The sequence below is a fragment of the Strongylocentrotus purpuratus genome, unplaced genomic scaffold (genome assembly GCF_000002235.5).
Source record: "Strongylocentrotus purpuratus isolate Spur 01 unplaced genomic scaffold, Spur_5.0 spur5_scaffold_11, whole genome shotgun sequence".
Taxonomy (NCBI): Eukaryota; Metazoa; Echinodermata; class Echinoidea; order Camarodonta; family Strongylocentrotidae; genus Strongylocentrotus; species Strongylocentrotus purpuratus.
The window spans coordinates 25197077-25269165 of record NW_022145596.1 but is presented as its reverse complement, the minus strand read 5'-3'; the positions used below and the strand labels follow the sequence as shown (position 1 = coordinate 25269165).

The following is a 72089-nucleotide window of genomic DNA, read 5'->3' as shown; positions in this document are numbered from 1 at the left end:
CAACCTCTGATTTGACATTTCCTGGTTAAATAAACTTAATCTAACAAAGATATGGAAAGAGTAATACGAATCACTGTTAATAACACCGACATACAGTACCGCAAACCTGATAGATAGGAGAACGTGTGTATTATACCATCATATATATATATTCAGTCTTGCTGAAAAGTACAATGACTCCGATTTTCAAATTTGTTTTCACATATGCCATTTAAACTTCTGACGATTACAGAGCATCTCAAGGTAACAACACTATGTTAATGGTAAGAATATTAGATGGTCATTTTCGATTATAATGTGTTGTGTAGAAAGTTAGATGCCCTCGATTTTACTTTTGACACATCATATGTCATTGGAATGAAAGATATCCAACAAAGATATTGACCTGACAGAGAATCGCATTATTTACACAATCCTCCTTCTTACTTTCAAGACTTATCATGGTTTCGCTCCTTCATATCTTTCTGAACTCCTTCCTCGATACACTCCTGTCCGGACTTTGCGATCTGCTTCTCATTCTCTCCTCTCTCGGTCTCAGTCACACTATTTCTTACAAACAATTCGGTCAACGTTCTTTCGTTTATGCAGCTGCATTTCTTTGGAAAAATCTCCCCTTCAAATTCGCAATGCTGGTTCTGTAAATACTTTTAAAACAATGCTAAAACAAATGTCTTTAAGTCTTGTTCCTGAATAGCCCTTTTGACCTTTTTCCCTTTACATTTTTTTTGTAGATTAACGTAGGATACTATTAATTTGTGAACTATTTGTATTTTGGTTGTGAGTGATTTGTAATTATGTAGCCTATATCTATTATTTTCATTTGCGAAGTGTTAATGTGTAATTGAATTGATGTTATTTGTAATGCAATTTCTGTTTTCCTATACTTATCAACTATTTTTCTTCTAAACCGCTCAGAGGCAGTTTGCAATTTGCGGTATACAAATATCTTATTATTATTATTATTATTAATATTATTATAAACACTGTACAGGGAAGCCAATAAAAGAGAATTCGTTTATACTTTAAACGTCATTCCAAATTATGTAAATAGAAACTATCCTCCTCATTAAACCTATTGACATTATGCCTGTTGGAAGAGAGAATTCTAACGAAGATATGGACATAATGACGTTGCTAGAGAATAGCAAAGAACTCATTCAAAATGACATAAAATATATTAAGATCCTTTGAAATTCTTGTTGACCGTCGTATTAATTATGTTTGTATTTATTTATTCACGTTTTCTTTCAAAACGAAGTGTAGTCCCATTCACGGGAGCCTGCTTTACAAGAAGCATTGCTGTAAGCAAATGTAAAATTAGATGATTGTTCCATGATGTACACGATATAGATATTTAATTGTTTGAAAATGGAAGGAGGTTTACGTGACCATTACCCTATCATCTCACCTTATACTTTCGCCTACAAAGTTTTGTTCTTTTAACTTTACCCTACGATCGTACTTCAAAGCCCTCGAGGTCTAACTGAAACCTCGAGTAGTCTGAACGTCTTCCTCCTGAGGCCCACTGTGACCCGTCATTATGAAGCACATGGCACGAACTCCAGCACAAGTTGGACTTCGATTTCAGACCATTCTGATTTTATGCTTATCCCGTCGAGATGCGAAAAACTTTTGATTTTGATTTGATTTGATTTGATTTATTTACCAACAGTAATACATTTTATACATTTCATACAGTAATTACAGGAAGAGAAACTATTGGTTGGTAAAAGGGGCCAGATAATAGCACATGTGCTAGACGAGCCTAACCCCTTAAACAGCTAAAGAACGTAACAAAACAAAAAATAATGAATTTACTTTTACAACCGATACTCTAAAAAAATACAAGAATCAGTACTCAACAATGTCTTACAATATACAAACTAATAATGTAAAATATGAATTATGAATTGTGTACACTTGATATTTCAAGGTTATACGTTTAGTTCCAACACATTCACAATTATATCACTTACAAATTTAAAATCAGAGATTCTAATTTTATTCGGATTTGAATTTACAAAAGAATATATATTTCTTTCAGATTGAAATACACAAGTTTTTTCTATTACTTTTATCGTAATTGTATACGTTTTAAAAAATATCTACGATTCAAATTAATTTCAAAAATTTTGCCTTTTTTTGTCGACCACTGTCTAATGAAGCAGAGTGAAATTTGACGCCAACGTACATCGATAATCGTTCTATAGAGAATTTTTTTTCTCCCGAACAATTTCAGATATTTGGCCGCGTATATGATAAAATCGAGATATATCATATTTTTGGAAATACATGTTTCTTACTTCGTTGAGATGTGTCACATCGTATGGACAATTAAATCATAATTCCGATCATCTCTGTTAGTATCGTGGGATTATCTGTGTCTGGAAGCTGTTTTACCCCCCCCCCCCCCCCCCCCCATTGTCTCTTTTTACGAGCGGGATTTTGTATGTCTAGGAGGTAGAATTCACACAGTAGGTTTTTCAAAATGTCAATGTTAGATCTAGGGATGCTCCTGAAAGAATAAACATTTTGTATGTTACACATCTCCTAAGAAGAGTGCCCCTCCCCCTGTATTTGCCCCTATCTTAAAGTATACATTACAGGTGCTGCATGGAGCCATAGCGGACACTCCGTCATGCCCTGTCACTGTAAATGGGTTTCCTTAGGTGTCACGGTAAACAGTTCGGGTTACGAGCATATAACAAGGCCATATTAAACTGTCCGCCGTATCCGTTTTGCTCATGTTAGTAAAATGACGTATCCAGACCTACATGTACCGGCCAGGCTGTAGGGAGGGGAAGCATTCATTTGAATAAAAGTATGATCTAACGGTGTTAAAGTTTTTGTTTATATTGTCGCTATCAAAAACGAAAATACTTTTGAAAATCAACTTCAGGTATTTTTTCCCTCCAAAAGCCTTGTTCGTCATTTTTTAATCATGTGAGCTGTGCGAGAATGTAGACGTATTACGTAATGCTAACCGATTAGGATTTCTATGAGATATACGATAGGGGTATCGAATTCGATCTTGATATTATTTCTCTAAAGTCTGTATGGAAATATTACAACTAAAGTGTCTTTAAATGTTGAACAGACTGGTGGCCTTTCTTCATATTTGTAATTTCCTGACAATACACAAGTCTTGCAATGATGATAAGTATTATCAACACCTGTATTCACGAAGCAAGTAATGTCTATAACAAATATATGTTGAATCGTTATACAGGCATAACTCATTTGAATGTAACTGGCTGATACAATTTAAATTACTTCCCACTTTTACGTGACCCTCATGGAATACTCAAAATAATCGTATCTGATCTTTAGGATTAGAACTATAATGCATCATATTTTCGTCTTATTGTATTAGATGAATGATTCCTTCTCCATTTTCAGAAATGAATGCCATCCCCAAGGTCTAATTTCGATCAATATTTTATCCATTTAAAAATACCTCTCAATGAAGACACCTGTATGGTAAGCAATACACTTGCAGCTGCATTATCCAATTGTCCTTCTTATCTTCATATTAAGACTTTTGAAGAAAAAAACAATGAGCAATATCAAATTTTAAATTATTAATGAGTTTAAATGCCCATTACCAATAATCGTCTTTCGTCAAGTCTTGGTTCGTCAATATTGAGAGTCTGATGTTTGTGCAAAGTACAAGTCACATTACATTCATAAATTTATCAATGTTGGCACGTTTGTAGTATATCACGATTTGTTTTCTTTGTTATTTTCCCTCTCATTTATTTTGGCACTCAATGCAGGAAACAGCGAGTTAATTTTGATACCTCATCTTTTTCATAGGCTTTTGATCGATGCTAGAGTTGTTTGGAACATTACTACTATGTCATAAAATAATGTCACACTGAAAGTAGTATTTGACACAATCAATGTAACACATGCCAGTGGAACTAAATTCATTTTCGTCGCCCCTCCCCCCCCCCGTCCATCACCCCCTCCCCCCCCCCCCACCCATCCACCTCTGCCGAAACATGGACATGATGAAATGACTTCTTCTCTAGAAATCGGAAGCTTCCCTGCACGCATGTACGAACATGATCGTGTTCCAATATCATCATTCATGTTTGACAGACACATGGTATTTTGCTTATTTAAGGTCATGTTGAATCATGCATTCGTGGGGAGTTATGGGAGCCTGATAAATAATATTTACAGGTTCTCTTTACGTTCTGTTTAATCAAATTGCAACCGTGATCAAAAGGCACCCGTGTCTCAAAAATTCTCAGAATTTCATACATCAATATTACTCTAATACTTTTAGAGCATAAAGTAGTGCGTTGGCGGTTCTACGTGACATTGAGAAATTGAATGTAGTATTAACCCGCTAGCAAATAAAGCTTGCCTTGTATGCCTGGTATCCGTCAAAGACGCCGATAAAGTATTGAGATGAGCCAGGGGAAAGCATTTATCGTGCGTGCCTGCTATCCCTCTTAAGAAACCGCCCCGAATCTGGTGCAGGTGCGCAAATATACTTCTCAAATATACAACTCAAATCACACCAGGTGACACAATATCAGGGATGCAGTCCATGCCGACACCCTGAATGCATGAATTTCTCCCCGCCCCACACTTTAAGAGAATGTACGATGAATATTTTCTGGCATGTAGAATTCCCCTTAAGATATTTAGGCCAACCATGTTGATTTTATATTCTTGAATGAAGGCGGATTATAAATAAGCTCCATGTATCATATCTAATTCCGTTTTTTCAGTTACAGTTTTATCTAATAATCTTAGAATAACCATCTAACTATCTTCGAGCAAGAAATGTTTCAATCTAAGTCAGAGACAATTCGATATAACATTTGAATTGACACCATTCAGGCACTACTTTAAACACAGTACCCGTCACCAGCAAAACAAAATTATCGTGCAACACTTGCTATGGCATTGTTTTAAGATAATAGTCTCGCCTATGTCTGTACGGATTAACTGGGGCTAGGTATAAATTCAATAAAATTCCTCACATAATGAGAAACTCAACAGAAATAGCAAACATTTCATCGAATGTCGGCAAGAAGGCCCTAACAGCTATTTAATGTAATGGTAGCGGCGGCCTTTGTTGGTTTAAGGGTGTTTATTTGACTGAAAGGCGCGCCTAAAGCCGGGAAATCCGTTGCACATGATGATAATTAATAATTACTGGAATCGATTTAAATGAATTCATGATAAGTAGGACAGTATGTGTTTTATACGCACCATATGTTGTTTGGTTACTATTTCGCACGCAAGTATTCAATTAAGGGTATGACGATATTGCATTTATGACGTAGGTCCACACGCCAACATATTTTCATTCATGTTGAGGCGTTAAGAGATTGTGAGATTTAGACCAACGGCGTAGCAAAGGTGAAGCAAGCGAGGAGAGAAGGTGTGAGTGAGATAAACATGATGAAGGAGGGAGAGGAGGGAGGCAACGAAAGTAAATATCGTAAGACCCCTTCACATATTACCTGATGGTCTTTTCTCTCACTTTTCATAAACGTGGAGCGGTGCTCTTACACGCGAGTGCCCCCCCCCCTCCCGCCCCCGCCGCCCCAGTCCCTAAAACCTTTATACACCACTGGTTCAGACAACATATGGATAATATTAAAACAGTCTAGATAGAGGATTGGTCGCATAAGAAGTAAACTCTTCCAACATGATTGCAAAGACAAATATCATCCTAGGACAATGCCAATAGCTTTGTCCATCCCGTTTTCATGTGCTAACATATCAACGATGCATTACGTATTCATATGATCGTAATTTTATCAGGGATATACGATGGGTTATTGAAATCGCCCTTCAGCAATGGTGTCTATCCTTCATGACATATCAGCAGATCAGGAATATTTTCAATCATAAAGTTAACGAAAATAAAATAATGCAAGTAACCTCTGCATCATGTAATCCGGAAGCTGTTACACTTTCTCCCGATTTACACTTTTTGTGAATTAATGTTTTATTAGTAGATTTTAACTAATTTCTATGTTTCATATACGTGTCGGAGTTGTGTTTTTTTTAATACGATTTTTAATTTCAGGTTGGGATATTATTCTGAGCCTCTACTTTGCCTCACCACAACGTGGGTAACCTAAGCAACTGTTTCCCCCTGGTAATGAATATGTAGAAACTGAGAACCTTCTTCCCTTTTTCTATCTTTAAAATGTTCTTGCAACGCACCTGAATGACATTGAGGAAGGCAACACATTTGTGTTATTTATATGACATTCACATCAGTCATGTGTTCCCCTGTGTTCTGGTTTAATGTCATCCGTCACTTTGCTTTCCTTGAAATGGTAATTGCTATTGATTTCTAATGACATTTCCTTTGGGGAGTTGAATCGCCTATTTTGAAATGGTGTTATCAAACGTTCAAACTTGTGCATGCTTATCACGTGCTTCTGTTAAACGAAGAAACCTTTTCCGACCCTTCAACCTGCTGGAAAGAACACACTCATTCACACTCATTCACATTGTAAATCACACTGTGAATCACAGTGTGCTCCACAATGGTAAATTGGGCGCGTTTTCACATTGTGGTTCACAGTGTGGATAACCGGAAAAGGAAAGAACACACTCATTCACACTCATTCACAGTGTGAATCACACTGTGTTTCACACTGTGTTCACAATGTGAACTGTGATTTCACACTGTGATTCACACTGTGATTCACACTGTGAATGAGTGTAAATGAGTGTTCTTTCCAGCAGGGAAAAGGGATCTTCTCAGTTAGTTCCATACCACAGTTTCCGGTGTATGTGCGAATAATTCATTAATTTTGGATATAACAAACAAAATCACCTCACCATGTTGACGAATAATGATAAAGCATAGATAGATTCCTATCATAGGACGACAAAAACAACGGAGTATTGCCATATCAAAGATGATGGTGACGAAGGTAATGATGAAAATTATGCAGGTGAACGTGATGATGATGGTTATGATGACGATGAGGTGAGATGAGAGTCCATGGCCCTGTTTCATAAAACTTGTTATCAATAACCAGTTACGATAAATGTTTTAAGCTACTAAAATCGTGGCTCTTGATTGGCTTGGATCAGATGTATCCGTCTCGTGAACTGTATGTCTCTTGTTACGAATCTTAATTACTGTTATCCATATAAAACTTCGATTTTTTTTTTTAATGGGTTTTTTCTAGTAGAAAAAATGGTAATCTCTAAAAATCGACGATTTTTCCCCCCCTTCAAAATGGTGTTCCCTGTCTAAATGGGCCTCTTGTAATTAGTTTTTCCTTTCAACCAAATACTAATAAAAGTTCGCTGTTTGAGACACCAGCATTTATTTATTTAAAAAAAATCAAGATCTTCGTTATACAGTAAATTTGCGGGTGCACCATGTGAGAGAGAGAGAGGGTTGAGGAGTCCTGAAAAGGACTCTGACTCAGTAATCTTTCTTGGGGGTGTGGTAGTTCTGAAAAGGACTGTTTTTTTAAATATCTTTCTTAGCATATAGTTCTAAGGAGAACTATAGCGCTTGGAGAGGATGAATGGCTCGACGTTTCGAACAGGTTGATATCCGTCGTCAGGAGTGGAGAATGGCTGGCGTGCGTGAGATCTTCGTTGTTTTCCTCTTTCTGGAAAACGCCTACGACCTCCATTTCACACTTCTCACGTCATTTCAACAACAAAAAACCCACCATTAATAATATAAGAAGAGTGAAGGTTTAATACCCACCTGATAGTGACAAGCTAACTATTTTGGGTAAATAAAATGGACACCTAATAATTCAGCCTGTGATGAAAAACAAATTCGAGAACTTCTTCGCTCTTAGACCCAGAATGTAGTCCTGAAATCGCATCATAGCCTCTACATTTTCTCGAAAGCTATCAATGAAACCGATAAACGATGGGATGATACTTCTTAAACGCCGCGACTGCTCCTATCCGATCAACGAATTAAAGATTTAGATATCAACTAGTCATGGCCATCTGTCCCCATCTACCCGTTCCTAATTCTTTTCTTCTGTATGTCTCTAGTGAGGTTAAATGACATTTCCATTCATTTTAAGTTGAAAGTCGTGATTTTAAACTTCGATATTATCTTGTAGTTAGTGACCACGTAGACGCACTCGTGGTTACAAAATGTTAGAAACCATGACGAATCAGCTCGGGGTAGGAGGGATTAAGGAGGAGGGGGAGAGGGAGGGGAAGGGGGGAAGGTCCTCTCTAGAAACTGTTAGCCGTGCGTGTCAAAGTTAACACTTTTTCCTGTTTTACATTTCTGTTTCAGCAATTTCGTTTAAATATTTTGTTAATACCAAAAATCGTTTTTAAGGTCTACCTTAATTTAAAGCTTCGTGAACCTAAAAGTAACTAGGTCCCCTCGACAACACTTTACTCTAGGCAATTTTGCTTGTCAACTATCAATATTCATCATTGTATTGAGTTGCAATATGGTGCTAAAGCAAGCGTAATCAGATCTCGTATCCCTTAAAAGTATTGACAACACCTTCGAAAATCCGTTGGCAATTTGACAGTCATAATGCAATAATGGAATGGATTATTACAATGTTTGTTAAAGAATTTCGAAGGAGAAAATCATTCCTTGAAAGAAATTGTTCTGCTGTCACTTTCGACCAGTGATTTGTTTTCCCTGTGAAATAATAACTGAATATTAATATGTGTATAAAAATATATTGATAATAACGTGGATTCCAAGTTTACTAAACATTATTCGTTTCTCCGAGCAGTTACAATTCCTGTGACCATATTGATGTACACCATACTGATGTTCACTATTACATGATTTATAAGGCAAAGTCAACCACGGTGGATTTGAAGAATCCTACCACATTTTTATTCTATTGCAAGTTATGGAGAGACAACATTTCTGTATATTAATGCCTTTACAAGGATATTAAAGCCCCCATCACACCAAACTAGTTCTCACTACGTTTTGGAACCGTCCCAGAAAATCGTAAAACGGGTTGTGGTCGGAGTAGAATTCTGAGTAAATAATGTCTATAACACGACCCTAGTTCGTCCATAAACAGTCCCCAATACGTTCATCTCATCCACAGTCAGTTCATATCAAGTTCTGATTGGGTAAATTTGCCATTTCCAGGCAGTTCAAGTCATTCCGTAGTCAGTTGATACCCGTTATTAACTAGTTCTTCCTCGTTCCCAATACGACCAAACCCATTCTAACAAGTTCAGAGACAGTTCAGCTCGTCCTTAACGCACTAAAGGCCCGGTCACACAGCCTTTCGCGTCTGTATCGCGGGTAAAATTTCGCGATTTTTTTTTTGCCCGCGGTTGCCCGTGGTGGAAAATGTGCAAAATTGGCTTAACCGCGGTTTACCCGTGGTATGCCCGCGGAACAGACGCCGGCGACTGTTCCGCGTCCTTATCGCGGGTGAAGCGCGGCGGTACCGCGGCCTACCACGGGTATAATAAAGCAGCCGAACCGGGCTGTAGAAATCATAACCGCTCCGTGCTTACACGCGGTACACACGCTAATGCATATTAGCGGTACAGACGCGGTACAGACGCGGAACAAACGTGCTATGACCGTGCTCCACCCGCGATTACCCGCTAAAATTTCGCGTCCTACCGCGTGTAACCACGTCTTAACCGCGGCCGTAGCACGTCCTAGCACGTTCGTTCCGCGTCTGTACCGCGTCTTTACCGCGTGTGTACCACGTGTACCGCCCGCGATTACCCGCGGTCTAAATTTTTGGGCAGCCCAAAACTTTTTCGCGCGGCCAACCGCGTGTGAATTTCTTACCGCGTGTAACGACGGGTAAAGTACGGCTGTATCGCGTCTGTATCGCGACCTCAAAGCGTCCAACAGCGTCTGCTTCACGGGCAGAAATTTTTGGCCGTGATTCGGCCGCGATACGCCCGTAAAGGGCTGTGTGACCGGGCCTTATTGAGGCCCGGTCACACAGCCCTCCACGGGCGTATCGCGGCCGAATCACGGCCAAAAATTTCTGCCCGTGAAGCAGACGCTGTTGGACGCTTTGAGGTCGCGATAAAGACGCGATACAGCCGTACTTTACCCGTCGTTACACGCGGTAAGAAATTCACACGCGGTTGGCCGCGCGAAAAAGTTTTGGGCTGCCCAAAAATTTAGACCGCGGGTAATCGCGGGCGGTACACGTGGTACACACGCGGTAAAGACGCGGTACAGACGCGGAACGAACGTGCTAGGACGTGCTACGGCCGCGGTTAAGACGTGGTTACACGCGGAATTGGACGCAAAATTTTAGCGGGTAATCGCGGGTGGAGCACGGTCATAGCACGTTTGTTCCGCGTCTGTACCGCGTTGTTATCACGTGCATTAGCGTGTGTACCGCGTGTAAGCGTGGTAGGCCGCGGTACCGCCGCGCTTCACCCGCGATAAGGACGCGGAACAGTCGCCGGCGTCTGTTCCGCGGGCATACCACGGGTAAACCGCGGGTAAGCCAATTTTGCACATTTTCCACCACGGGCAACCGCGGGCAAAAAAAAATCGCGAAATTTTACCCGCGATACAGACGCGAAAGGCTGTGTGACCGGGCCTCAAGGGTTATAAAACCCAAGCGCGTCCTTGCCATTTCTTATTCCCGTTCAACTTCAACGATTCAAGCTGTGCAAATCAAGACATACAAGTGAAGCCCCCATCACACCAGACTAGTTCTCACTACGTTCTGTAAAATGTTGCCAAACGTGCTCACACTGTGTGCGATCGGAGTGAAGGTAGAAGCAACTGTTTACGATCTGTTAAAGATTTATATGGACGGGCTCGGACTGGCTTGGGTGGGAAGGGTACTCTAAAACTTTGAGCCTGTTCATTATTGTCCCCGTCTTGCAATTAGACGGACTGACAACGTACTTAAACGAGATGGACGAACTACGAACGGAAATGCCGTACTAGTTAAAGTGGTTTGGACGTATTGGGAACGAGGTAAAACTAGTTAAGAACTGGTTTAAATTGATTACGGACGGGCTTGGACTGCTTGGAAATGGCATATTTACCCGATTTGAACTTGATATAAATTGACTGTGGACGTATTGAGGATTGTTAATGAACGATATAAAATCGTAAAATAGATATTATTTACACATTCTACTCCGACCATTACCCGTTTATTAACGATTTTCTAGGACGGTTCCGGGATGTAGCGAGAACTAGTTTGGTGTGATGGGGGCTTAGCTGCTGCTAATTGATTCTCGACCACAGCACGTTGTAACACGTTCCTAGTAGGATCGAAGTACGACAATTCCGTTCATAGAACGGCAATCAGTCCGTTTGTATTACGTCCTCCTCGTTTTAAGTACGTTGTCACTCCGTCCAAATTCAGGACGGGGAAAATTTTGAACAGGCTCAAAGTTCTAGAGACTCTCCCGCACTAGCCAGTCCGAGCCCGTCTGTGAAGTTCTTTAACAGATCGTAAATAGTCGATACTACGCCCAACTCCGTTCACAAACAGCCCTCTCTCTGTTGATAGTTTAGGTATTTAGTTAAATAGAAAGAAATGTGTGTTGAAAAAGTAGCGCAATCTTTGTTATTTACAACAGAATTTTCCTTCTTCCACCTTGTCTTTTTCAACTTTCTAAAGATAATTTTGGGATTTAGTATTATACCAAATTATCGGAGCTTCAGGCGAAGTCGATACTACGTCAATATTTTTTTTTAAAACTTCAAACCGTCGAAAAAGAAATTTCAGACGACGGCTGTTGTTGTTTTGCATTTCCTGTCACCAAATAGGCTTCCTATTAAACCTCTCATTATCTCTTCCTCTTTTAGGAATGTCTAAAGCTGTCTTCTTGTTGCCTAATTTTAGCCCGAGGGGCTTTATAATGTAGTTCTAAAATGTATTGAAATAACAATGTAACAATATAGCTTTACGAAATCTTTAAAAAAAAACGTAGGAAACTAAAAGGAAATATATCCAGTGTCCTGTGACCATTGTAACGGTTACGCAACTATTTTATACAATGAAGAAAAGGCACAAGAATAGATTGTTTGTGCGTCTCTTTCCCAGTCCTAAAGCAAAAATAGATGTTATCAGGCTTATCACGACTCGTGTTGGTATCCCCTCTTGGTTTTAATTTGTCTAGGGCTGTATATGTCAGACATTGCTTGCATTTAATTGGTAATTTAACTCTTCAAGTGGGCCGCTGGAAACAAACGAGAGGCCTATCAAAAGTCACTTGGAAATCACCCGAGGAGCATTCGGTGACGTTCGAGGTAGTGGTGAGAATCTTTGGAGGACATTAACGCATTGTCAATGGAGCAGCTAACAAATATCGAGGGAAAGAGAAAGGGAGAGATGTAGATAGAGGGTTGGAAGGGAGAGAGGGGAAAGAAGAAGTAAGGGAGGGGAGAGGTGGAAAGAGACATAGAAGAGAAAGAGAGAGAGAGAGAGAGAGAGAGAGGGGGGACGAATGGAAAGAAAGGGAAAGGGACAGAACAATAGGATGTACATGACTTGTTTAGGAAATAATGGGGGCATGGGAGAGTGTGTGTGAAAGAGGAAGGAAAAGAGGGGAGGAAAGACGGAAATTCATCATGCAAGAGAGGTTGCTGCCGTTCAAGGTCTAGATGACCATCTAGTGCGGCAGGTCAACAGACCATGGGATAGAGATGGGAAACGAAAGGCGAGGACAGAGAGAGAGAGAGGGAGAAAGTGGGGAAGAAAAGGAGAGAGGGGGAGGGGAGGGAGAGACAAATACAGCCGCAGGAAGGGAGGGAGACGGCGGAAAGAGAAAGGGGTGATAGAAAGAAAATGAAAAGGCAGGGGAGGAAGAGAAGGAGAATGAGGGGAAAGGAGAGAGCACGAGGGGTAATTGAGACAGACGGAAGGGAGAGAAATAGGGTAATGTGGGGGAGGGGTGGGGAGAATTTTACCCAATAAACATGCAGATGAGAGAGAGAGAGAGAGTGGGAGAGAGAGGGGGAGGGGGAGGGAACAGGGTGGGAGGGAGGAAGCAGGGTGAGAGGAAGAGAGAAAGAAAGAGAGAGCTCATTCAAGTAAGTGTTCATGGTGATAAGCCTTGCGTAGGTTTATACACATCGTCAATAACGCAGGTCAACAAATAACAAATAGGCAGGGGAGGTAGAGACAAAGAGATAAAAAGGAGATTAGATAGAAGGGAGAGAGAGAGAGAGAGAGAGAGAGAGGGGTGGAGAATGGATGAAGTTCACCCGTGGCAATTGGTGATATTCAGGGTCATGATAAGAATCTTTGGTAGATGTGAACGCATCGTCAATCAACCAAGGTAACAAACTGAAGGAGAGAGAGGGTGACCGATAAATGGGGGAGGGAAAAAGGAGAGAAAGAGCATGATAAAGAGGAGAGAAAGCTCATGTAAAATCCTGTAGATTTGAACGCAATTTTAATGACATAGATCAACTAATCAAGGGAGAGAGAGAGAGAGAGAGAGAGAGAGAAAAGACAGATACACAGAGGGCGCGATAGCTCAGTTAGAGCAGTGGTCTTGTAATCCGGTGACCCGGGTTCGAAACCAAGTCGATGCGCTAGTCAATCCTCACTACCAGGTCCCTCGGAGAGGACCTAAAGCCGTCGACCATCTTGTTGCTTACTTACAAGCATGTATGCTTCCTTAGCAGTCAGGTAAAATAACCACCACCACCACCACAGTAGAGTTTGAGAGGGAAAAAAGGGAGTGGAACGTGACAGAAAGTCACCCGGGATGATTAACGCTGTTCAAGGCCGTTGGTAGATGTGAACACACCGTCACTGAAACAGGTCAACAAACCAAGAGAGAATTGGGGAGAGCGGGGATAGTGAAGGGATAAAGAGAGGAAGGGGGAGGATAGACAAGTGATGAGAGAGAAAGATGGAGAGGGAGGGGAAATGGAAAGGGATTAAAGAGGGAAAAAATACATTTTGTTACTATTCCAAGCCTTAAAAAGGGCGCCTCAACCATAGAATTGACGATGAAGAAAAATATCTCGGGTAATTTGATTCTGGATTCGCTGCTGGGCAAGATTAAGAATAATCCCTCACCAAGCCTCCTGTAAAGAGATGAACCAGCTCTTATTGATATTTCAAATCCAAATAGATAGAACTGAAATCCGAGTAAAATTGATCATGAATATAAATAGAATACAAATAAAAGTTAGTCTTTTTATAATAGAGTGAATTAAAGTTTCTTTGAGATCTTCAAAGATCTAACAGATATTCTCCACCTGCCTGCATTAGCATGCTAAGATTTATAAGTTCTCCAGTCGAACGTTAATTTAACAAGCGATACGAAGAGCTACTTAGATTATTCATAAGGTGTTGTTCATCATTCGATATGTTAGTTTATTTTATTAGTAAACTGATGATGGGTTTAGTATTGACATAATGAATCGTCAGATTTTTTTTTCTTTCTTCATTCAAATGTCCTGATGAAATCAACGTTACTAGAAATTTTTGATTGAAGTTAATACAAAATGTTTGGTCAGTTTCCTAAATGAGTTGAAAATATGGTATGTTGGAGAAAAAAAATATTCGAAAGCCAAATACATATTTGATATTCGTCAGATATAATTGACTTTTTCTCTCAGGGGCAAGTGGGTCAATAATGTTCTACTCTGATATTCTTGATTCATTTTGTGATTTTTCCATAATGCATATCAGTGAAATTTCACCTAAAATATAAACGATGGTTTTCCGTTATCAAACTTATTCTCTGGAACATTGATTTAAGAGGGACCACCTAACAAATCGCAAAGGCAGGTATTCAAGAGTGTGAGTTGGGACTTAATGTTAGACCTTGATCATTATTGTAAGTCCCTAAATAGAAAGTTAGTAAATCCTTTATCTTTGTGTGTAATCATTATATCATAGAAATATGGTTCAACGTTCAACCCTAAAGATGGCCTGAAAAATCCTGCTTCTGTTATGGCTTACTTGTCTGTGGTGTCTATAAACCAAACACTCACTGGTTTGGAGGGGAAAAAGGTCCACGCGCTTTTGCCTTTTTTTAGGTAAAAAAGTTCAAAACAAAAAATGAAAACATGTCTAGGTAAACTGGTTTATCACCAAACATTTTTGTAATTTCTTGACAGTCCGGTTGAATAAATTGCATTGGGACATTAACGTGACGATAAGATTTGTGATATGACGCTGTTTTTTTTTGTTTTTTTTTGTTTTTGTTTTTTTCCAAATTTTTTATTGATTTTCGAAATTTTTTGTAACATTACAAAAACAACAATCATACAAGAATTAAATAATTGTGTAACATTAAAAGAACAATAATCAAATACGAATCACTGTAACAATTACCCCCAAAAACAACATCAATCAAACAAACAAACAAACAGACCTGATGTAAAAACTAACAAATCAGTCTCGGGTGGTTTGAACTGTATCATTATCAAAATATAATTATGGATAATTAAAATAGATTCTCAATTGGGGACCATTTTCTATAGTGCATGTGCATGTTTTCTTTGTGCTTTTGTTTAGCAATTACCAATTCTATATGTCTGATTTTGCAAATGAACGTTTCAAAACCAATGAAACTTACTACTAAATTCCTGCATTTCTGAATATAAATGTATCTCTTCAATAAGATAATTAAGTGATTTAATAATATTTTATGTGGTCCCTTCCAATCCTTTATGAATCCAAACATCATTCTTTTCCTAGATAGATCCTCATATCTGACAGATAGCTTTAGATCAATTTTATCAACAAAAGCTCGTCTTAAATCTTCAACAACCTTACACTCATAAAAAAGGTGTAAAGGAGTTTCAACAGAGGTCTCGCACAATGTGCAAAGTTCTGTCTGAACTTGCTTCATTTTTAAATAGTCTCTCATTGGTGTATAGAATATTATGCAAAATTTTAAACTGGAAGACTCTCATCTTTGTGCCATTCCTCCTCTTCTATCCCATATTTAGTGGAAAATAGGGGTTCACAGACAGGTCTACATGTCAATTTACTAACTAAATCAACATAAATATTTCTAGTTTTTAGTTTTTGAATTTCTACTGTCAAAAGGTCAGAATGATCATGTTCATAATCTATTTTCTCCAAGAACATTTGTATCAATAATTGATTAAATGAACTTCCCCATTTCTTCCTGACTAGCGATACTATTGCCAAATATATCATGTAGTATTTACCTGGTACTCCTCTTGCTTTCCAAAGATTAAATTGCACAATGTTTCCATGTAGATCAAAAAGTTGATATACACTGTAAAAAAATAATAGTCGAAATAACTCAATAAAATTGAGGAAAAGAATTGCCTTATTTTTATTAAGTAATCATTACCTACGGCATCTTAAGTAGAATTTACTTATTTTGCTGAATAAATTTTTACTCAGTTAAATCGAGTTACATTAACGTAAATAATTTAAGTATTGTAATCATTTTAGATAATTAAAAAAAAGCTATGATAGGATTACATATTGCACGATTTGGTACCCATCTAATCTAACAAGTAACATCCACTAATCATTCACTACTTCTATTTAAGATTTAACCGTATATATATATCTACCACCATCACAAACTATTACATACGCTTCAATTCGACACATATTGAAAGGCTCCAAATTTTATATATACTTGATCGTAGCATCTTAAAAGGAAAATTGGTTGACAATTTCCTGAAATATCAAGTTTTTATTTGTTTTTAACTGGGTAACAATTAAAAATTGTCTTGTCTTTGCTTATGCTATGGTCACATTAACCAAAAGTAGCCTGCTCGGCGGCCGAGCGTCGAGTTTTTAACCAATTCTGCCCGGCGGCTGCCCGGCCACCGAGCGGGGACCGGCCAGTCACCGCTCGTTGTTAGGGCATCGCTCGGTCGCCGCTGAAGTTTTAGCGCGGAGTTAAAATTTGGGCGGCGCCTGCCCACTTTTCACCCGCCGCCCAAAATACGCTCGGTGCCTGGGCGGTCGCCGCCCGGGCACCGAACTAATCGCTGGGCGATGCCTAATTCCAGCAGCGACCGAGCAGGCTACTGATCGGTCGGTCGCTGCTCTAATTTGTGACCATAGCTTTAGCCATGTTAAATGAATTAATAATAATAATAATACATAACATTTATTAGGCGCTTAATACTGATGTTTCTAAGCGCACAGTGTTCTGATTAAGAGAAGACTATAACCCGTAGAATTAAATTAGAAGAAAAAGCAAAAATACAAAAGTAACATAGATAAGGTAAGAAAAACAGTGGCAATCAACTAAATAAAGACAAATATGGTGCGCACCTCCATTGACCGACGCACAACTGCAATTTACAATTTGAAAAGATAGGTTTTGAGTAGAGATTTGAATTGAGATACAGAGGGGGCGCAGTGAATAAAGGCGGGCAGTTTGTTCCAGAGAGCGGGGGCAATAACTGAAAAGGCGCGGTCACCATACCGGGTGTTAGTGCGGGGTCCAGGTGTTAACAGTAATGTGGAAGATGAACGAAGTGTTCGTGACGACGTACGGGAACGTAAGGATATGAGATCGGAAAGGTAAGAGGGGGCTAAGCCATTGATAGCTTTGTAGCACAGGAGAAGAATTTTGAAGGATATGCGGTGGTGAATTTTAAGCCAATGTAGTGAGTTCAATATTGGAGTTATGTGCTCTGATTTACGCGAGAGAGTCACAAGCCGAGCAGCGCTATTCTGTACCCTTTGAAGTGGGACTAGATGTGACTGAGGGAGGCCAGAAAGAGAAGAATTACAGTAATCGATATGGGTCGAGACAAAAGCATGGACTAATTTTGAAGTTGTGGGTCGGTCAAGTAGCCTCCTGATTCTACTGATCTTATATATACCAAAGGAAGCAGACTTACAAATATTACTAATGTGTTGTTTGAAAGTAAGATTGCTGTCAATATTTAAACCAAGGTCACGCACAGAAGCACAACAACTGAGAGAGCCATCACTCATAACAAGATCAGGAAAGGGGTCTGAGTTCCGAAATTTAGAAGTAATATGAATCATTTCAGATTTTAATTAGTAAATGTAATTAGTAAATGTTTTAAAGTCCTTAAATTTTCATTCAACCACAAAAAAGAATTGTTTTATTTAAAAAAGAGTTTAATTTGGTCTTCATGAATATTTATAAATTATGTAAATATTTCTATTACGCACTGCATCGGTCCTTAATTTAAAAAGATAAGAATAATCAACATAAATTGTTTGAGTAATACGTATAATTTCTGATTTTGAGTTAAAATTACTAAATTAATACAAGCTGAAATTACTTAAAGTTCTTATGTATTTGATTTTACTTAAATATTCCACGTATGTTCTACTAAATTGAAAGTCTGAGTTAGCAAGACTTAAATTTAGTGCGTAAGTGGCAAAACTAATGTTTTCAAGTAAATTCTACATGGAAAAAATACGTAAAAATTACCAATGAACAAATTCTTTTTTACAGTGTACATAACATAGACCTGCCTCATGAAAGGCCTTACAGTAAACTGATTTATTATCAATAAGAATATATTGATTGTTCCAAACAATTTGACTAAATACACTTGCTTGGGCTCCTTGATCATCAACAAATTGATTATACTCCTTTGTCTTGGACCATGCTAAAAACAAGTTATGATAAAATATGGGAATTCCAAGAGAATTCAACTGGCTCATAGAATAATTACTCATAAAAATCAATTTTCCACCGAATCGTTTACTATAGTGGTCAAAGAACAACTTCCAATGATGATCTGATTCTGTATAATATCTCTGAATCCACTTAACCAGCTGTGTCTCTATCATGCATTTTAGTTTCGGGAATTTAAGACCACCTTCAGTATAATCTGCAATCATTGTTGCCCGTGATATCTTATCTGGACCTTTCCATATAAACTGAAACATCAACTTTTCAACCTCCTTAACAAAATCATCGGGTATTTCAATATTGGAAACTATTTACATAATCTTAGACATAACAAATGTTTTCAACAGTTGAATTTTTCCTAGTAAAGTTATCCCCGATTCTTCCATTTTAAGAAAGTACATTTTATTTCATTCAGTCTCTTATCAAAGTTCAGTTTCCTGACTACTTCCTGATCATATGAGAAATGAATGCCTAAAATTCTTATGCTTTTGTCTGCCCAATGTATATCATTTGTTTTTTCTCCATTGTGCCTATCTTTCCCAACCCATATACCTTCCGTTTTTGTTTTATTCAAATAAAGACCTGATATGATTGAGAATTCTTCAAAAACTTTGAAAACCATCTTCATTGATTGTATATTCCTACAAAAGCAAGTTATGTCATCAGCATATGCTGTATACTTTATTTGTTTTCCACTAAATTCAAAAGCCTGAATATTATCATTATCATTAAGTCTTGTAAGAACAACTTCCAAGCTCAGTATAAACAGTAAAGGAGCCAGAGGATCACCTTGTCTGACTCCTCTAGACACTGGAAAATATCCAGTGGTAAATCCATTCACCAATACACAACTACTTATATTAGTGTGCAATGTTCTAACCCATTGTATGAAAGATGGTCCAAAATTGAACGCTTCTAAACAATTTAGCATGTACCTGTGGCTTATTGAATCAAATAGTTTTGTTAGATCAAGGGCTAGCATAATACCTCTCGAATTCTCCTCCTTAGTATATTGTAAGAGGTCTGATATTAATCTTATTCCTTCCCCTATGTATCTGCCTTTAATAAAGGCAGTTTGTTGACTATCTACTAACTTTCCTATCACCTTAGCAACTCTTTTCCCCTTTCTCATACCATGTACACCTTGACCTCAAGATTGCCCCATCTGCAAAATAGTCATATATTTTAAACAACTCCTGTTCTATTTCCCTTTTCTTTTTCATTAATTCTTCATCTATATCTTCTGCTGCCATCCTGTCATCTAATTTTTTCAATTCTTTTTCAAGAGCCTTTCTTTTCTCTTCCCTTTCACATTTCTTCTTCTTAGAAAATGATATGACGCTGTTAACCGCCACAAAAACCAAAGAATTTTCCGCTATCTTAACGAAATTGTATCATCACTATTTTTCAAACACTACTAATAAGGGAGTAAGCAGCGCATATGCACCGCGGTACTATTACCTGTGACGGAAAGAAAAGGAAGAATACAAAAACACTTTTTTTTTCTCGGAGTGGATGTTATCGCAAGTTCATCTCAATATCTTGCAGATTGGAAGATGAATATATAAACTATGAGTTTGTAAATTATTTATTAAATTAACTCGCCAAGACATATTATGTGAAATGGACTATCTAAACAGGTCGATGCTAACTACATCTGCAGCATGAAAACCTGAAGTAGAACTGGAAACCTCAGTGTAAAGAACCTTTTTTCCAGCTTGGATCTGGTGTGAAGGTCAAGTCGATCATTAAGAGGGACTTTCCCTTGGCTGAATTACGTGGTGCGACTTTGTGAGTATGCCGTCGGCAGCACTCCAACAAAAAGCAATACAAAGCTATTTTCGACAATCATATTAGAAATTCGATATTTGAGCCTCACTGATATCGAGCGAAATTATTGTAAAGACTTTGCAGATGATGTGACGATGATAAAGGTTTTTGTTCGCCAAAGTCAGATGAGCTTGTTTGTTCGTTTATTTGTTTAACTTAACCGCGTATAAAGCGTGTGTATGATTGCAAGTAAGCAGCCAGGGGACCGACGGGTCTAAGTCCTCTCCGAAGGATTTGGTAATGAGGATTAATGACATTGCAAAGGGCGAGAACGCATCGACTTGGTTTCGAACCCGGGACCTCCTGGTTCCGAGACCACTGCTTTATCACTGAGCCATTGCGCCTTCCCTCACCCGTCCTCAAAGGATGATTGAGTTCACATGGCCCCCAACTTCCGAGCTTAAAGTTTCTCCAAATTTCATGTGCACCTGTTCCACGTGTCGTTTATTTTATGATCCTTTTCAGAAGCAGATATCCTGTATAATCCGCAGGGTTTTGAAGTATACGTGTTTCATTATGATTGATACTCTATTTCCTGTTTCGTTAAATGTCAGCTGTAATGATTGTAACTTGAACATTGTCAGTAGTACGAAGAGAATACATTTACTCGCTCAGAGCTAGCACTAGTGCCAAGCCGGCAAATCATGTCAAGTTTGTATTCAAGCAATCGTAAGCGACGGCATCTCAGCACTGATCTAAATAGAGCATTCAGTTCTTGAGGCTACCATTACCAACCCTTCAAAAGATAACTATGACGATACCTAGAATTAAAGGTAATATAGCATATTAAGCCTTTCAAGAAATAGATAGACGAGGATGTATATAACTATATATGTGAAACAACTTTGCTTTTATCATCGTATCTTCTTTCTGTTCGTTTACCTCTTTAAATGTTGTTTTACCAATTCCTTGACCTGTTTCTGTATTTTCGTAGCTCTGAATATTATGTTCTTCTTTGAAAAACACAATCCATAAAATCGAAAGTTGAATTGGGTGTCGTGTCAGAGACGACGCAGCTAAAGTGCAGTGAAAGGCAACACTGACAACGTTTCTCGTTTTCTGAGACCCTGTCAGTGCAGATCTATACAGCTCTATACCCTTCTTTTTTCCATCTCTGTCTCTTGCATAAGTGTTTTCTTTATCTCAAAGAAACTCTTTCCAATTCTCCTTGATGCCCCTGTTTTCCTAACAACTAGCTCTTTCTCTACTATATGCATTTGAGTGTTTAGAAAGACAAGGATTTACTGTATTCACGGTGTACTCTGATTTACTTGATTTTGAAAAACGAAATGTTTTGTATAGGCACACGCTTGAGAAGTGCTGTAAAAGCGACCATGGAATAACTGCTTTGGATAACACTTAGACCTTTATTTACACTCACTAAAAGAAAAAATCTGTCTGATAAATAATAATAATAATAATAATAATGATAATAGTGGGTTCTTCTACAGCGTTCATGTCTGTCAGACTTGACACTCCCGGTGCTCCCGGTTCTTTAGCACGGCTGCCAATGCGGCGCTCTATAGCATTTCAAGGAGTTAATTCCTTCCAGGTACCCATTTAAATCACTTGCACTTGACATGTTTAAGTATAATTTTATCTCTATCCTTTTAGTGCATTTTATTGTTATTCGTAGGCTCTAGTCATAATTGCCACATAAAGTTTCCTGGCCTGTTGATCAGACTAGCGTCATTTAAACCTAGGAGCCGTCTTTCAAAGACGAATTCCTCGGTGACAGTGTTTCGGTGACGGTCGGTGATAACTAAATCGATACCTCTCAAGCCAATTTAGCAGGCTTCCTACTGTCCCCTTACTGATGCCTTTTATAAACCCTCTTTTTTCACAAACTCAGGAATAGGGTGGATCCAGGGAAGAGTAGGGGGTCATGTACCTACCCCACTTTGCACGGCCGTAAAAAAGAGAGGAGGGGGGGGGGGGGGCAGAAAGGGGGAAAAGGGCATGTGGCATGAAAAGAAGACAATAAGAACCCTTCCCATCCGTCCAACCTTCGATAGCATTCTGAATTTGCATTCTATATGCATCTATTAAGAATGGCGCGTCCGAGAGAGGCCATCCCGGAAACACAAAACATTCCCGGGACATTAAAAGACGTTCTCCTGATGGCTTAAACGCTCTGAGGGACGCTTTGCGAACGTCATAAAAGGATAAGTATGCTGGGATGCGCCCTCGGCACGCACAGTACCTGGGCCGACAGTACTTCATTGAACTCAGGAAAAGATGTCGGTATTGAATGAAAAGGTTGAGATATGGGGACGGCATAATCACACAAGCCCATGAACACAGAATAAAATTCAAACAACCAATTGTACTTTTCGTGAAATAATGGTGAAACACATCGTCTGCGTTACTTTGAACCGATAATTCCGTACAGTAATATGACGGATTCTCCGGTTCATAATAAGGCGACGCCATGTAATCTAATACTCTGGACTTCTGGAGGTATTGTGCAATAAATGCATTTTACGTTCACAAATTTTTACATAACAATATTCTGCCAAAGATGAGGAAGTGTATTAACAAAAATACTTTTATCTAGATGTTATATGCCTTTAAAATTGTGACATTGTGACATTGTGAAATAAATAACCCTGGATATGCTAAATCTAGTTTATTAGGATAAACTTCTTATTGCATGTGCAGAGAGCACTTTTATTCTCGGAAAGTAACCAAATTTAACTTTATCTTGAAATTCTTACAAATCAAGTTAATTTGTAGGCCTACGTAGAAAAAATGTTGTCTGTGTAATCCTTTTCTGAAAGCTTAGAGTTTGTCTGGAGTAAAGGGTATGACAGTTTAATAAATAATGTTTAAATTGCTCCCGTAACCGGTGTAACATGAGGTCTAGCAAATCATTAGAAGATCACATGTGTTTATAGTAAACCGCGCATAGAGTAGATCTTCCACAGCATTGTACATTATTTATAACTGCACGGCTTTTGATCTGCGAAGATACATTGACCACGAGGTGGCATGTACTTAATCTCAAAAGAGGTGGAATGATTTATAATGATATTAACATTTATCTTTCGAATACATTCATTTTATAGGGTGCTCGAGGAGCCTTTAAAGTACTAAGTTTGCTGACACATATTGCCCTAAGACGCTCGCTGAAAGCATTCAACACGTTCAAGGAATATAGTAGGGACTTTTAGATTTGCACAACGACAACATGGATTGCTACGATCGACATCCTTCTAATGCACTGCCTTGAATGGACGTCACACGTATCAGTCCAAGCAAATCTAAAAGTCCCTATTGACGTATAATTACTTCCTACTAGGAATCCGTTTACTACACCTGGGTTGAGAGTGGCAGGTATAGATTAGTGCCTTTCCAAAGGACATTGGTGATGTAGCTGTGACTCGAACATCAGACACCCAGTCCAGAGGCGGGTTCACTCGATCATGCCTGCTCTGTTTTACTATTCTTCACGAGTGATTCGGAAAGAGAGAGCAAAAAGAGAGAAAAATAAACAAATTTGCTCAATAGTCATCATAATGATCGGCCAATGTTCGTTAAAGGTAGTCTCTGCTTTATGTACTTTGTCAGCATTGCCTGACATTTGGGATTCTGATCTTGACTGAATGTTTATTTGAATGAATTTGATTGCTGTCCCAAATACTTAATTTGACGAAGGGTAGGAGCAGAAAGAAAGAAACACTTTTCATAATTGACATGACTCGATGACAAAAGGACTGTCAGCCTATTAAGTCGCGTATATTTGTGTATGTGTCGTAAATAATCATCATGACTTTTTCATAATAAGATTCCGATTTCATTTCAATCATTTTTGATAATCAATACATTCACGATGTTTATGTTTAAAAGTAAATAGTTACAAAGGCATGGAAAAAACAAAATGAACATCGCAAAAGTTTGTACACATTATCAGAAAATAATGCACAGAAGAATTGTTGGCATCAGAGTTATATCATAGTCTATAGAGTTATGTTTTATCACGCGAGATCCTCATGATCTACAATGATAAAAGAATCGCATTTGAATAACGCTCCTACATCTCTAACTCCCTTTTTAATTTCTCCATCTCCCTTTCTCTCGCTTCCAATTCCTCCCTCTTCCTTACTCCCTGTCTCCTCTTGCATTACTGTCCATCTTTATCTCTCTCATTTCTCTTTCTCTCTTTCTCTCTCTCTTTCTCTCTCTCTTCCTTTCTACCACTCTTTCTTCCTCCCTCCATCCATCAATTTCACCCTTTACCCTCTCCAAATGCATGCCGCACCTGAAATGAAACAAAGAAATACCCCGGGATTCTATAAGTGAAGATGAATATTTCACATCCCATTGTCAAATCTTACCTTTTCTATACTTTTAGCCGATAGCTCCTGCCAGAAAGAGTGACACAAACCCATGTTTTTAACTCGCGTTCATTTATCTCTGCCACAGAGTTGAGCCGTTTGGAATCCCGAATGACCTCATCCAAACCATTTCAAGAATATTTTCGGTGGTGCGTGCCGAAGATATGTCATTTTCCCTCCAATCAGGTGAATATTTTGTGTTTCATGGTGGCATCGCTTAAAACTTCTGAGATATTATGAGATTAGCTGATGTAATGAATTTTGAAAATATTACGATTAAGGTACCATTTATCATCATATTATTTATTTATACGGTGGGGGGGGGGGGGGTTGGCTGAAATGGACATAATGAAAAAATCGGAACTGATCTATGATAATTCATGCCTATTATCATGCGTGTGCTTGACTTATAACCTTACAATCGAGTGGTAAATTGCTTCCTAAGTTCGACTTGTTCCACATGTGTTATATAAGCAATGGCGAGCTGGCGACCTATTTAGACCAAATTACGGTGGGTAAACTTTCAAAAGTCAATGGGACATGAGGGTTCCAATGAAAGAGCTCGTGATAACGTACGTCGGGGCAGATGTGCTTTTCGTTTAAACAAACAAAAAATGAATTTTTAACGATTGGGTAAAAGTCCACAGGCTAACATGTTAATAGGCTGTTGGACTCTGACGATAGGGGGCGTTGTTAAATGAGACTAAACGGAGCTATATGCAAATCTGATGATAAGTTTGAAAAAAATTCGGCAGTAAATTCCTGCAGCTCTAGATATGGTCCACATTCTTTTATTTTTTATTTTTTTTAAAAGATTTAATTTTGGAACATTTTTCATCTTTTAATGTCTTTTTTAGGGGGCGTCAACCGGGAGGGGAGGAGGTGGGCTTCCCTTCACCGTATGCTGGATACACTACCGGATAAACGCTCTCGCTTTGACAACTTCAAGAGATTTCTCGTTCTTTACTTTCTGCGGGGGCGTAGTGTGAGCAGGGACTTTCAAATATTAGGTCTCCTCCCTTGAAGAAATAGGAAGGAAGGCTGTGTTGGAGAATTCGGGCGTTCACTTAACAGCCGCCAAGATGCTTGTGTATATTTGCGCGCCATTTGCCGAAACATTCCATCATTCCCTTTCGAATGTCCATGACATTTCTTGTTCGTTTTCCTTTTCGTCCGTTACACTGTCTTATTTGTCTTCATTTTGGGTCTTGTCCTCTTCATTTTAGCTATCTCATGTCAGCGTTGTTATTGCTATTTTAATTTTTGTTTTGTTTTCCTCTAACTGAACCCTTCGAACTTTAATGTTGGACCTTACTAACCTTTCTGTCCGTCTTTAGACTCACAATAAGTAATGTCTCCATTAGGATCTGCATTTCTTAATTTGTAGCTCCCTATTTCCCCCACCCCTCTTTTTCTATTTATCTGCTAATTTCTACTTCAATGTAATTTTTTGGATGTTGTCTGTTTTAATCACCAAGCGTTCGAGAAAGGAGCAGTAACCTTTTGTAACCAAGTACATAAAACATACTTTGGCAATCATGCAGGTTTTCGTCTATACCAATTACTAATAGTATTCCTATGGTAATGGAAAGCAGATTTTGTATTGCCTTTTCCAATAATACACGTTCATAATAAATAAATATTCATGATGGTAACATCCAATTTAATGAGCCGACACTGGAGGCGGTATCGTTAAAGGAAATAAATATTGAATTAGTTCTTAAACCCAACTAATGAGATAGCTATGCATGACGTCAACTCATGTAGATTTAATAATAACGTGGATTGGTAACTAAACAGGCTTAATATTAGTTCTATTGAAAAAGAAGACGTGCTATGTTCATAAAACTTTCCTTTCTGTGCAATCGAACATTCGAATCCCATAAATACTTACTTATTAGATTATTGACCAGACTATATGCGATATTTTTTCTGTTAGTTTTCATATTTGTTCATGCTTTCTCACTATTCTCTTTTACAACCAAATTTAAAATAGTGAGATTTTATTTTCCATAATCTTTGTTGATGTCCATGTTATTTTTTACTGCCGGCAACAGAACAGACAAATCATAGCAATTTATAAGTCTCATTGTAAGTTCAAATTGTTACCTTTTCTGCTCTTTCATTGCCAGATATAACTTGGATTTGGTGTAATTTCAATCCTTCTTTTGATGTCTGCCTCCATCTAATACCATCAATCCTCCGATATCATATTCAATATTGTTGTTATGACTCCAAAGAGTTCCTGTACTAATGTCTCTCAGCGCTCCCATTTATTTTTTAAATGGTAATTGATACAATAAAAAAGAATACTAGTGATTGATTCCATATTGTGACAGTTTCTTGTACGTGCATATATATTACTAGACTCTAATTGATTCTATCAATCAACGCTTTTGATACAATATCTAATTTGATCATTTCAATTATCCTGTATTCCATTTAATTTCATAGTTACACTTATTTTCTATTATTCATGTCTATGATCCAATTCCCGATACTGATTGATGCTTTATTCTGATACCCTTTATCAATTTGCACATTTCTAAATGAAATAATCTTCGGTTCTTTGATACAATTCTTACTATGATGACTTTTAATATTCGATTCTCTGTATTATGTTTGCATTAATTACATTTATTTTGCTTGCTTACTATTAAGCATTGGGCTCACAAATATGTTGATACAACTGTTTTTAGTTTGATATGGGCATTATAATATGAATTGAATTAATTGGGTGTTGTATAGGAGGGAGTGTGTATTCGTGTTTGCAAGTGGGAGGGTGTATATATGTGTGTACTCAATGTGGGCATAAAATTGTGTGGGTGTGTTTTGATGTAGTGTATCTTTTTTGTGAGCATTGGTCTGTGTCTTGTGTATAATGTGCATGCACACGTTTCCACCTTCTTTATTTTCTTCTTCTGTTTATTTCTATGATTTATTTTACTTTTCTCTTCACCTTTTTCTGTTATGTTGCTCTGCCTTTCTTTCCTTTTCCTTCTGTTGTGGTAAATTTTATTCCTTTTCTCGCTTTGCCCCGGCCTGTACATGTATCTTTGCTTCCATTTTCACTTTTATTTAATCTTCTACTCTATTCCTCTTTCTGAACAGTATTATTATTATTTAAAGAAAGTAAGGATAATACTTTAGATTGTTAGTTCTTATTATTTGTTTATTTATTTTCTTGATGTAATATTGGTCCCAATTATGTGTAGCGCATTTTATGTGTTTTATAACTGCAACGAATTATTTAGTACAAATTTATATTATAAAATAAATGCATCTGTCTTTCTCTCTCTCTCTCTTTCATTATCTTATTATCCACCTATTCTTCTATTCCAATCTCTCTCTCTCTCTCTCTCTCTCTTTCTCCCCCCTCTCTCTCTCTCTCTCTCTCTCTTATTCATCTGGTTTGATGTCCTCATCAATTCATCTCCTTGAACATGAAACGCGACTGTATCTATTTCCCCTCAACTTCAATTCGTTCAGTATCCATCATCATTTCAGTATTGATCGCATTGTGTCCTTCTCCCTTTTCTCCTAATACCCTCCCGTTCGCTATCTTTCATAATCCTCCTTCTATCTCTTCGTTGATTCTCAATTTGCCCATAATCTTTCATGATCTCCTTCCCTTAATGTTTGTTTGTATATCGTAACAGCCTTCCCGATGTCGAAATATCTCTTTAATTCCATATTAAAGACGCTATTGATTGTTCTTGAGCTGATACTATATTTGCGCAAAAGTAAGAATGCTCCTACATACATACCCAACATGAAAATAAATTGCAATTTGAAACATTATTCATGCAAAGATCGTTGCGTAGTAACGCACACTAAGATTATCGATCTAGAATATTTTCTGATAATTGGGGATAAACAGTAATGCTAGCTCAAAATAATATCGAAAATGGCAAAGAGTGCAAATTAAAGCATGAAAATATTTTATACGTTTTAACCGCATTAACGCAAAAGAATGTGACTAGGGATGATGGTTGCAGCTAAGTGTGTTGAATATTTCATAATTTTTGAATTTTCTCTGCTTCACAAGAATTTCGGGAGCTAATGCTTGCAGCAGAGAATAAGAATGGTTCGACCATTATGTATCGCCGTCTCACATTGAACGGAAAGCATTCAAGCTTTTCTGCCTTCGCATATCTGAAAATAGCATTTCTATTTCTAAAGGATTCCTTTTTGTGCTCGTTCCGATAAAAGATAGATTTCGATACGTACGATAAGTACTTAGCGCTTACTGAATTCGTTCTTCTTTTTCTCTTTTCCAGGAGCGAAGCTAGAAAGCGAATATGGCATATATATCCCCGGCAATTCTATCATCATTTTCATAGCCTTGTAGGTAAAGTTTAAGGCACACATCATTTTTATTGTCTCAAAAGGAACCAGTTCTGAAAAAGACTGATGAGCACCCTAACTAATACCAAAAAAAGTAGTATATAAGCCGGGAAAAATGACAACAATTTACCTAATCGTTTTTATTTTTCATTCGCTTTGCTGTTTGTATGTCCTGCAAGCTATAACAATAGCCTCAAATTCTCCATTGTCAGATTAAAGTTTAAATTTCTGTTGACAATATAAATATGCATACCTTGTAAATTATATTCATTTAGCTATTTAATTTAATATTGTGTTTACCTTCCTAGAAGCCTCATGTACAAACACAAGCTGCTTCTTAGGAGTCCTTGCATATTATAGGTACCTGGCAGGAATTAATTCCTTGAAATGCTAGATCGCTGTTATGGCAGCTAGGCTAAAGCCGGGGAAATAAGTAACTTGTGCGCCTCGAATAATAATTTCTAGATAGACGGCGCTTCATAAATGTATATTATTATTATTATCATTTATGTATTCTGTATACTAGAAAGTGGATATTAATATTTATATTTAAATTTTAATTCCAAAATTGTTTTTATTTGTAAGCAATATTTTCATAATGTTATCATTATACATGATAGTTCCTTTCATTCGCATTTAATATTTATTTTTAGAATATTGTGTATGATTCCTTTCAATTTGTATGATGTTTTTAATGTTTTGAATTTTGTAAATTCATTTGTAATTTAGCCTTTGGCTACAATGAGTGAATAAAATACCTTGAATTGAATTGAAAAAAAAATGAATACTTAATTTGTCATTTTGCTATAATGCAAAATAAATTGAAATTGAAAAATTGAAATTGATAATAAGATTAACAGATTTGATATCCTTTTCCTTTCATAATAATCTAGCAAATTCGCCTTATTATCCCAATATCTGTAAAAGTGACTACATGAATATTCGCTGTGGCTCAATCACGAGGCCTTACAATGCCCAAATCAAAATTTAATTTAAAATGGAACGAAAACATAAAACTGACAAAATAAAAACAAATACATTCATATATTACTTAAAATGAATAAATGGAAAAAAAGACATCTCAATAGGGCAGGTTTCCTACTTTTCCTAGATTTTCTTCATTGCCTTTAATTATTCACCACGTTCAACTAAAACTAAATCAGGAGCCTTTATTCCGCCTCTCCGCCCACATAGAAGGGGAAAAAACGGTTCCTCGTAAAAGTCAAAGCAGTATGGCGTGATTATCGTTCTGCGTCTGTAGCACACTTTACTGATAATTTTGTTTACACTGCACGTAGCTCAAATTCTACCCCTGCCCCTTTTCCCCCTAGTTTTTTTTTACTTAAGTGGGTCCGCATTTGAATGAAAGTGCTTAAAAACTTATGATCAAACAATATAATATCAATTTTCTCGGAGTGGGCGGTTAAAAAAACCAAATATATCGGAATTTTGTAGAAACGTGATTTTATGTTCTATCCTGATGTTTTGTTTGAAAAGAGAATGTCGCTTTCAGCACTTGCCTCTCAGTCAATGTTTATCTAAATGAAATTAAGATTTTCCTACGGTTTCCGATCTTGCAATGTGATTTCATCCTGATAGTCTAACAGATAGACGTGTTTTCATTCTGACTCCGGGTTCATTCTGAGACCATGCAATTGTAGTCACAAATTACCTGAAGGCATAGTGTTTGTGCTTGATAAGCTCGCGGGTTTTTCACTGAATCTTTTTTAATTCTTTATTTCCTTGCTTTCTTTTCCAAGCTGACACGAACCAGGGTAGTCGAGGAACCATGCATGACATGATTTCCACAAAATTGTTGTTTTTATTAAAGCAATGCGCCCGTGGCTGAAGAGACTGATACACTATCTCCATATGCTGAATCTGACCTTCCGTCGCCATCGGGTGTTTATGTTAGAAAGCAAGCTCATACTTCAAGAGGTTGTACGTCAACTCGTGAGACACTATTAAAGGCAGTCTTGCATTTGATGTTGACGAGACATTCAATCTCACTTTAGAATCTATTATATAGTCGATACATTTGGAAAGTATTAATTACGCTAATGACACTAATGTTATCTTCCAAAGCAGACATTTCTGTCGGCATTCGGCCCATCAACAAAACATGTAGTCCCAGATGTGCTTATCCGAAGGTAATGAGGGTGGGTGGAGGGGCTTTCTATTAGTATGAAGCTTTCTGCAAGTGTTCGTATTGTATACATTATCATGGTCCAAATAAATAATTTTCCGCATGCTCGTAATGATGAATCTTGTAAAATTACTTTAAGTTCATCTTATTTCCTTCACCAAAGCTCCGGTACACCTTTAAGTTGGCTTTGCGGGGGCTGAATTTCAACCGCCTTTGTTTTTAACTGCCGTTCTTTTCTTCATCACGTAGACAGCTGCCCATTTCAGGTGAATTCCTGTTGCATTTTCAGGCGTGAATAAATGATTCATAATCTGATGCAAAGTAATCGGCCTAATGTATACTGTAATCGCGGTGATTACCTGCCTAATATAATGGAACCTGCAGGCTACGTGTATGAATAATGATTTGATAATTAATAAAAGATAATGATAAAGACATATTTGTCACCAAACCTTGGAAGTACCACGATGTGTGCCTATATTGCTCAATCGGTGATGGATTTACGTAAGGTGCTTCTGAAAGAGATAGGTACCCTGCCATATAGACAAAGATGAATTCTTAAATGTTGCCTTTTCGATACACATTTTACATTGGCGTCGCTCATAAGAAAATTGATAACTGAACCCTTCTCCCATTCCCTCCCTCCCCACACACACACATACGGAAGGTTTCTCTAATTAAGATCTTCAATTGCTGTTAGAATATCTTGACAAATATTACAGCTTTAGTATTATCTCCTTTGTTTCCCTATATTTTTTCTGTTTTGATTTTCTGTTTCATTTTTAAAGTACTTTTGGAAGACATACATTTTACAATTGAATAATTCATACCCCTTGTAAACATTTTTGTTGTGTTTTTTCGTAACTCAGGAATGAAAGGTATGCTGGTTGAATTAAGACCTTTGGTGAAAATTACTTTAGGTGTAAGCTTTAATATGTAACATTTTCAAGAAAACACAAATTGGGACAGTTACATTTTCCATATCCTTATTTTCTTATCATTTTTGGGGAAATTAGTCCATATCTAAAGTAGATTCGGGCGGTGCGTATTCAATGGCGCCTATCAAGTGTATGTATTGTAAGGTATCGTGGTAGTCTCGCTACTTGAAGGATTACTGATCATTTCTGCTGTGAGAGGCATCAGAACTGTGTAATCCTTTAAGCCTTTTTCCATATTTAGTGCTTCGAGTATGAGAATAATAGAGAGAGAGAGAGAGAGAGAGAGAGAAGGAGAGACAGAAATTGCAGAGCACGGTCGACGTAATGAAAAAGAAGAAGAGAGAGAGAGTAAATGTGGTTAGTAACAGGGTGACTTTTAAGGAGAGTGGTACAGATATACTAGGAATAGAATCAGAGAGAGAGAGAGAGAAGGAATGAGAAAAACATCAGAGGCGAAAATTGACAAGAAAGCTAGTGAGTGAACGGTACTAGAACGAGAAAGAGAGAGAGAGAGAGAGAAGGGGCGGGAAGAAACATAGAATGAGGAGAAGGGTTATTGAGAAAGATGATGCAGAGAGAGAGAGAGAGAGAGAAATAGATAAGGACAGTTATTTTGAAGAGGTCACAAGTATTATGGTTAAATCCCAGCTATTGAGAGGGCAGAAGATCCTATGCCGATCGATAACATACACCTGCATTAGGCGTAACCGCCCCATGGCTTGCAAGAAGTAAACTATTGCCATGTTTATCAGCTAGTGTATAGGGGCGCAGAGAAGGGGATGCGGGGAAGGGGGACCATCCCCCTCCGCCTCCTCAAGTGATTAAGAGAAGATGCCAGAGAGAATAAAATAGGGTAAATGAGAAAGGGTGGGGTGAGGGCAACATGGAAGGGAGATTATGCGACCCCTTTTTAAACCCTCACGTGTTATCTCGCATTCCATTTACCTCATAAGTCAGGTGCTCACATTTCCCCTTACATGACCCCCCTTAAATGACTCGACCCACGTTGAGGGAGTGCAAGTGTTTGCATGCCATCTTTATAATGGATGGATAAAATAATGGGGACAAAACAGGAAACTCTACAAATTATATTTGACTAGGATCCAGGCATAACTAGGTTAAGCAAAGACTGACATTTTTACATGAAATTTTCGGCAAATCTACGAAAGGTCGCATTGCAGAGTAATATTCTAACTTTACGACCGTCGAGAGAAAAAAGCTTACCAATATTATTCCGTGCAAGGTAAACTGTGTATATCTCTTTTAATTGGGTTCTCTAAAAGTAGCGCCCCTATGCTCTAAAAAATTCCATCAAGGTCCATAAATAAAGTTCAATTACCGTGAAGAAATTATTTAGTCTGGCTTACTTATAATAATCAACAGGAAGTTTTATTTACAATTTACGTGTTCCTTCGATATTCCATGAATATGCAAATAGATTTGCGAAAGTATTTTTTGCTTAGATTTAAGCCAGTGAGGTTACTGGCTTAATCCTTCATGATTACCGTAGTTGACGGTTTGCGATATGTTTTCAATTTGTTGAAATGCATCAGTTGACTTTGCTAATCCCAGAAACACGATTATACCTCAAAATTATTTCTTTTTAATTTTCAACTCCCCTAGGCAGAGGAAGAAGCAGGTTAAGGAGAAAGTTTAATTTGTATATTGTTTCTATTTGGGGGAAAATGCTTTTTAATTATTAATAATGCAGAATTATTAGGAAAATAGTGACGATTCATAAATAATGTGTATTTATCTGTTTATTTGTAGACTCATTTGCAATACTTATATATTTATCTATAAAATTATTGGTTTATTTTTTTTCTATTCCTTCATGCATTCATTAATTTATTAATTTATTTCTCTTTTGTATCTATTTATTTTGTAGTTTTATTAACAAAGGGTAGAATTGCCATTAATCGACAAAGCACACACAAAATAATAAGTGCAGTTTTTGAGTGATTTTTTTCCGAAAAGTACTTGATGCCCATACCTGAACCCCAAATTTTTCGACTTTTTACTTGATTAAACGCCCTCACTTCATTCAGTCACGCATAGCATTATGCTTTAAACTTTACCATGACTTTCTCGAATTACCAACTTTATTGGTCCCAAATATTTACTCCCCTGGCATCGTTAGAATTTAAAGTTGTCGCGGTGTTCTATTCGTCAAACATACACTCAATCTGTTTTCAAACTGAGTTGGTTTTAAGAGACAGGGGTCGAGACATCACTTGCCTTACGATTTTATTAAACTTGACTGTCGTTATTTGTAGAACGTCTTCAACATGTCATGGGCGCCCAATCGTGTAACTTGACTTTCATCATCTTTATGGTATCCTTAATATTATGTATTATAAGATGATGAAGCGGATCCTAATCAAATGATTGGTTGAGAGCGTACACGTGACCAGACACTTTTTTGCCTAACATGTGATTTTACTAATGACCAGTCATTAGTAATTACTTATGACCGGTCGTTAGTAAAATCATGTCATAAAACATCATTTTATAAAACAAATAAAACATCATTTTATAAAACAAATAAAACATCATCTTATAAAACAAATAATGACCAGTCATTAGTAATTACTTATGACCGGTCGTTAGTAAAATCATGTCATAAAACATAATTTTATAAAACAAATAAAACATCATCTTATAAAACAAATAATACACATCATTTTGTTCGGAAGTATTACCCACACTCGGTATCTTCGAAACAGTCCAAACACCAACGGCTTTCGCCTCGGGCATGTTAGACTCTTCCAAAAGGTACCTTGTGTGGGTAATTCTTACTAACGCCCTCACTGCTGTGTATTATTTGTATACTTTTGAATTAGTTATGTTGATTTGTGTCTAGCATAATTTTTTTTAGACACTTTCGACTAGTATACGGGTAAAGGTCTTTGCAATGTATTGCATCGATTATTGAATTAACGTAAAAGCAGTCAGTCAATGTATGCACCAAATTAGTCTAATCAGAACCAAGGAGGTTTTAGTATTTTTAGTGTTTTTTTCTTCTTCATTTGTACTTGACAATAAATTTGACAACTACAGCCTAATAAAACGCTGTCGAAAATAACTGCACCTGTACATGAACAATTTTGTTTTCCTTTTTTTTTTTGAAGACTAGACAACGATGGAGAGAAAAATGTAAATTGAAGGCAGAATGCACTTCTCATTGAACCCGGAGCGAGCATGAAGCCCCCCATCCCCAGACGTAAAAACTAAAAACTGGAGCTTTGGGAGTGGCAGCGGCCTTGGTGTATCTTCGAATCGCATCAATAAGTCAAAGACAGGGGTACAGTCAATTAATCCCCTATCGGTCACCTTGTCATCTTCTTTCAACGTCTAGCCCAACCCTCTCTCTATGTTGTTCTTTCTCCTTCCGTCTTCTTTCGTTTGTTTTTGTTCTTTATTTTTGTTTTTGTTTTGATTTTGTTCTTTTTTTTTATTTGATAAACCATGGTACCTGGAAACCTCTTTTTTCAAATGATGAAAAAGAAATAAATTCGCCTTTACTCCCACATTTCGATCTGTGGAATTATTTTCATGATCTTGCACGGTTTTTATTTGCTTTGAGTCTTTTTCGATGGTTCCCACCATCACTCTTCCTTCACGTTTACCCACTCGGACTGATCCCGGTCGCGTATTTCTTTATTTACACGCAAGCTCAGTGAATTTCATGATTAATTCCAATGAAACCGCTCGCGAAGAGCCTATAGTCTCACCTGTAACTATGTACGTACGCGTACTGATGATGATAATGTACTGATTGTGTTGGTGATGGTGTTGTGTGTACGTGGGCGTGTGTTTATCATGTGTGATTATATTCACGCTCGCTTTTCTCCGAACTATTCGGAATCTTGTGTTGCGTTCAGGGCCTCCGATTATTCTGCTTTCGGTGTTAAATATACAGGACTTTTCAGTCTTCTGACTCGATGTTTGAGTAGAAGCCAGGCGTATGACTTGAATCAAAGGTAAATCAAATAAAAGTACATCGAAATACAACACTCCGTTTGAATTAATCTTGATATTGTTTCCTTTGATTAAAAAACCATACTGCCATCTCTATTATACATTTCTTCTTCTTCCAAACGTAACCATGCACGTTGTCGACTGTCCTTTATTTCCTCTGTTTTCTTTTTCTTCTTTAGCAGAAAAGTTTACAAATCTTAAAATGCACATTCTGAACATGCACAGCCCAAAAGCATATAAAATTAAAAAAATATCCCTCTCGCGCGCGCGCGTGATTAGAGCGCGAACTGGAGCTCTCGAATCCAGTCTATACTCTTCGCGAGCGGTTTCATTGCACTTAATCGTAAAATTTCCTTGACTAGAGTGTTAAAAAATAGGAAAAAAAGAAGCAATCCGGGGACCATGCATCCTTTCTAAGGCCTGGATGCTTGCACTTCCTGTGACGTCACAAAAAGTTCATGCCACATCCCGCCGACATCTGGGTGTGTTTATCTTCATGATCGTCTGCCGGTTTTCATTATCAATGCCGTCCGTCTCCAAATCCTGTCCTTGATGGAAAGAGAAGACGAAGACCTCTCGATCACCAGATCATAAAGGCAAATAATGGTCTCTCTGATCGCGCATGAACGATTGCCCCATTTATCATTACTTAGCAGAGTGATTTGAAACGATAGGATGTTTCAAAATCCATCAATCACTGTCTGTATCTTCATAATAATCCTTTTACTTCAAACTTTCAAGATCCATGATCCGCGTTTCGGCTATCTTATCCTTCATTATTTTAATCCGTCTGACCAACAATTTCCCTATATTGGCTTTTTAAAATTTTAAATACCTCAGTTCAATTTAGCCTTTATAATATTTGTAAAAAGAGCTCATGCTTTACTGTATATTAACTCATCATGCTAGCAATTGTCATTTTAACAAAACAAACTGCTGCTGCTGCTCTCTCTCTCTCTCTCTCTCTCTCATACACACATCCACAAACACACACACACACCCATACACACAACTCTCTCTCTCTCTCTCTCTCTCCCCTCCATCCCCCTCAATCCCTCTCCTAGTCCTTTTCTTTATTTCTCCCTCATACTCGAACTTGAACTTCATTTGCCCAGAGGCACTTTTTCATTAGAAATATCGGTTGCGCAATTAGAAATAAACACCTTCCAACTGCGACACCTTCGAGAAAACAAAAATATGTGATCAATAATACCTCCCAGAGGTTTATCAACAAGACAGATTGTATGTCGTACAAGGACGCATATTAAAATGGTCGAAGATTTCAACGGAGAAAATGCAGAGTAATAATACATTAGTTTCTTCAATAGGGAAAAACAAATCACGGATAATTTAGGTTGGTATCCTCACCCTTTCCAAGGCTATGTTCATAATAATGTATCAAGTTAAATTGGTTGTTGACCGGTTGAAAGGTATGTTTATCATGGGAACTCTAGACGGATCGATATTCTAAAACAATTGTATTTTTTCAAAGACAATATATAGTCATTTTAGATAGATAGATAATCAAGTTTATTCCATTCATCATGAAAACATTTAGATACAATAACATACAAAATCACAAAATATATAGTCAAAATAAACAAACATTACATAAGATAATAGTACAAAATAAGCTGATCTGGACAAAAACATAGCAAAAGTGAGTATTTATGTGAATGAGGAGGCAGCTAGAAAGGAAGGAAATGCCTTATTGGTGCTGCCACCTACAAACAAAAATGAACATTTGAAATTAGGATAAAAAGAGAGTATGAGTACAAGAACAGATTGAAAATTTACAGAATAACTACATTGTACAAGTATATTTACCCAAAAGAATAACAACAAACAAAAGCTAACAACAAAAAAGATTTGTTTTTGTTTCTTACATTGACAGCAAACAAAACAACCAAACTAAAACACTAAAAAAAATATTAAAAAACCGACAAAACAATCAACAACAAACAACAACAAAAAAAAAAAAAAAAAAAAAAAAAAACCTGATCAAACATTGCTAATATATCTACTGAGTAATAAAGTTTTATACCTCTTTTTAAAGACATTTAGTTTTAATATGTACTGGTAAACATGATATTTTTATTTTTTATTTTTATTTCAACAAAAACAGACTCCAATTCAGCAGTATTCATATCCAGATCCAACCTACGAGAAAAAGTTAAATCGTCACGTATATAAATGCCTACCCCACCTCCAGAACGAGTATTACGGCCATTACCCACAAATACGTAACCATTAATATTATACACTGGATCATTTTTTTTCAGCCACGTTTCAGTTGTAGCTATTGCACAAAATTCATAATCAATCAGATTTAAAAACGAAACTAGGCTTAAAAATTTTGCTTGATACTTCTACAGTTCACATGAACACAAGAAAATTGTTTATTCAGATTTTGTGTAGCAGCAAATGTATTAAATTCATTGGGCATGAAAAAGTTTTGATGAGGACCATAAGTACATTCATCATATTCAGTAAAAGGAGATAATTGATCAGATAATGATGTACAATTTAAAGTCTTGAGAAATTGAAGATACAAATCACGATCAGGCATAACAAAAAACTGTATACACAATAAAAAACCACAATACATAAAGCATCGACAAAATTTGTATAATATCAGCAAAATGAATTTCCACCGGAAAAGGTAACTTCGAGAAAATTACTATAAAAACAATCAGTGGAAAGATCAAGTAAATGATCAAATCCAAAAGTGGCTTATCAGTCAAATATATATTAGATAGAGTTAAGATCGGGAAGACCTGTAATAAGTTTTTTCATCTCATGACCGCCTGTTGTTTTGACCAGCGCGAAAACGCGCCCGTCAATGGTCCAGGAAGCCTTAACGTTTACCTATACATGTAGTTTTCTCAATCTAGTTGCATCATTTTCGATGAAGCATGTCGGTCGATATGTCAATACACACACATGTTATATTCAGCAGCTCTCATCTGCTTGAAACAATTGCATATAAATGATTTGTATTCTCCCAACGGTTTGAGGACAACATATCTCAAGAAAGCCTTTACTTGTAGACAGCAAATGCAAATTTGTCCAACTACGGCTCTTGATCTGTAAATAGTATATTTTTTCCGCATATAGTCGCGCGGATTTCTGATAGATGTAGAGCTAGGTATTTTATCCCTGTCCTTTCTTTATCTATCTCCAGTATCTCCCATGTCGGCATTCTTGCAAGTCCAATTAGAACACGGATTGGAAAAAAGCAAGCCACCGATCTCTTTCATGTTTATTGTATCTGCCTTCCCGAGCCATTCACAGAAACGTTCCCCACTGTAGAAACACAAATAACGTCATCAGCTTTTGCTCATTTTCTACGTGGGATGAACAAAGAAGAATAGAATTTAGTAAGAAAAAAACCGAGCAGGGAGAAAGAGATTTAATAGATAATAAGCGGAAGAAAGAGGAAAACTAATTAGGGCAGCTAGAAATCATAAGGTATATAAACGCGGTTGAAGTTCTGCCTCCAGCCCCCCCCCCCCCCCATCCCCATCCGATTTTCTGTAACTTCAGCCTAACTGGGCCATTGGTAACATTACGAAATCCCAGAATCTCGGTTGTCTACCGAATGACGCAAGCCCAGCTTAAATCATTCATGTTTGTATATTTTAGTCCGTATTTGTGTCAATGTGATTGATTGCTTGTCAGCTCATAAATTCCCACGTCTGTCTTCGACGTTTGGTTTGGTTTGGTTTAGTTTTGTTTACGATCATAAAATATGAAATACAAACATCATAACACATTAAAGAACGAAACATTGATAAATTTCACAAGGACTTTTCTAGAAAAATAAAATATTCAACTCAAAATGCAGATGGAGGGATTACCCGCTTCAGATCAACCGAATTCGTTGATCTGTTAATTTTTTTTAGAACAGGAAATTGGAAGAGGAGATGATTGCAATGAATTTCGAGGCCACTTTATAGCCTAATTACTATATAGACAGATTATTTTGAAAGTGTATATAGGTTTTCGAGCACTAAGCTGAATTGAGCTTTCATAATGAAGAAAATTAATGTCTATGAAATGAAACGCAACTGAAAGTAAATTATTTTTCCAAAAAAAGAATGATTTCCATGAAACTGTTTTTTATTTTGTATTCAAATGCAGGTCGCTATACAGCTGAGTAACTATCAAAGTATAAAGATAAGGAAATCGAAATGCTGATCTGACATGTCATGCGGTTTTGTATTAATTACAAAAGTTGGATGTGCGCTTCCGGTGATTTCCAACAAAGTATTGTTAGTCTGTATCTAACTTGTTATTGCTCTAAATGTCCTATGTACTGCTTGCAAAACAATGCAGAATTACTTTTAGCCAATTTTTCAGGAAATGCGATTCCATTTAACAAAACTCTCTAAGGGCCTGAAGGTGTACGTTATCTTTATTACGCTACAGCTAAGGTTCATCAAATAAGTAGAAAATAGAGAGGAAATGAAACCTATATATTTGTTTTATTTATAGATCCACATAACATACCTCAATTAAAAAGAGGTTTAGAAATGATGTATGACACGACGGAAGACGAAGCATTGAAATACCCTTAATGTTATTCATATCATAAATCAGGACAAAAACATTCAAAGGGGAAAAAGCTAGGAGCAGATGAGCATTTTATTAAAACATTCAAAGACATATAGCCCTGAAATAAAAACGAAAGATTGAAGATAATCAAGTTTATCCCCGAAATACCCTTAATGTTGTTCAAATAGAAATTTCATAAATCAGGACAAAAACATTCAAAGGGGAAAAAGCTAGGAGAAAATGAGCATTTTATTAAAAACATTCAAAGACATATAGCCTTGAAATAAAAACGAAAGATTGAAGATAATCAAGTTTATCCCCAAAATCACTTTAACGGGTCTTGGAGCGTAGATTTGAAGAAAAAAACGAAGTCAAACCTCGACGGGGTTGAGCTTGCAGTCATCTGATCATAGAGATCCTGGAGATTGTGAAAATGTTGTTTTGCTCTGATACACGGACGACCAAGCAAAGTCAGGTTCAGGGAAAGCCAGTACACCCTTTTTTGTCATTGTTAAATCCAATCCAATACATCTAGACCCAACGAAGATTTTAGGGACGTTGTTTCGCTCTGCAAACCCTGACGAGATGTCAAGAGACGCCGGTTAGAACCAGAGGCCAGTTAAGGATGGGTGGATGTGGGGAACTTGGGGAGTATACCTCTATTTTCTTTTTTTTTTCCTTCAGGCGTAACCACACATGCACACACGCACACAGTAGCACACATCTCTTAGCCATAGCACCCATATTTGTTTAAATCTTTCGTTGAAGCACTGGGCTTTAACTGCAATTTCCAAATTTCATTTATAAAGCACATGATCATCAGAATCTACAGTAACCCTAAAGTAGACCATGGTACTCCCATGAGCAAAGCTAACGAGAGGTATTAGATAATTGATGCTACAAGGAGCATGCAGCGCATTACCCCTTCCCATATTCCCCATGCTGTGTACTGGTGTAAGACGTATTTTTCTTCGCGCGGCCCTTGTTGTCCTTGCTTATCGATCTTCCCAGGGTGCCTTGATGCACCCTTGCTGACCTCGGAATAAGTTGGTATATCTCCTGTACAAGGTCACGAAGCTGCATCAGCCACGCACTATCAGGAATGTCTGCTCTTGCAGAGGATTTGAATTGGTTAATAAACTGATTACCTGCTAACAGCTAAAAGGGCTGTAGCTCGCATAGTTATAAACACAGATGTAATACCTTCTGGCTCGTGCCAATCGCAATTTATAAACTAGGGCAATTTGCAGCCTTTTCACACACAGCTAAAATTCTATAAACATGATTAGTATAAATGTGTTTGAAACGTGTTTAAACTAATCACGAGCCTTTCATACCCAGGAATTTCGTTGCGATCGTTAATCGTTTCGTGATTAACTACTGCTCGTAAAATGCGCAGTAGTGCCATTGCGCATTGAAGGTCAGGTCATATCAAACAGAGCGGTCGCTCCATCCGGTTTAAACACGTTTAAACACGAAAAACCTTTTACACACAAGGGCCCGAATTCACAAAGCAAGGTTTGAGCTCAAACCTCCTTTTGTTTCGCCAAACCTCCTTTTGTTCTTTACAAACCAGGTTTGTAAAAAACGCGTAAAACGCGTCATATGACGTACGAAAACCAAGGTTTGTCGACAAACCTCCTTTGTGAATTCGGGCCAAAATGTCAAGCTCTTAGATACGAACTTCGTATCGGCAGCCTGCTTTTAGGGGCGTATGCATCGCGACTTCGTATCTATCCCAACATCGTATAAACGATGTTCACACTGGGAAAAAATTTCTATAAACATGTTTAAAACTGTTGAGTGATTCTAATCATCTCTGGAAACGATGAATTTTAGCTGTGTGTGAAAAGGCTGTTGGTTGTGACAGTGAGTATGTTCTCGCATTTGTTTTATTGTTGTGGTAAGGGGTAAGCTCCATCACGGACTGAATATGCATTTGAAATAAGGGAAAGGGGCACTGATCAATCCAGTATTATTTACGCAACCTCTTTCAGCCTCAATAATTCACCAACATCCAAACAGAATCAATAAATACACCATTCAGTCATGGCGTATTGTTTACTATCACTATAAAGCAAAATGGATGTCAGAACACTGGCAGCCAAAAGTATCATCAGATTGTATTTTTCCTATTCATAATCATGCTGGCTACGTGGAGTTCAAAATGAACTCCCTGCCGTGCCTAGAAAAATCAATAGATTCTTATTATTCTAGATTACCCTGGGAGTTCAATATTCATTCAATCATTTGCGACAAGTCATGGCAGGGGAGATCTCTCTTGCATATAGGCATACAAGCTGGGGATAAAAAGGTAGGGGGTTGACCTTTTATATTTAACACGATAATAACAACATATATAGAAGATTAAAAAGGGCATGGGCCAGTTATTTACTTCTCTGACGGGGGCACATTAAAGGGAACACAGCGACTAAATAGGGAAGATCAAACTCAAATTCTATCGACGCGCTTGAAGTCTAAATCCCTTTCTACGCTGTCAATGAGGGTAAGCAGCTTTAGATAGTTAATTTAGATCCTTAATGACGATTTCTATATGCCGGAGAGGATGGAGACGACTGCTTTTATACATTTCCCAGGGAGAGACATCCTTCGTTCACCGACCCCACAGAGGCAAATTTGGAAATCACACAATCAAGCCTGTGTATTGATTATTCATACGACGTCACGGGACCAATAATGCAGTGCTTCACAAGTTCACATGTTGATGTATTGTGCGAGAGATCGGATCGACCGGACAAGAAAATTGCACAGGTTGAAAAACGATCGAACGCATATATTTCCGAAATCTCAACTCAATGGCACTTTCAATACCCTATTGTATAACCCAAAGACACCATATTCAGATTACCTTATACATCATTGCCATGTTCGCAATTTTCAATAGGTTTCTAAGGTGACGCACAAGGCTATTTAATTTACCTTTTAAAGTTGATTTTTCAAAAGGATTTGTTTGTACAAAATGAGGTATGGAATTAAAAAAAAGTGGGGGCTACAGTCCCCAGGCTCCTCAGCCCCCCCCCCCCCCCCCCCCCAAAAAAAAAACCCGGTTCCGCGACCCAATCGAAGGTTGTTGAATATTTACAAAGATTTACAGATGGTCTTCTCCCAAACAGGAATTATAACGAAGAAACATGCTTAACTTATATATTTCAATAAACCATCTTTTTTCCCCCTTCATTATCTAGCTACCTAGTCACGTATCTTTCTACCCGACTCATTGCGTGTTGGATTCGTCCCATTTTCTCTAAAGGACCGCTCAAATATTCACTTGCTCAAAGAACTTTAAACAGGGATCAACAAACCTTTCTTTATATTTGAAATAAATAAGTAAAAACAGATAAGTTGATGACTCAAGACATTACGATGACTACCTTCCGGCTTTGTGATACGCGCTTTTCATTTGTAAAATGGGAACTCCTACATTCTCGTAAACAAATCATGTGACAGGATAGAACGCAGGCAAGGCCAACCCTAGGGGGAGAGAAAGCATTGGAAAACAGCTCCTTCTTTGTTCGTAGTTGTGTCAAGTTCTTTTGTGATTAGGGAGCTCATATCGAAAAGGTTCTTTGTTCTTGAAAAGGGTTGGAAAAGGTCTTCTTTGGGTTACATGACTGTGCGAACATTTTGGAAGTGTAACACGCGCAAATTATGCGTACGTGATAATGGTCATTTTGAAAATGATTTTTTTTTTTTTCCCTTCTAAATTCTGTTTAAATATTCTGTTGCGAAATAAGAACAATTAACTTATACATGTATATGTACAATTTAGATTTTCTTTATCAATATACTGGTCGATACAAGATTTATACTTCCCTTTCTCTGGTTCCTATATTTTTGACCCTTTTTACTGGCTAAGGCCCAGTGGTTTAGGGAAGTGGCTATACGTTGAGTATCGGGTTCGAAACGCTTGCATGAATATATTTTCCATTCCATACGTGTACAAACGATGTATGGCTGAAATAGCTAGAATGTTATCTTACTAGAATCCATGCAATAAATTAATGAAATTTCATAGTCGATATTTATTTAACACTTCACCAGCATGGATTTGAATGGGAAAGGGGCATTTATATACAAATATTACACAGCAGTAAGGGCATCGCGATGGTATTTAGACTGTTTTGAAGGTATTGAGTGTGGGTAATTTTACTAATGCCCGAACAAAATGATGTGTATTATTTGTTTTATAAGATTATGTTTTATTTGCTTTATAAAATGATGTTTTATAACATGATTTTGATAATAACCGGTCATTAACATTGGATAATGCCCGGTCACGTGTACGCTCTCAACCAATCATTAATAGGATCCACGTCATCATCTTATAATAATTATTATCTAATGAAGATATGAACATACTGATCTGAGAAGTATGCGCTATATCTGCTATGTTAAAACGCCAACAAACTCAAGGTCTTGAAGGGGTCTACACCGTGTCTTGCGATTCATTCAAATCAGCCATACGTCTTAGGGTGCGTTTTAAATCTCAATTTTGAAGGCAGAATGAACGATTTGAAACGCTCAACGTAAACGCTCATCGTAATCGCAGTTCCACGGTGTACTGTTTATGCTCACTTCGCTGTCTCCTCCAGGTAATTCTCGCTGGGTGGCCTTGCAGCTGGATTCGCAAATCTGCACTATGCATGCTACGTAGACCCACTAGAGGTCAGTGCGTTGACCCCATTTAAACGCGTTTACAAATGATTGTGCGATCGTGATCGCCGTTTTTCGGTGATTCTACAAAAGTGAGAAAAGACGCAACCGTGTTTTGAACTAAACGCGTAACAGATGCCTGATTCTGGCCAGAAAAAGTTGAGCATTAACATACCCTTACAATACAATCATGTACATTTATATGTGGACTGCAGCCTCAGAGACCGCCAGGAAATGAGTCCGATGGATCGCGAGATCGATAATTTTGGTTTTAGCGAAAGTTCTAAGAACTTGTCGAAAACCAAAGATATCGACTTCGCCGGCCTCTTATATCGGCTGATAACTTTTTGGAGCTTCACAAGACCAACATTGTGGGCCTCCTTTGGTTGTCGGTCTCTTGGTCTGTGCGTCTGCTGTTTTTGTAAGACGAGACCAGATTCAGTTTTGTAGTACTTTAATTCATTTGCGTTACTAATCCGGTGATGTTGCTTTAGCAGAACTATCATTTCGTGATCACTTTTAGTTGTAAAGATCGCAGTTTAATTACGGCTGTTCACATTTGGTATCTCACTTATATGTGAACACATCACGTAATTATCATGGTTGTGTGCTGTTGACGGCATCCGACACTTGTAAGAATCATCATCATCATCATCATCATCATCTTCATCATCATCATCATCATCATCATCATCATCATAATCATTATTATAATCATCATCATTATCGTTACCATTATTATCCCCAACATCATCATCATGGAGTCTGGAAACTGGAACCCGATCTGATTTGAGTTTCAACAATCAAGAAAAGATTTTATTCCAGCGCATACAAATTTAGACAAAGAACCACAGATTGCAATGTCCTGGCAAATAATTTCTTGAGAAGAATGGAGAAACTATTAATCGTCCAAGAGTTGTCTAGTGATTACTTTCTCTCTAAGCTTTCAATTATCTCTACCATTTTATTTAATGTTTTATATTTGTGTGTGTGTTCATACAAAAGCCACTGGTTAAATTGTTTATTCGATGTTATCAATATGCCCTGCGGAGGATCTAACTGAGGTGAAATTGCAATAATTCATTATTCTTGATAACCATATGGGCTAGATGACCACATATTTATATTAATTCCATTAATATATATATATATATATATATATATATATATATGTATATATATATATATATATGTAATTACCCCCACAAAGTGATGCAGGCCAAAAATAAGAATAATGGGACATGAATCTCAGAACTCTAAGAATTTCTTTTTGCCTGATATAATCTGAACAAAATAAGGAGGTGAACCCTAGATGATCATGATTCTATCACACATACGTATTACAATCCAGGATAAACATAATAATATTATCACACTCCATTATTTAAATCCAGGATGAAAATATCACTTGCCCACCTACGTAGGAGTGTAGGATCATCACAATTTCAATCCCATAATGTCCCTAGCTCTTTCTTTCTATTTGCTAGATTGCTGAAAGTAATAACAATTCTGGGAAAGATCTTGTTTAGCATTTTAAAATCTTAACACAATAAGGTAGGTAAACCCATGATTATTTTATCACGCCCACACAATCAAACTTTTTACAAGTAAACCAATAGGGATCTCAGCAAAATTGAACCATGCGGCCCGGTACCCAGGGCAACGGGCATCTTTGTCATGAACTAGTGCCCGTTGCCCGCGGCAACGGGCATAGTTCGTTTCTTTGCGGGCATAGGCTGAAACCACGACTCAAACTTCGACCAATCGGATGACTAGATTTATTCAACATACTAAAGAGAGTTACATAAATAAAAATACTTTTCTTTTTCTTTTCATGAAAGAAATAACGATTCTGGGAAAGACTTTGTTCAAACCTCTACTCCCACAAACAGTAGCATATTATAGCCAGTGAGATATCAACAGGAAACGAAGAATGAGCTCTAGATAAAATTGGGTTTTTCTGATGACCGCAGAAAACCTAAATCGTGTATTCTTTCATCAATATTCTACTTCAAACACGTTTGTTTTGAAAAATCTTTGCAGAAATGTTTCTTAAATGACAACGTCTTTCACATTATGATACAAATTAAGTGAAATTTTGCCATCAAATATTTGGGGCTCCCGAAACCTTAAAGGGGCTTTAAAACAAACATACTTCTTAATTCGATTCCGTCCTACATATTCATTAAATAAACAATGACCAGAAATTTCTTCGCTAGCATGATTGTATATGATTTTGATATGTGGCTTTGCGGGGGTTTATTGCAAAATGGCAATGGCCAATCAAAATCACAATTTGTGTGTAAGGGGCCCTGCTTTCCTTTGTCCCGCTAAGTGAAAAAGCGTCTTAAAGCCTTGGCCCCCCCCCCCCCCAAAAAAAAAAAACAACAACAACAACAACAACAAACAAACAAACAAACAAACAAAACATTGCTGATAATAGTCAAAATGGACCGATTGCCATCAGCACACTAACCGACAACTAACGAGCCTACACATGTTTTCTCGGCAGTCGGGTAAAAACAAACAATCAAACCGAAACAAAATAAATATTGTGCGAATAAAAAAATCGTATTTCATACCATTCTCCGGTTAAATAAAGAAAAATTGCTCAATCGATGTCTTTTTGTATTGAAAGTTTACACTTCCTTTTCCATTAAAAAAAATTAAAATCAATTTTGGAAATCGATCAGGCCTGAAATGCGATCTTATCAAAGTATTCTTAGGCATGCTCGATGAAATGATGCGTGCTTTCATTTCATTTCATTCATTTCTTTACAAACGAAATAGTATACTTACATATATATATTCAGCGGCTCAGCGCAATGGAATTTTATTTCAGTGACCTTTGCGTATGTGACTTTGCAACTAGTTTGAGTCAGCTTAGGCTGCTTAAATGCCACGTTGATCGGTAATGTTTGTTGATTACCTCTTTAGAAAATGGGAACTCTTTGTCTCTGTCTTGAAGATTGATAGAGAGTCGTATATTTTGTTGAAGAAATGTTCCCCAGAGTGATCAATCTTCCAGCTCGTAGCAGTCAGAAATGAACATTACGAAGTCGAAAGCGATATTTCAAGCATTGGATGTAAATGTGATGGAGTGTGATTCCTCACTCCTAAATCCCTTTCCCCCCTTTATTCTTTAGAAAGTACTCTTCTTAAACATTATTGAACGATCTATTTTAAGCTTAAATGTCAGAGGTGTCGATTCCGTGAGGACGGGGTGGGAGACAATTGCCCCATCCCAACCCATTCCCAAATTAAATTTCTATTATATGGGCAATTTATTCAACTTGGACTCTCAAGTTAAGATAGTCGTAAATTAAGGTATTCGCAATTAAAATCTCTACTCTTACTAATCTGAGGTGAGAGAAAACAGAGTAGGTTAACATTCAAAGTTACTGCAAAACCCTTTGTTTTATTCAGGATGTGGGAATAAACTATTATTTTCCCTCAACATTTTGAAGGAAAAAAGTATTATAGCAGTCACACCAACGAAACCGACGTCACACTTACAACAGACTGAACCACGAATGACATTACGACGAAAGACCACAAATTGGTCGGTATGGTGGTATGCCTGGAACTATTTTTTTCCATGGGGGCTCTTCCAACATAAAAAATGAGTCCCCGGGAGCCCTCACGAAAGCTCTTTTAGTAATGACGGAGGACCTTTTTGTATACAAATTGTCATTGAATTGGTACCCATTATACCTCTTAATTCTTTTGCTATTTCATTATCACTTTTTAATACGGCGGTTTAGCCGCTGCTGACCGCGGCATTGCACTGCGAGCTTCCATTGTTTGTATCGGTTATACTCATAGAGATGCTGCAACTAAGCGTATAATTTTGTTAACAATACGGCGTCATCCAAACACCGATAGATTCGAGCGAGAAATCTCGCGCGATAATTTGAATACCATAGTTCAATTTCATTGATTTAGGGTTTGAAACTCAATATTGTGTGAAAGTTATAGAAAAGATAAACTTTATTTTATAATTCCTAGGGGCGATTTTTTATTTTGCAATCGCCCCCGTGAGCAATCTGACGGCGATTTTGTACCTCACGGGGGCGAATCTCCTGTCGCCCCCGTGTATTTAGATCCTTATCACACCTCCAATAAGTCCTGAATCATCATCTCTTACAGTCAAGGCAATATACTATTTTCGTAATGTGAGTACTTCTTTACAGATTATTCCATTCACTTGTTTACGAATAATTATGCTATGAATTCTGAATGCGAATTTCATACATTCCGTGTTGTTAGGTAAGACAAGCCATAATGTGTATCCTGCCTAGCAAAAATTAATGTATGCAATCGCATTATGACTGTTGCAATGTAATCATTCGTTACAGATTAAAAAAATAATTTGTAACATGGCACTTAACAAAGATTTGTGCTTTAAAAATAATTTCATTACGAAAATGTTCTATTCAAATAGACGTTGCTTCAGGATAGCGCAGTTTCCCACGTATATATATCGATTTTAGCGTGGATTTTCTCTCTGTTGATAGAGTTTGTTTGATGTATTCGCATTCAGCTGTCCGCTGCGGGGTTCTACTTTGTTGCGCTTTTGACATTTCCACCAGCTGTCAGTTTAAAAGAAGGGGGAAACCCATCTTTTGAACCCGGTTTTGAATGACATTCTGACGCGTGGCAAGTTAAGGTGTGGATGTATTGAAGTTATACGGATCAAAGTGGCTACTCGGTTCTGTGACAGTATCATGTCGCATGGAAAATATAAATCATCATTTCTTCTGAGCGTGAAATCTTAGAATGATTCATTTTCAAGGGATTTTTATCTTATTACTGTGAATGTTCATTTTAGGGGAAAATGCTTTTGGTATATCCTACGATCAAGAATTTTTTTTATTTTGTTATTCAAACATCTAAATATATTTCATAGATTTGTTTGTTATTTTTTAAAATAATTTACTCATACCTGCTAAGCTCCACCCTAAAACAAATGCCCCAAATCTCTTTCATCTTGTGACATCATCTGTTAATCATTATTGAGCTAACAAGATACAGTAGGATGTAACTACCCCCAGTTCAGCACATGCTCACATAAGAATTGCATTCTTTCATACAATACCTCCACATTACCTTTCTTTTCCTGGTGATGATATACATCACGTCTAACTAGGCAACTCCTATGTTGGTATTGTATAGTCCATTGTAAACAGGTGGTCAGCGCATTGGATAATATTTGGAGTGAAACTGATACGATCACTCAAAACCACCCTTCAAATCTCTACTATCATTTGACGCCAGAAAATGGATGTCAGGCCAAATTAAATGTACTCCTTCACGCCATTCTTCTTTTTTTCGTCCTGCCTAACTAACTTTGATATTTCTTGTTTTTGTTCTAAACTAAAATGAATGCTGATCTCAATCCCTCTAGATAACGAAGTAATAAAAATCTGTAAGATAACACATTTTTTAAACTTTGTTTTTAGCCTCTAAAATTCATGTACAAATAAAATCATCTTTGTGTTGAAATTGTCCCCATAGCCATGAAAGTCTCCTATATACAACATGTACCAGGAAAATATAAAATATTAAATATCATGGAACATCGTCATCCTTACTTTAGAAGAATCCGGAAGAGAAACTACAAATCTATTGTACGTGGCCTTATCTTCCGCCGATGACGTAACATTATCACTTTCATCCCTATTTATATAAGCTAGCAAAATAGGATGCTACTTAAGTGAATTGAAAATAGAAAGCGCCCCTTAAACAGTAACAGTGGTCGGGTTTCCTTTCCTTGAAATGTTCACAAATCTACAGACTTGAGACTTTTCTTTTTCCGGCTACGACTAATGTCTGTAAAGTTTGATAGGACAGGACACGTCAGTGATTCGAAAGCGTTATCGACTTGAATTAATTATGATGTTGATATTTTAAGGCAGTTCACCTATCTTTGGAGTTATACGACACGGGCATCAAGGAAACTGTCTTTGGTGACGCTTGGGATAGTTTTCGTGTCTAGTTCCCCATCGGCAAGAGAAGGGATTCCCCCAAAATGTAAGAATTTTCACACATCCGCGTAAAATATATATTTGTGTAAATCTTTGTTTCTTCTGATAGCCACCTCCATATCCTCCTTTCCCTCTCTATCTCTCATAGTCACTCGCTCACTTTCATTTTCTTTCTAACATTCTTTTCTAAATCCGTCTGTCCTAGTCTCCCCCTCTCCCTCTCTCTTCCCCCATCTCTCTCTTCTCTCTCTCTCTCTCTCTCCATTATACATTCCTTCTCTTCTTCTTTGTTTTGTAAAAAAACAAGATGGGAAATCGCAAGGGTAAAACTTTGATGAGCTCGCAAGACGCATGAATGCCAACTAGCATTCGAGCTCCGTACCAATCACTATCTCAGCCAGAAACCATTGGAAATGGATTTTGTTGTACTCTTCAGGGTCTCGAGAGTCAAATTGTACTCAGTTTCACAACTGATTGAACTTTCTCTTGCTTTGCCGCAAGGGTTGTTAATCTTACATTTAGAAAAAGAATAACAGCAACAACAAAAACAATAGGAAAGATTGCTGAAAGGAATGCTAAACGGGTAGTTTGCAATTCCATGTCGAAGCCAGGAACTCTCATATAAGGGACTTTTAGATTTGCGTGGACTGATACGTGTGACGTCCATTCAAGGCAGTGCATTAAAAGGACGTCGATCGTAGCATTCCACGTTGTCGTTGTGCAAATCTAAAAGTCCCTATTACATGTAAGAGAGTATATATATCACAGTGATCCCATTAAAGGGCCACCCTCATTGGATAATAATGACCTACACTACACCCACCTAAAATGCAACGTCCCGGCTAAAAATATGTAATAAAAATATTTCATTTCATGAGACGATATTGTTGATTAAGGATGGTAGTGACGAGCATTTCCCACGACCATGGCGATACCTCTGCTTAGTCCGGACCCGCACTTTATTGCATCCTGCATTTTGATTTCCAAACGATTGGCTATGCCCGCCCAACTCTAGGTTTATTTCGCTATCGCTCAATTATTCTCTAGAAGATTAAACCTGCTACAATTCAAGCGTTACTTCCAATTTCAAGCCAACGTGGCCAATTGATATGTTTCAAGCCTCTTTGGAGTTAAGGTTTCTTCTTCTTCTTCTCCTTCTTCTTCTCTTTCTTCTTTTCCTTCTTCTTCTTTTCTCGTTCACCTTCTCCTTCTCTTTCTCCTTCTTCTTCTTTGACGATTGAGATAATCCGAGAAGGTCCACTGGAGGATGTTCCTAATACATATCCAGCCGTCCCAGCGTCAGATATCAATCTCATCGAGTGGTGTACATTTCTTTATATCCTTCGTTCGACGTCTGAGGATTAAGAAGATGAGTTGATGTCGTACAGAAAGCGCAACAAAACATTATTATTAGACATACTTACTATAAATAAAAGAATCTTACTTCTTGGAACTGATTGGTAAACAAGACTAACGTGATGCATTAGATATTCGATCTTTTTCTTGTTTTCTTCTATCTAAAGATAACTATGTAAAGAATCAATTAGCTCAAGGAAAATGGTCCAGACAAGTAACAACCACATGCCACCATTACATTTTAAAAGTCTTGATAATATCTCCAAGGAACACCTCATATACTACCCGATTAAGGGAGGACAAAAAAAAAGAAGTAAACTTGTTTTCTTTTTCCCCGTTGATATCATTCGCCATTGTTCAATATTTGTTTTGCTCTAGGTTATTCTCATGAAGTTATCACCATTATGTATTGAAAAAGTGTTGTTTGACTTTTACAGTGAATCCTTCAGCAGATCGTGTCTTCTTCTTTCTTGTTTTCCTTTTCTTCTTTTTCTGTTTCTCCTCCTCCTTCTCCCTCACCCCTCCTGAAGGAAGTAATCTCTTATATATTGTACCAACGGACAAACTCCGCTTCATTTCGTCCCCGATTGGATATGTTATTTTGTCAATTTTCCAACGTTTCTTTATGAAAAATACGAATCAAATACAATACGTGTCAGACAAGACAGACCCTAATGTGGTTGACCCAACAATGATGACACTAATATATTTCAAACTAAGCAAGCATTCCATCGAGTGCATTCTCGTTATCATAGCATTCCTTTTCCAATTATCCCAGTGATCTGGATTGGTCGATCATTTCCCCTGTGTGTAAGTCCGTACGTAACGACGTGACTAACGTTTCATTGCTAAAAGATGAAACACTAATGGTTTTGGACGCAAGGGGAACAAATTCCATATATTCAATTACTGTAATATCGTGTTTCGCCTTTGGGAAGGTTACTTCAGGTCTTTTACATTTCCCAGGTAGTAATTTGTATTAAAAAAAAGAAAACTGCACTTTCCACTACGAAGTGCTCATGCATCGAACATCTCTGACAACCTGTTAAAAGTAGTATTGACGAAAATGATACCATGTAGACTAGACACGATTGAATACAGACAGGAATGTTTTAAAAGAAAATAAACTTGAAACATGAAACTTGAAGTGTGATTTTTCTCTGATTTCTTAACTTCACTGGTTTCCATTTTAAATTTATAAGAATGTATAAGTAAAGCAAATGGTCAATGACCGACCAAACTTGCATGTCGCGTGCACCGTTCTAATTGAAACAACAAAGATTGTGAATGTTTGAACATCTGTTTCATCCAAGCGATACGTACAAAGTTTTCTATTAATTATTGCAGGGCCATGAAAAGTATTGATGCTGATGAGCATTTCGCACCCACTTGCTTGTATTTTAGTCTTGAAATTAAAAATCAGCCAACAGGAGCTCACAAAAATAACAACAAGGAAAGAAGACTCAAAGTAAAGGAAAAGTCCTCGCAAAAATACTGACAAGGGTTCAAAAGCTAGAAAAAGAAAGAAATAGACATTTAGCGAAAGGAATTTTGAAACTAACGCCTTACACCACATCTCAATACACACACACACACACGCACACACGCACCCTCACACACACACACACACACACACACACACATTTATCCCATCCGGCCAACACATACCCTACTCCTCTTCAGCGTCGCCCCTAATCAAAAGACCTGCTCAAGTTTGCAAAGAGCATTGTCAATACAGTTCGTAGAAAAGGAGATCGTCTGCAACAAATTTCACTTCGATTAGACGGGAATGACTTTCGAAACTGCCGAGTACGTCTCCCCATTTACTTCAAGCTTTTATCCAAGCTCTCCAAACTGCCAGAGACAACAGGTATTCAGAAAACCAGGTGGCTAGGTCACCTGACATGAATTTAAACTTATTTATCTCTACGGATGATGCCATGGGTTCGGAGTTACACTTTACGCAAAGCCCTGCCCCGTCCCCCGGGGCAAGTGGACAGACACCCATATATCGTAGCTTGAACCAATCAATAGCATGAAAAGTGCGCCAAACAAAAAATCGTGATAAACTCCTGGACGCACGTCGATTGGCAATCAAGAAACAGGCCGAAATCATTTTATTCCGTATGTACTGTTCATGGGATCAAATCCTTGTCTGTACTTTTTAACCCTTCTTGGCACCACGAACGAGTTTCCTGAAATATATATGATTTAAAATCGACGTTGCTATGGTGTTGCCATGGAGATAAAGTGAGAATTTCATAGGAAAGATTTACATTGAAATGTATTGTGATATTTGAAATATGAGATATACTGTGAATATGAATAATAAGATATGTGCTGTCATGCATTCTCGTGGCTGTCATCCTTTTGAGAGGATTCCATACAATATAAATATCGTTTCTGTAAGAGCTCCTGATGTTTTTAAATCAACAGTTTACAGATAAATAAAAGGAAGTGCTTTTAGTTTTTATTTAGAGGTACTTAACGATACTGATATTCCTGTTACTAATGCTGAGTTATTACATAGTTTGGGGCCTGGCTCATGAAAATAATCGTGCTCCCAATTTATGTTGTTTTATGTGACAACATCAGGAGCTCTTACAGCGCAGTAGAATTATATTTGCAGTGTTTGTATAAATGTATATTATTGTCAGTAGTAGTATCTCTCTCTCTCTCTCTCTCTGCATATATATTTATATAAATACACATTTATACAAATACACATTTATACAAATACACATTTATACAAATACATATTTATACAAATACACATTTATATAAATACACATTTATATAAATGCACATGTATATATATATTCTCTGTTTATATTCATATTTATATATATATATATATATATATCTATTTATCTATCTTTATCTCTCTCTCTCTCTCTCTGTATGGCGAAACAAAGGGCCAAAACAACGATAGTTACAAATTCTAGTTTGGTGTATTAAAAAAAAACATCCTGGAAGACGGACATTCATAATGCGTTGCAACATGAGCCATCTCCGCCAGTTAGAAAAGAGACAGGAGAACTTTTCCCGTTGCACCCAGAGGGCAGATGGGTTACTTGTTAACCGAGTCAATAGGGCGACTACCGGCGGGAAGATGTGGCACCCCACTAAGACTGCCTCCAACTCATTAAGGCATCATCGCCATCGTGAGTGTTTACCTCGGGCTTGGAGGGAAGAGTGCGATGGACTCCGACTGTTCAACTCCTGCTTGCTTAAAGGTCCGGTTAAACATCGACAAGTGAAACGAGAGCTCTTTAATTGAGTTACAAGCATTTGCTTTTTCTTGATATGGTTTTAAAAAATATCACGATCCCCGAGGAAAGAAACAATGGTAAATAATTTAATGTTTGCTTTTGTTTGCCTGTGTTTTATACATGTATATGGCAAACGTTGAAAAGGGGACATGATCATCAACAAGTTGGAATAGTTGGGTGACTATTTCAGTCTGTCAGTGTTTCTGATTAATTCTGGTATAGCATCAAGCATGATAGTAAATTGTTTGACCATGCCTGAATCATCATTGTTCAGACATGATCAGTCAAACATTCGCGCCCTCTCCCTCCCCTCTTTATCCCTTTCTCTCTCTCTCTCTCTCTCTCTCTCCCTCGGTCTTCTTTTTTGTCTCTCTTTCAGTCTCGTTCTCACGGCCCCGTTGCACAAAAATTACCATCAATGGTAACTTTGCCATCAATTGTAACTACCATGGAGGCCTTGATGTTGATTGGCTGTTAACCTGTTACTTGTTTATCTATGTTTACCTCCATCTCTGCGTTTCTCCCCTCCCCTTAGGTTAAATACGAAAGATATGATAAAATCTACCTTTTTTTGAGTTGTCGAGTGAAATTTTGATACCATAATTCGACATTTTCTAACACACAACGTGATCGGAATGAGAGTTTATGTAAAATTGATTTTCTGAATTCGAAAGTTTTTTTTTTACAAATAGCTAATAATCAATAAGTCTTGGAAATATTCGTTATTGTTATTATTTATGTCCGTTTGCTATTTATGCATGAATGTATTCATGGTGTGACTCGAAATATAGTTAATGTTATGTACTATCTGCTGATAGATGGAAGTGCATTGGCGGAGTCTTGTTCAGCTTTAACTTAACACCCTTCTAGATCTCAGCATACAATATCATGTTCATGCCTGTCTATGTGTTTGTATATATCACCAATGACTTATTCTTAATTATTATATTATATATATATATATATATATATATATATATATATAAACAATAACATTTTAATTTTTAATCTTAAATCTATATCTCTCCATAATGTACCCCCATCTCTCTCCCTCTATCTTTCTCCCTCTATTCCCCCCCCCTCTCTCTCTCTCTCTCTATCTCTTAGTCTTTAAATGTCTCTCCCTTTTCGCACTACACCATCCTTGTTACAGTTTCCTGAATATTCTTTCTCTAGCTCTCGAATTCTGTCTGTCTGTCTGTCTCTCTCTTTCCCCCTCTCTTTCTCTCTCTCTCTCTCTTTTCACCATCCTTTCCCTATTCAACCATACAAGTTATTATGTTCAAGACCTGTGCTCTACAACCCCCAAGGTTTTCTTTCCTTGTTCCGTTTCCCCCAGGGATTCAAGGACTAAAGTGGATGAAAGAACTCGACATTAAATTAAACCAATCAGCACTTTCAACGCAAAGGCGAAGGGAAAATTCCTAATGAATTGGACTCTTTTGATAAAAAGAACCTCAATTGACTAAAGTCATCCCGTGGGTCGATGGCTCGTGCAGGCATTCGATATCGAAGTGATTTTAATATACTCTGCTAAATTGGCCTGAAAGTTGTTTCTGTTGCCATGGTGTTGTATATTTCCATGAATTGATTGGAAACGAAGAGGGGGGAAGAGAACAAACCCGTGGGGAAAATAATTTTAGCAAGACTAATAATAGGTGTAACGGGTGAAATGCCTTGATGTAAAGTTGTTTGATTGTATTTTCGTCATGTAAGGTGAACTTACAATGAAGAGCTTAAAGCAAACACATCAAGAGATTAAATCGACCTGTGGGTTGACTTGGACTGAACTGGAAGGGCATCTGATTGAAGTGTCTACACCCCCTTTACGGTTATGGCCGCCATTTTAATTTGCGAGTAAACATTGCGTCGTCAATGTTTTCAGACGCACATGTATTGTTGCGTCACTGCATGCGCTAGCTGCGCGCTCACATTAAATATGCACATACTAATATGCACTTTGCATGCTGCATGCTGCATAAAATACAAGCTACTCGCAACGTTTACTCGCAATTTAAATTGGCGCCCATGTCGGCGTATGCGCACTCTTGTAACCGTGAAAGGATGTATTAAACAAGATTAATCAAGGTTATAATTTAGCTTTCATTTATCGTCCATAATGATGTTAATCACCTATCATAGTACGAGAGAAATGACAGTGATAAAGGAATATGCTTTTTTTCATGAAGAGCTACAATGAAAATTTCAGGGACGTGGTTATTTGCATTTCACATTTTAATTACACCAAGATGATGGATAGATAAATACAAACAATAATGTGAACAAAGAGACCCATAATTGCAGAGTGATCAATTAATCATGGTTGAAAGAGCGCAGATGGCCTCCCTCTTGAATGCTAAATACACATGAATATAATTTCTTCATGTGGATGGCGAGCAAGCAAACGAGTATTCAGGCTTTCATCGATACCAGCGCCTCATGAAATTATTCAAAATTACTTAGTTACGTCATGGACTCGTATCCATAACTAAGAGGCATAAATTACGTAGAAATAGTAATAACATGATGATGTAGCTACGAGTTCACAGGAGAACTGTTTCCATATCGAAAGGTGAAACAAGAAATTAAAAAAAAGAAAAAGATAGAATGGATGAAAAAAGAAAGAAAATGGATATGGAAGGAATGAGCTGATATACTACCCACTCTGACCCTCCCCTAACATGGTGGCATCAGCCCGCTCCCCCCCCCCCCCCTTCCCACTCAGTGTTATTTAGGGTACGCATATGCATGTTCCCTCCTTTTGAAAATACCCCCTAAGCCCGGGGTGTAAAGTCAATACGGGCCGGATTTTTGTGTACTACGAGCCGGACTTTGGTGCGTGAAAAGTACCCCTTTACCGGACATTTTGGGAACACGCATGGTATTCCTCCGTTCACGGAGTGGGGGGGGGGGATCAGCAAACGCATCCCAGTTCTTCATGCCTAATCACCCCCATTACACCATCAATGGTTAAACCCCAACTGTGCCACTTTATGATATTAATATTTTTACTTCACATGAAAGGTAATCAACCATCCTGTATTTTTTGTATTAATTACTTCGCCTTATAACAGAAAATTAGACTTAATTAGTTGCATCATGTGTTTGTACTCTAAATTGGGTAATAATGACTGCGTCCAACAGCCATATAGACACGGTTATTTGAAGACCTTGAAGGTTCTATTATGTGCATAACTCGATGAATAGATCTCTCCAGTAATTATGTTTGCAGTAGAGACATATCTCTCGTGGTTTAAAGCATGTGACAGTTGAAAGTAATGAGGTGTCATTTCAAGAATATTGGCATTACACTGAAGACAGGATTGATATTGACATTGACATTTGCCATGGGAATAGATGATGAAAGTACATAGGGGTGTTGATAAACGATTTTACTAGATGGGGTGGGGCAGATCAAGCTGGTCGAAAAATTAGCCGATAACTTTTCCTATAAGCAAGGAGTCCTCACATCTTCAATTTTGCGACCACAACAAAACGTGACAAATTTAATTCTACAACTACTAACATAATATATGTTGCGAGTATGTACAGCTGAACGAGAGGTTCTATTTTCAGTATTGAACTTTTGCACAAAGCTTGTTCAAAATGTTAAAGGGAAGAGGGAAAAAAATAGTGAAACTTTATCGTACTAAATTTGTTTGAATATGACAAAGAATAGGAAGTATTTACGATGGAGTAATTATGTATTTAACTACTAAATTGTTCATACCGTTACCAAGTTTAGTAATTTTTTAGTATGTGATAAATTGATTTGTCTCGTTTTATATTTCTTGAGAATGTAACATATTAAATATTTACATCTAACAGTATTCACGAAGGTCTTAATTCAACCAGTCCATCTTTCATTTTTGTGTTATGAGAAACACAATAGATATCAAATTTACGAGGATATTGATAACTTAGTTGTATTTTTGTATATCAAACGCGTCTACTCTATTTCCATCCTTTCTAGTCATGGCCCATGCCCCGCATATGTAGAAATGGGAAATACAGATGTCCATGCTATCTTTAACTGTAGACTGTTGATTAATCCCTCGCTTCTCAAGATATTTACCATCTCCTGGGAGTTGTGCTCCTTTCCATTGCTAATCTCCTTTTGAGTTCTGTCTCGCTTGATCCTCCAGCACTTACAGGGATCCCAGGTATAATTATAATATCCAGGACTTCATCCACACACAAAATCTCCATACAAAAGAAAGCCATCGATATTTCTTCGATTACTGTCTATTACCATGTTTTGGTATTCTATGAGTTTAAAGATAACGTTGAGTTCTGGTCATGCTATTGCATTGTGAAAGAAACGGTTTGGAATCGATCAGAAAAGGTTGGTAATCTAGCATTTAAGTATTGGTGTTTACTGCAAGGTTCTGGAATCATCAAAATGATAAGAAATTAGGCCCAGTCTTGTTTAAGTTACAAGCACTGTACACAGAAATATGTATATTGGACTACACGAACATTTGTTATCTGATGTTCTTCCACACTTGCATAATAACAATGATGACGGTCAAAAATTAGTTTTTACCTCTTCCCAGAACCAACTTTCTTTTTAATAGTAGACTATTTTCATAACTGTCCTGTTGTCTGAAATTAGTTTCTCTGCCCTTTGATGGGTCTTATTTGTCTTCCCCATTACTTCGCACCATCTTCACCAGTTGCCTGTGGGGTAGCCGGTTTAATCGCCGGTTGCTCGACCATGGTGGAACAGGTAGTCCTGCATGGTTTACATGTTACCAGTAGCAGACCAATGCGCATAATCATCTTTAATTTAAACAATTATCTGGCAAGATAGCATAACCAGTACAAAGAACCTTTTTTTATTATGGTTATATAAAGACACTGGCCAAAGCCAAAAATCAGAAAGATTTGGTGTTTGTGTGGCAAAACAAATGAATAAACTGTATTTTATCATATTATGCGATATTGATTCATATTAAAGTAATAAACGCTTTAACTCGATGTAAAAACATAACTTGGTGTACATTAATCCTCGTAAAAAAAACTTTTTCGAGGAAAGTGTTTATATGGAACGCGCATCGAAATTAAAATCACAATTAGGCGACTTTTGTGTCATGTTATCATGAATTTGTTGTTAAGCACATACTCCCATTACATTTCATTTCTCTTTTTTATATTTAGAAGAAAAAAATCAACTCGACCTCACATTATGAAACTGCTCTATGCGGTCCGTGGACAAGTCCAGGAAGGAGGACAAATCGTACATTTGTATAAGATTGTTAAGGTTTGATGTAAGCTTGTAATGATTCAACTTTTAAGACACACAGAAAAACAAGGTAGGTTAAATAAAATCAATGGAACACATTTTCATTACATTTTATATCATTTATTGTTAATGACACTTGAAATGAATGGCCATTTTTTATTTTGTCAATACACGTGAATCAGTAATTTGCACACAGTTTTTAGGTAGCGATATGACAATTGAGACAATTCAACAGCACAAACGAAATATTTTCATATGAAACATGTCTTTGATGAATCATGCATGACGTATTACTTGGCATCAAATCAATCTTTACTGGGGATATTAACATTCTGAAAGAAATTGCTTGATGACAATGGTCATCCTTGCAAAGTTAACCCTGTTTAATTAGTGCTCTCCGTACTGATTTCCTAATCCAAAGTTGTTGTTTATTTCTTGAGAAAATATCGAATAATTTTACCCATTTTTATTTAATTTCATAGTAACATTTCGTCCGTATTCATGATAACATTTTTTTTTTTACTGAAAACATAATTATTTACTGTATTACAATATAAAAGAAGTCATCAATCCCGAAAGAGCATTACATTTCCAATGACCCGCAAGTCCTCATTAACTTTTGGGCGAGACAAAAGAAACTGTTTGACACGTTAATTATAGAACCAAGTTCTTTTACATATCTTTCATTTTTTCTTCTTTTTTTCAGTTTCATTATGGCAAGATTTACAAAGCGGACGTAAACATGAAAGTCGGGTACAGTATATCATCAAGTTCAATTTCCTAGTATGATTTTCACAATTCTACGAAAGTGCTCAATTTGATACACACAAATTATTGTGTATTTTTGGTTTAATAATTCAAGCACAGTTGAATACTTAACAAGGTCTTTCTTTTTCTTCTTAAACAACCTTAATACTAATTTTAATAGTTTGCATTGTTAAAAAAGGATGAATTTTTCAAATAGGTATAGGTATTTTCTTTACATTGACCCTAAGAACTAAATAAAATTATCACAAATGTTGTAATAGGAAGGATCAAGATTAACTAGGTTAACTCGTTACAAAAAAAAGTCTTCTCATCCATGACTATTACATCAAACTTCATCGTATAAGTGTATTTAGCCACTCCGATCTTCATTTCTGTTGAATTAAATTCCATTCGCTGTATCAGCTGACTTTCATATTTTTCTTGGATAATTCAACATCAAAATAACGCTAATTTTTTTTTTTTAATTCCATCTTGAAAAAAATAAAATTAAAAAAAATGAATGAAAAACCCGAATATATATAGTCAATCATATAATGAAACTTACGATTTCCACGCTACATTTCATTTTGTTGTTATAGTAAGTATATATGTATAAATACCGAGTATATTATATTTTTCTCTTTAAATACTGTCATTTAATGGCATAATGACAATAGTTTTTCATTTCCGTTCAACAATCCCATTTGTAGCCAGTTATCTCAAGTTAAATATAATGAAGAGATAAACGTTGCACTTTTTTGACATGTATCTTAACTGGGATATCACACATTGGAACAATTAGGGGATATTCCATATCCAAATTACCTCTTTAAATACTGTCATTATTTTAATGGTATGATGGCAATATTTTGTCATTTCCGTTCAACGATCCCATTTGTAGCCAGTTATCTCAAGTTAAATATAATGAAGAGATAAACGTTACACTTTTGTCGACATGTATCTTGACTAGGATATTACACATTGGAACCATTAGGGGATATTCCATATCCAAATTACTTCTCATCTTGCCATATATTTAAATAGTAAGATCAATCCCACGAAAATAAAGAAAACTGAGTTGTTAAAGCATTCTCCTCGTTGATAACATTGATAATAAATGTGATTATAATTTATGAGAGATTTAGGTTAATCGTCTAAATTTCTCTAGTTCAAAATTGCGGGCTAATTTTGTAAAATTTACTCGTTTTCTACAAAATATGATTAAATTGTCTGAACAAATGAGATGCACCATTTTAACAGGGTGAACACCCAATGTTATGTTTACAGATACAGTATTGGTGATTAAGGTGGGATGATGGTTGGGTTTGGAATTATGTAAATTTCGATTAGGCCTATATCAAGTTCCGTTGAAACAGATTGTAGTTATATCCATTTTAAATGGAACTCGAAAAGCGAGCGAGACGTCCGAATAAATCTCGTTCGCATGTTACGGAGAATATCGGTAATTCGTCCCTTTCATAATATTTCCCACGAAATAAGGTGAAATTTTGGACTATAAGTGCGCTCTTAATCCAACAAAAAGAAGATATTACGTTCAGTTTTAGCGTACTATACCGTTACAAATAATGTCATTACTTTCTTCACACTTACACAATCCAGGCTACATGATTACCTGCACAAAAAATTATTAAACATTGCAGGATTACATGAACACTATTCTTACTAAATTGATACTAATCATGACCGCTTTGCACGCAAACTTATTATATTCGAGATGAAAACGGGTCGATTATGTTGGGATAACAAGAGGATATTTTACGTAGGTGTCATTTCGAGTATTAAAAACAAAAATTAACACCAAGATAGAACGACGTCACGCATTTTGTCACATGAGCACTTCTTAATAAGAACAATAACATATTTTGTTACTTCATGTTGCAGCTAAACCTTAATTCAATACATTTCACAGAATCATGCGTTCTTTATGTAGCAAAGTTAAATACACCGTGAAAATGTCCAGCATTTCGGGACGGTTGTTTGTTCATTGTGTTGATTTTGATAAAGAAATATATATATGTATAATGACGTCCATGCAATATTTGTTCGCATTATTTTCGTCAGTTTCAAGCAATCATGAACGAAAATAACGGGCAAATCCTCACTTTTCGTGATGTAATAGTCTGGTTCAAGGCGTTCACAAAATAAAAACGTTCCTTTAAAGTGGCGCTTGGTATAACTGAAGCGTTCAAAATTTCCCGGGCATCATCGTTGATTGTGAGCACGCGTATATGTATTTAATTTTCTTTGGCGTTGACTATTTGAGTGACATATACAAGAAACCTCGAGCGATTATGTGGCAAATCCGGTATGGTTATTCACTTAAAGCTAGACTCTGGTATCGAGTGATACCCGAAGGTATTCGTTGGTTGTACTTCCAACGAATTTGGTGGCTGTAGAAGTGCATACCGGACCGGCAGCTACGCCAAGGTGAAAGGCCTGCTTGAAGGCGAGTCTGTATCGATGGCTCATTACTGTGTAAATAATGGGGTTGATCACACAATTGATATAAGCTAGAGAACGACTGAAGTACAGGAGTCCAGCCTGAGCATCGCTAGACAGTTGATACGCTTCTCCCCGGACACTCGATACCATATCCGAAAAAGAGATGATTTCAAAAGGTGCGAGACACACGAAGAATGCGACGCCATTGATGACGAGCATGCGTGCTATTCGATCACGCATATGTGTATCGACCTCTGCCTCGCCCTCGGAGTGTGACTGCAAGCGCTCTATAGATTGATTTAGACCTCGAACAATCAATACGAACATGGTGACGTTGACAAAGAGCGTGGAGAAAAACGGAATGGTCTGCATTCCGTTTGCGTACGCCTTCATCCATGGCTGTGTCGGAGTGCATATGCCCCATCGTGTTGGCCAATCCATAAAGAAACCACTGTCAGAATACACCAAACATACTTGCGTTAAATTCGTATTCGATGGGATAAGTGCTGAGGAAAGGCACATCGATGTAAGCCATGACCCAACTGTCAGCATAGTAGTCTTTGGCTTACACTGCACGTATCGCTGACGTGGTCTGCAGACGGCGCAGTATCGATCTATTGATACCAAACTTACGAAACAAAGTGATGCGAAGTATGCAGTATCCATTACGAGATAAACCCACACGCAACCTCCTTGTCCCAGCGGGTTGTCATCACCATGGATCGGGGAGCCACGAAACCGCCAGATTTTCTCCCCGATACCCGCAAGCAGAAAGACGATATCCGCTACTGCTAAGTTAAGAAGGTAACAGTTGATCGACGTCTGCATTCGAGGGACGCGGAACACGACATAGATAAAAGCCGAGTTATCAAGAACACCCAACGTCAGGACGAGTGGGAGAAATGCAGTTACATAGAACGTCTCTCCCCGACTGTAGCCGTATGACTCTGCGTCGTCTTCGTTGGTTATATTGAGCACCTCCGTGCACTGGACTTCGCCATTCGAAAGATTGTCGGTCGCTAAACTAAGCTCAATGGGTGGGAAACTCATCTTGATTTTAATATTTGAATCCAAACTAAATGCACATCAAAATTGTTCAGAAAGTCACTGCAAGTGTGAGCTGACTAACGCTTAAAATAACGACCACTGCACTTATACAACAGTGCTGAAATGCATTAAAGATACTCAACAATCAAACTCGTGGTTGTTTTTTCTTTGCTGCCTCGGCATTTGATCGCCTATTAATATATTATTGTATCAAGCGAAAGTCCAACTTAGAATGATAACACCACCATCGAACAAGAAGCTACCCAAGTTGACTAAGGAATGAACGAGGTAATGAATTCGTATCAGAAAACGATATTTCTCACGAATTCTCACGAATCTCACAGTGAAGTTCTAGTAGCCGGCGGAAGTTTTACATTCATACGTGTCCATTGGCTGTTGAAGTACTGCAAGTTTGGTTGAATTTAATCTATTGTCCGCTTTAACCATACCGCTTTCATAATTGTCCGTTCAACATAGCAATATAAACGTTGCCGCAATAGTTAATTAACTAAATGCAAGGGTCAAAAAGTCGACAGAAAAACATGACCTTTCTTTTCCTCAATGTAGAGTAGCCCCAGTACAGTGTTGAAAGTCTAAATCCTTCATGAAATATCAATCACATTGACAACGCTATCAAAAGTGGCGCGCAATTGCAATATCCTCGGCAAAATATGCCGCATACGAAGACCGTGTGATGGTAACCGCTACCCAATCTAAGCTAAATCAGTGACAAACATGGTTCTTATGAATACCGAACTGTCTTTTCCGCACAGCTGAGATTCAATATCAATTTCTGTTGCCTTTCTTGTGCTGTCCTTGACTTCGTCATCGATGCTTTCATCTACTTGCGATCGTCATCCATAAGTTCATCTGTCAAATATGAATATTTCATTGAAATCGATCTTTGTTTCCCCCAGTTGTAATTCACAAAGTCTACGAATGCACAAGCTTGTGATTGTCTTAAAACCAGCTCCTTTTACCTCGAAGTAAGAACTTCTTCACCTGTCGTCTGCACATCAGTGCTTCAACCAAAAACCAATTTTTTTTTATCTCCTCTCCGTTCGCTGTCAGCAATTGTAGCGTTTATCGTTTTAACTCACTCTTCTGAACCGGATACAACGCTCTCCCACTTTTTAGCTTTCACCTACCAGCGCTGCCTCGCCTGACTGATGTGTCCGGTGTTGTCGCGCGCTGATTTATACAGATTTTCAAGTGCTCACGAGTAGTTCTGCGCATCTGTCAGTCGCTGACCCTGAGAGGCAGCCCTATTTCGCGGTTGATATGCTGATCGTGGGTTATTAAATGTACCAATACTACCCACTTAAATTCTAATCAGTGCATCTACCTTCACCGGGATAAAAGGTGCTTCGCAGTTTCAGATATTGTTGAGAAAGTGTATATAAGCGGCCGCGGGGCGTTTGTTTCAAAGGTCATTGTTTTCGACTTGTTTTTACTTTCTTTCTACATTTAGGTTTCATTGATTTGAAAAGGAAAATTAGTTTTGCTAGGAAAAACGTTTGTCGATTATTCCGAAATCCTACGTCATGTCTAATCAACGTTGGATTGTGTGTCAGTTCGCAAAGTGCCTAAGGAAAATACCGTTATTTTTGTACTTGTGCGTACAGGTTCAACGTATATATTTGAAGGAAACCCTACTCCAAAGAATAATTGTAGGTATTCTGAAAATGAGATGTATTCTTGCCCTTTAATGTACACTATTCCTTACTAAAATGTACGAGAGATTATAAAACAAGATATCCATGACACGATTTGATGCCTTTTAGCATGACATGGGTGCAGCCATTTTCTTGAAAATGTGACGTATCAGTTTAAGTTGTACATGTACCATGCACCAAGCTTTAATTAATATTTGAATCAATGACAAAACCTTTACCTCTTAATTAGGACAAAATAATGTTAGCTGAGAAGATAGAAATAATATTTGGTGAAAAATATATAACAAGGGGAACAATTGTAACTAATTCATTTAAAAATACTAAAATATGGCAGTTTCTATCTATTTCATTTTTGAGAAACCATCACTCTAGAAGAGCGCACAACCTATTTATGCAATGTGCCTTCTGGCAATATACGGTAGTACAAAGGGTAATAGCATGTGAATCAAATGCTTCATCACCACACAAACCTGGGAAGGAAGAATCAATAAATTTGAAAACTTAATTTGATAAACGACTTCACATAGTACGTCACGTTATCGAGAAAATGGCAATGCCCATGTTGTGCTGAGAAACTGTACATTATTCTTGCGTTATGCCTCTCTCATATACTTTGTTGTAGATAAATGGGCAAGAATATAATAAATCTCTCAGAATAAGTAAAGTTATTTCTTGAGGTGAGTTTTCCTTTTACTTTTTTTTTTTTTTATTTGGCCAGTAAAACACATTGCAAAAAAATCTTTCATGAACAAAAAAAATGTTGTTGCGATGACAGATTGTGAGTGAATTAAAAAAAAAAGAATCTCTTGTATTTTCATCTCCAAGTTCGTAATATTTAGTCATTTCTTTCATTTTTTTACTGCCAAATCGGGAGAGAATTTTTTCGTTTAGGAAAATGTATAATATCGATTGGCAAAATAAGGCTAGTAATTTATTCACCATACCAAATATTGATAATTATGTAGGAGGAGTGGGATGGCATTGAATCAGTGAGAATTCGTATCATAAATCCAAGTGAGTGTTCGTAACACAATCAAATTTAGGAAGATAAGATGACAGATTTCTCTTAATCCAGCGGTATTTTTATTTTTAAAAAGACTAGGAGCGTAGATCAAGCCCATAGCGTTGAATATGCACATAGTGTCTTGTTGCTGAACCAAAAAGGCGTAACCCTCAATATTTGATTATGATTTTGAACGAATAATGTAGGCATGGAATTAAACTTCTAAATAGGTTTTAAACTTTATCACAGGTTATATGTTTCCTATATTATACATTTTTATATAATTATGTTGTGTATACCCTGCCAGTAACATAAGTGTGAATTGTGTACTACGTTGTGTCATGGACCTGGGTTCAAATATTTATGCACGACAATCAACTTTTTTGTAGAAAGTAGTATATATTAACAAGGGCTACTTTGAATGAAGTATGATGCGTTCATGTATTACCGGACACCGGTAATATGTGAACGCATCATTCATACATACCTTTTTCCACATCTAATGCATTGATATAATGCATTGATCATTGATGTAATTCGTCCAAAGAGGATTCCGACAAATAGAGTGGCATTGCAATATTGTTTCACAAAAAGGGAAGCGATTCAAGGGCGGGAGATTTGTTATATTTATAAATTCACACGGTCTCTATTACAAAAGTCGAAATCTTATATAAAGATCTTTACATACATAATCCTCATCATGCGGATAAAGTTCGTTGTCCTATCGTTGAACTACCATCCGAACGTCTGAAAGAAAACGTCATCCAAAAATCTGGCTGCTGGAGAACGAGACGTTTGACATTATATATCCTCCATCTAAAAACCGTCATACTCACGTAAATGAGTTTATTTTGTTCATTATTCAGGATGCCTACCTAATTCTCATACGAATGTCAAGAACAGTTATATGCATGTAAACGGTTATTTAATGTTGCAACATTTATTCTGGCGTGTCTGCCAACATTTTGATCTTGGTTTTATGTCATGAAATGTAAAGCTAGCGACGTACGTTCTCATAGCATAATATGTTATGTTTATCGTTAGGGTTCGTTTTAACAGCAGCGGCGTAGCGTGGGCTCAATTTAGATTAGATCAATTTTGCATTTTAAAGCGAAACGGGCACATTTACATACATATTCTCTCTATCTCTGTCTCTGCGTCTCTTCCCCATATGTCTTTTATCTTTCACTCCTATCTCCACTTCTTTTCTTTTCTGCTGTACTTTACGACAAAGACGTAGATCAGATCACCCTAAAGCAGGGGACGTAGATCGTCGGTCAAAGTGGGGATGCACCAACACAAAATGGGCGCTTCCTGGGGAAAAGGGGACAACTGCACAACATGTCAAAAGGGTAACCCGAAAGCCTAAAAAGCAGACATTGGTGTATACCCCTGCATTCGAATTATTACACATGATCATCGACATTTTTCTTATTACGTGGTCGAAGATTCTACTTCTGTACCACATGTTGCAGTTGTTGATGATTGATTCACTTGTGAGCGAGCGAGGCAAGCGAAGAAAATTTCAAGATTTTAGAGGTCGCATTGCAACCGATTAGATCTTATTATTTACATGAAATCATTAATCATCATGGGGGTATTAAGCACAATTTCATAATGAAATTATCATTAAGACCTTTAGTAATTAAGAACGTGCCCCCGTGCCCCATATGGAAACGTTGTAGGCCTATCATCCGCTCAATCTAACTTGCGTGCATAGAACAAATAAGCATTTTTGCATGAAAAAGTGACGTTTTCGAAACAGTGCGTCTCTTTCCAACCGTGACATTGGGTGCCCGGGAGTTTCTTGGGTTACCTTTCAAAAAGTATAACCAAAAAAAAAATTAAAAATGCATTTTCTCTGTACTTTTGTCGGCAAAAACATAGTAATCCAGCACAATGTCGTCTCTTTTTGCATTGGAGAAGAGCAAAATAGCGAATTCGAATTGTACTTCGGCCGCTCTCGCAAGTCTTTGCTCCTTCTATTGTGGAATATACTAATCGTAACTTTCTTTTGGTTTTAAATTCGTTGTGGTTGGTTGTATATTTTTGTCGGAATTTACTCATTTACATAATGGAACTACATACATGCCCGATAAAGCCAGTGGGCCGTGAATCACAGAACTGTAAATATACATAGAGGGCTCATTTGGGAGCTGAAAAAAAGATCGAGGACTAAGCACGCACGCACGCACTAAAATATACCTTCCACGCTCCGGCCTAATCACACATACGCACACACACTCACAGATACCTTCCAGGCTCATATACTCACGCACACACACTACCTTTCACGCTCACACCCACACACGCGCGCACGCACACACGCACACACGCACGCACACGCACACAAAGATATCTTTGCATGCATGTGTTACTAGTAAACTAGATTACTGTAATAGTTTATTGTATGGATTGCTAGACTCACAAATTTCCAAGTTGCAGCTGGTCCGAAATACATATGCACGACTAATTTGCAGCCTCCCAAAATTCTCTCGAATAACCCTACTTCTAAAGGAACTACACTGGTTGCCAATTCGCCAGAGAATTGCATTTAAAATATTAATGATAGTCTACAAAGCTCTAAATGGTCAAACTCCTAGTTACGTTACTGAATTGTTGCATATCAAGTCTCAAACTCATGGTCGTAACCTTCGAAGTACACAAGACACAATAATGTTGCAAATACCCCCATATAAAACCAAAGTAACCCTCGGGGACCGGTCATTTCTCTGTGCTGCCCCTTGATTATGGAATAAATTACCACTAAAAATAAGGAAAGCCCTATCACTAGATAATTTTAAATAAAAACTGAAAACTCACTTGTTCATATAGTATATATAGCACAGCATTTACGAGCTCTTGCAGCGCAGTAGAATATATGCACATAGTTATTGTGCTTTACAAATGAATATTATTATTTCATTATTATATCTTCCACGCTCACACCCACGCACACACCCACACACAAAATAAAACTTCCATGCTGATATACACACGCCCACGCCCACACACATATATACCTTTCACGCTCATATCTACACCCACAAACACACACACATACCTGGCACGGTCACACCCTGTACCCTGCCCACGCACACGCCCTCTAGGATGTTCCCAAACTGATAGCGGGTGAATGACCATGGAAATGCATATTTTGGTGGTGATTAGAGTGTAGAGACGTTGCATTCGGGGATTTATCTACCCGTAGAAGATACATCAACGTATAGATCGAGTGTAACCGTTTTTAAAGGTTTAACTTTGCCGAAAGCCACTATTGCATATTGATTGATTTTCCCCTGCTGATCACATTCCAGAAGTAATTTCTAATTACCCGAAGAAGTCACTATATAAAATGACTGCGGGATTTCCCCGGTAAGAAGCGAGCTGACTAGACTTTCCCTCTTTTCTCTTTTATTTACCCCCCCCCCCCCTCCCCCTCTCTCTCTCTCTCTGTCTCTCTGTCTCTCTGTCTCTCCCTATCTATCAAACTGCCGCCTTTGTTACGTTCTTACTCTCTCTCTCTCTCTCTCTCTCTTCCCCTTTTTTCACCGACTATAATATTCACTTATTTCCCTGTTCATTTTTAGTGCATTTTCCTAAATGTGATTCATTGATTACATCTTCTTCTCTTTCTCTACCCCTTTCTCTACTATATAATAATAATAATAATAATAAGATAATACTCAGTTTTTATATAGCGCTTATTACAATTACTAAGCGCTTCCAAACTTGGAGATTATTACCCCGGCTTTAGCTGTGCTGCCATTGCGGTGCTCTAGCATTTCAAGGAATTAATTCCTACCAGGTACCCAATTACATCACCTGGGTTGAGTGTGGCAAACGTAGATCAATGTCTTGCCAAAGAACATTAGTGCCGCGGCGGGACTCGAACCGCGGACCTTGTGATCGACAGTCCGGCGACAATATA

The 72089-nt window shown here is 37.4% G+C and overlaps 1 protein-coding gene across 1 annotated transcript; it reads right to left on the bottom strand.

The window, feature by feature from the left end:
* Positions 1–62449: 62449 nt before the first annotated feature.
* LOC100892477 (somatostatin receptor type 5) lies at positions 62450–66640 on the bottom strand. The gene has a single exon (XM_003723907.3). It carries the CDS (start codon positions 65480–65482, stop codon positions 64316–64318), a length of 1167 nt encoding a protein of 388 aa, XP_003723955.2. The 5' UTR covers positions 65483–66640; the 3' UTR covers positions 62450–64315.
* Between the last annotated feature and the right edge of the window lie 5449 nt (positions 66641–72089).

Coding starts and splice junctions, on each gene's coding strand:
- LOC100892477 (XM_003723907.3), bottom strand. CDS start 65,482: ATGAGTTTCCCACCCATTGAGCTTAGTTTAGCGACCGACAATCTTTCG.